Genomic DNA, 72089 nt, shown 5'->3' with positions numbered 1-72089 from the left:
TGCCACAGCTTTTGTGACAGTTTTTATGGCGTTTATTCACACCTTCTTCGGAGATGTAAGCCCCTAAACATATTCTGTGTAACCATTCTTATACCATGTGCTTAAAGTAGTAATAACTTGCTTGCTGTGTCTGCCAAGTCTTTATAGCTGTATTTGATCTCGCAGAGGCTACACAAACATGAATCGCTTATATGCACATCTGTCCTAGGTTAGGATAGTATACATGGTTTGTTTAAACTTCAACTACATGTAGTTTCGTCAAAACACGATAAAGAGCCAAATGGTCGACAGCACTAGCGCAATCGGAACGCCGGAGTGAGGCCCGTAAAAATGCACCGTAAAAAAACCCTTTAGCCGTCACATGCCTTTCCACCCTCTACCAAAAAAGCTCGCGGAGTCATAGCATATGTCAATTTCCAAGTAGTGTCGAAAGTTACTATTTAAGTAGAACCAAGGCAAGCGGCAGAAAGATTGAAAAGTGGGCACATTGGTAATTCAGTCCTACGTTGCAGTTAAAAACCTTTTCTACAAATTCTGAGCTAAAAGCACGTTTGTTTGTTTTCGGTTATTGTTTATTTTTGTGTAAAAATGGTCAAGATATTAGAGGCTAAAAAAAATCGGCCATCCGCCTTAATTTTTTTTTTTTTACTATTTTCGTTTACGTTGCGCCCATTGAAAAGCTCGGCGGAAGACCCTGCACGCACCTCACCTCGCCACCCCACTGTGTCCTTCGCATCATTAAGTCCGTCTGCTATGGTCAGCGTCACCATGGCAACGAAGTGTCAGCTGAGTGAATTCACACATTAACGTACAGTCTGAAGCCAGGCACAGCTGTCACCATATTCCGAATACCGACCGCTGAAGTTAACCTGGCAACGTTAGTTGAATTCGGACGCGTCGGCGCGGCGGTCGACGCTGGGAGCGGGAAGGGGTCAAATGGCCCAAGCAGCACATAAACGTGAAGAAAACGTCGAAAGAACGTCGAAGACGTCTGTAACGTGACGTCGTAAAACGTCGAAGGTCCGGACACTACCTTCCTTCGACGTCGATGAAACCTTTAAATGTCCGCGAGAAAAGGTGCACAGAAGGTCGAGCGGACGTTCCAAATGACGTTTGTTTCACGTCATATGCACGTCTCAGTAGGCCGTTGCGTCCTCCCTCGACGTTTATGGTACGTGTGTTTACGACATCCGGACTACCAACGACGTTCACAGAACGTCGAGAAACCTTTCCAAATTACGTGCCCTAGCCGTCGTAGGAAAACGTTATGTCCCCCCCCCCCCCCCCCCCCCCCCGAAAAAAAAAAAAGTATTTTTTTTAGTATTATTGCGAAGGCAAGTTGCTTTCATGCAAGCACGATGGAAGTAACTAAAACACAGGTATGGTACGAACTGTTTATTTGAGCATTTTCCGACACGAGACACAATGCGGAGCGCCTCCAAAAGACGTCCCTGGATGTGCCAGCCTCAAAGATATAAAAGAACAAAGAAGTTCACGTAAATAAATGAACAAGTGACGATGTCACGCAGCGCGGAATGTTCCACCGCTTACCTCGTTCTGCTTCTGATTAATGCGCTAACGCGCGTGCTTTAGTTGGCTTTAGCCGCCCCATTGCGCGTAGCTGGTACTCTCGCTGCGTGCACGGGAATGGTTTCAGAAGGGGGATCCCGTCCGCTGGGCGTTCTTGATTGGGATCGTCGGAGGCGTCTGAAGGGTCTTGATCGGAGACTGGACTTGACGCGCCGTTATACATGTGCACTGCCACTTGTCTTCTGGGAGGCGTCATTCATATCCTCACAGGCACCTTGATCTGAGCAGTAGTACGACTCAACGTGTGAAGCGCTATGGCCTTCAAAAAGGTCCTCGAGCCGTGACTAGGGATGTCGCGAACCACCCTAGGTTCGATTTCGAAAGGTTTCGATATTTGCGAAGCGAACTGAGGTTCGATTTCGAAAAATTTCGATATTTTCGTACCGACCGAGGTTCGATTTCGAAAAATTCGGAACTTTTGACAACAGCGGAGTTTCGAATTCGAAAATTTCGAAGCTTTCACGGTTTCTAAAATTTCGAATTCGAATATTTCGAATATTTTTTTACTTCAGGTTCGATAAATTCGACGATTTCCAAATTCTTTGTAAAAAAAATTCGAAAACTTCGAACGCTTCGAATTTTTATAGACATGAAGTTCGAACAATTCGAAGATTTCGAATCTCTTTTTGCATAAAGTTCGAAAAGTTCGAAGGTTCGATTCTCTTTTAACGCTAAATTAAAAAAAAGAAACCGGAGATTTTGAGTTCCTTTCTAGTCCAAGTTTTCAAAGTTCGAAGTCCGGTTTTCAAGTTCCTCCACAGTTTCAGTTTCAAATAACGTTTTCACGACTCACTGGTTTTCACAAAATCAAGTTTAGAAAAGTTAGGGTGTGATATCTAGATTCTGCGAAGTTGGTCAGGCAATTAAATGAGACGACGAGTGTCCCGGATGTGCTGTAATATTTGCCAGTGCAGAATTGGGACCGCCAGCCCCGGGGGGAGGTTTTTAACCTGCATCACGCAGTAGTGATTGCACGAACACGCTGTTTTACGAGACTCATCCAGTTCGAAACGGCCAGGGGCGAGCAGGAGGTTGAGGCTCAAAAAAACCCTGAAGCGACCTGGCAAACTACCTCGCCACCCCTTGCACGCTGGTAGTTATCCGATCCGGTGAAGTTTATAATTGTCCTGGAGGTTTATTTTCTGGGACGGAGGAATCGCCTCGCAAAAAGCACAAAAGCCGACACAACTCGAGGTCGAGGAGCGTTCTACCATACAAGTGGCGTCGGAAGAGGAAAAACGGGGGGAAAGAGGGTAGCGGGGGGGGCTTCAGCCTCCTTCTTTTCCTTGCAGGTATTTCGGACTGTTAAAGAAAGCAATACGGAAAAAGAGGGCGTGGTCGAGCTTATTTTAATCTGAAATTATTTATGCATATGTATAGCTACTGCCGCTCTTCACTGCATAAAAGGTTGCGTAGATGGTCATTGTTAGAAACTCGTTGTCAGTAGGCACTACCCGTCACATGCTTAGTGGTTCGGAAGTTCAAAGCTGTCTTTTCGACCTAAACACCTGTGCCGATAGTAACAAAAATAAAAAAAAAGAATAAATGCGGGAATAAAAAGCAGGAGAAAAGAAAAAAAAAAAACTATCAAGAATTCGTCGGAAGTGTTATATTCTTGCATATTCAGAGGTTCAGAACTTCGAAACAAGTTTCTTTTACCAAAATGTGTACAGGCTAAAAGAAACACGTTCCAGGAACGTGAAGCGAAAAAAAAAAAAAGTTTTCTTTTAATGACGTGCTGAACTTGAACACTATTAGAAATCTTCTCCCATGAGTTAATTTATTCCTTAACGTGAAAAAAACAATAAATATATTATTTTGTGTTCTGCAGATGGCAATGATATGTACTGACTGTGGTGTTAATTTAAATGCGATACCTCAAACAACTTAGACGAAAATAAATATCAAGTTTAGGTCATAATTGCATGCAGATACATATTTGGCCATTTCTTCGAAACTTACGTTGAATAACAATAATCACATCTTAAGACGGCACTTACCTAGGCTATACATAGATCATTCTTAAAACAGTATAACATCTCTACCATAAATAGCTCCGGCTGCAGCGTGCTTCAAATCTGGCACAAACGATAATCGTCAAAAACCCGTCGTCCTTCCTCACCCCTTCGGGGATTTATTTCTTTAAACCTAAGCATGCCAGAACATTGAAATAAACGACATTGCCTTTCGTAAGGAACGCAGCACCGCGTGTAAAAGTTCGTGAAAAAAAAAATTACTAATGTACCCCACTACTTGAAATCAAATGAAACCGTCCGCCGGTCTTTCGAAGTTCGACGAACGTCGAACGTTTACCCTAAAAGTTCGAAGTTCGTCGAACTTCTGACTTTTCAGAAATCGAAAGTTCGAAACTTTTCGAATTCTCTAGATAAATAAATTCGAAAGTTCGAAATTCATCGATTTTTTGGTCAGTCAAGTTCGAAAGTTCGACAAGCATCGACCCTTGCAGCGCAATAAGTTCAAAAGTTCGAAAAAGATGGGATTTTTTAGCGTAATAAGTTCGATGGTTCGAAAAGCGTCGAACTTCTTAGCTTAACAAGTTCGAAAATTCGACCTCCGTCGAATTTTACGATATAGACAATTCGAAAAGTCGAAATCTTTCGAACCTTTCGAACCGCTTGATTCGATCATCGAAACTTCGATTCGAAAAAAGTTCGCGGCATCCCTAGCCGTGACTGAATACGACGGGGTTTTGGCGATCACCGACTTCTTCATAGGGGCGACTTGAACGACTCATCCAATCACTCGAAAAAAAAAACACGGCAGCGTAGCAGCCTGCCTCGTAGACCCGTAGACGTGACGGCCGGTGCTAGTGACTGGCTTTCGGAAAAAGTTGGACCGGGTCCCTATTTTGGCAACGACTGAGAAAATACGTACACCCGGAACTTAGGCTTGTCCATTGTTCGTCGTCGCTATCTTCCCCCACTTTTCTCTCTCGCCCTCTTCTTGCCGAGTTTTCCGACGCATCGCATGGGGCTCTGTGGAAATGCAACTGGCATCTCCTCTGCCTACCTTTCCCCCTCTCTCTCGCGCCGTGCCGGCTGTTTTATTTTTTCCTTTTTTTCTTTTTCTTTTTTTTTTTCGGCACGTAAGTGCGGACTGGGCTTGAACGCTTTTTGGACCGTCATCTGGGCCATTCAGGGGTTAGCATCATGAATGTCAATTTCCACAAACCGTTGGCAGTATCTACCAAATTTCGTCATTGCCGGGCATTTTTTTTTTTTGAGTCAATTCCAAAAATGCGCAAGTGTGCAGTGAAGTTGTGCTTTGATATAGTATGTGCTGGCATGCGATTTTCATTTGGGTACGTCACCAGTGGCAACGAAAGCCAGATCTGTACTGACAATCACGTGACAAGACTTTGCGCCCCGAGCTACCGAAAGCGCTAAGGCGCTGGAAGTTGGTGTTATGAATGAACTGTGATGTTGATGCGAATTTTTCGGTTGTGCGCAGGTGAGCATGGGTTACAAAATACGAAGAGAAATTGACGAACCTTAAAACAATCTCGGGTGGTCGCGGAGCAGTATGGATGCTCCTAGGAAAGGATGCAGGCCTGAAATCACCTGGAGAGGGGATAGTGTAGCGGCGCCCCTGAGGTGCGTGCCAGGGCCCAGGACCCATGGAAGACGACAACGCGCGTGCAAAATGCAAGAATGGTACAATTAAATCCGTTCTAGACGCCATGGGCTTTGCAAACTAAACCCGTAAAAATATTTTAAACAAACCAAAATTATAACAAGCACATCCTACAAGGAATGAATTCCGAACATGCTTTCATATTATTTTTTTTTTCTTCCGTGTACATTGAGTTTTGTAAATGCCCTCTTTAGCGTAATCGATGTGCAATTAATAGCATTTCGAAATACGCAAATTAATGTATATATAATTAAACTTCTCAACATCTCAAAAATTAAGTTTTGTTTGCGGCTCTTGAGCACTGTCACCTTGACCACAGTGATTCTGCAGCTGGAGATTGAGCTGGAAAATCTAAAAACGTCGAACAAAACGTGAGTGGTTGACGTTGCTAGCACGTCTTGTATGACGTTTACGACATTTAGGTGTGAACGCGACGTCGCTGAAACGTCACTGACGGGGCAATAATGTAACACCCCCTGGACTTTATTTTGACTTTGAAGACACGTGAGTGTTCGACGTTGCAAAAACGTCTTGTCTCGACGTAGTGGCGACGATGACGACGTTAAAGTTGAAACGTGACGTCGCCAGCACGTCACGGACAGGACGATAATGGGACGTCATTTATGAACTTCAGTTCAACGTCAAAGAAACGTGAGCGTTGGACGTTGTGAGAACGTCGTGCATCGACGTCGTGGGAACGTTGACGACGTTTGAGTTGAAATACAACGTCGTCACAACGTCACTGATTGGACTCTAATGGAACGTTATATAAGGACGTCACCTCAACGTCGAAAAAACGAGATCGAAGTCATGCGGGACGTCACGGACGTCCGGGACTTTTTCTCGACGTCTCCACGACGTTTTGTGCTGCCTGGGGGATAACCCCTGACGGTTTCGACGAGGCTTGGCGGAAGATCGAACCTGAGATTAGGTACTTTTAGAAGACCGTATTCTATACTCCGTATAAAGCTGCGACTGAAGCCAAGGCTACAAGTGCGAGATAGCCCGCGCTCCTGGCTTTGAGACATGAATTTATAGGGCGAGCGCTTGTTCTTCGGAAAAACGCTTCAAAGCAGCGACCTCGAGCTCTCGTGGTTGTAGCATTGGCTGCACTCTCACCTTAAGGTGCAACCCCACCCTTCGTTAGTGTGATTCTAAACCAAGAGATGGCGGTGGGATCGCCTTCAGGCCTGTACATCAATAAGACAAATCGTGAGTGGTGGCGCTTCGATACAGTAAGGTATTTTTCTATATCTTGAATTTGACATCCCTGGTCCTTCGCTTGTTTTTTTCTGCACGAGCTTTCTTTGGAACGCGCACGGCTGCGCCAGTTCTCGTGCAAGGAGGCCAGTTGCCTACGCTCCCAGCTTACGTCCCAATTAAATATGGTCAGAACAAAATGCGAAAATCATCCTTATCCAAATGGCGAAACATATGCACAACAAAACAACCGATGCATTGAAAAATACAAAATTGCTTGTGCGCCGTTAGCATTCCACGGTGAGTTTGAAGGCCATATGACGGGCCGGACCTATCGTCCCGCGTGCGTTTGGTTCTTTGCGGATTTCCAGGAAAACGTGATGACGTGATAAACTTGGGTTTCCAAACTTCTAGCTCGAGAAGTTAAATACATAAAGAATCAAAACAAATGAACTAGTTTTTCCGCGGTCAGATGTCTTATTTAGGTGGCTGGGTATTTATTTTGAACAAAACCACGAGACTGAAAAACACAAAAAATGACACTCAGTTTTGGATATTGAGTTTGGTAAACCCGCCTTAGGACTGGTGCGGGAGTCATAATAAAAAAAGCCAAGGTTAAAAATTAACCAGCAGCAATTATTGATAAGAATTAATTTTATTACGAGTTCAGTGGTAATTGCAATGTCTGCCCAGGCAAAGATTCTGGGTCAGTGAATAGCTTTTGCACAGAGTTTAAGCAATATACCAGTCTTAATTTGGTGATTTATGCGCGAAAATAGTGGTGTGCAAAAAGGAAATAGATGCAAACGGGTATAGTTTGACGTTGTATAAAATATAGTGTAAGCACGCACGTGGTACGCTGATTAAGGCTTAAACAGCGCTACATTTTACACTAGCGTTGAGCGTATTGAAAGTTAAGAGCGCATCTAAAGCTAAAGCTTGTACAGATATAATGCTCAGGCCGTAATCTTGAAGTATATACCAACTCGCCCAAGCCTCAACTTTAGCATACTTTATGACCCTCAGATTTGGTGTAATTTGTCTCCTGATTGCCTGCAACAGAAAGGGGGAAACATTCTAACTCTTGGTTGATAGAAAAACTCCACCTACTGACAGCTACTAATAATCTCGGCGCCGATTGTGAGTATTCACTGAATGGCAGTGGTTGCGTGCCTAGAACAAGTTTTTCCCAGGTGATTTCGTACAATCGCAATTGTTCTTGACAAACAACACTGTTTATTTACGCAAACGGCCACATGTGAAGTTTAACATATTTTGTATTGATTGTGGCACTCGTGACAAGTAGCATAGGATTTTTGTTTTTTTTTACAATCTGCGATGTAGAATGCTCCTGGGTTACAGTGCTCTCATTGCATGTAGCACACAAAAGAACACGAGATGAATCGTTGTGGGAAACAAAAACAATAAGGATAAACAAGTGTGTAATCACGTAAAAACTGAGGGCATTTCACACATGCAGAATGTAGCTTTGCTTCACTAAATACATTACCAGTAAAGTATTTGGTTTTATCGCGCGAGCGAAGCGGAACATACAAGAGCGAACATGCTGGCGTGAACTACTCTACCTAGGGTGCCTTCATGCGCGCTTTGCTTAGGGTGGAGACATGCGACCATTTTGTCCCACACTTTTATTTTTCTTTTTTGTTCAGCAGCGCGTGAAAGAGCGCGTCCCTGCACGCGTTTCTGGCGCTGGCTGTGCTATGGCGACATTTTGTTTTCGTCGATTTCTTAGTATTTTCCCCGTGAGCGCGTGCTGTCGGCATTGGGTACTACAAAGGGTGGCATCACCCTAAACAGAAGGACATTGAGGCACCCTAACTCTACCAGTAAAGAAGCTCACCATCCAAAGCATCGAGCTCGCTTTTATAGCTTTTTGTGCGCACAGACCTTTTGAAAACCCAATTATAATCAATTTTATTATTTTAAATATTTTTATTAAGCGCACCTATGTGTCTTTTTTTGTATTTTGCGTTCACGTGCCATGTTCTTAGTTATATATTATTTTTCTATAGAAGTCCGACAACTATAATCTGTTTCATCATAAGAGCCGCATAATCAAAGATGTAGACAAAAAAAAAAAAGAACGCGAACAGGCAAACACACATTAAAATGCAATGTAACGCCGGATTCAAAATTAGTCATTAGTTTTTTAGAGAGCAGCAGTTTCGTAGGGTTACACTGTTACCCGTTGAATGTTATAAAAAATGCAGTACAACTGTTAGCTCAGGGTCTTTAACGTGCATTACGCAGTAGATGTGGTACACGATCGCACGACGGTAGGATGCAGATGGGCGACTGAACCCAGGGTCTCTGCTAAAGCCCTTGATAAAGGCGTTTTATACAATTACCGCCAATCATTGTTGTGGAAACACGCAAGACACGTGCCACGAGCGGGTGCTCCGCCGCCATTCGCTTTCAAGGGTCAGTCATTTTAGTGCTGCGCCGCCACTTGCCTCTAAGGGCCGTTCGAGACACGGGCCTCTTGCATTGGTACAATTGACGTTACTTGAAAGTCCAACGCAAACATATCGAGGAGATTTAGTCCCCAGTGAGCTCCGTGCTTTGAATGGAGCTCGCGCTCGAGCATTTCTCCACGTGCTCTGCTCTGCGGTGCCACAACACACTCGGTCAACGATCCGCCACAGCACTTGGTTTAGCCTGCGAGCTAAACCGAATGACAAATGCAACTGCCAATCGTCATGATTTAAAAGTGCGACTTTCTCAGCATTAGTTTCGGTGTTAGGAAGCTCACGTAATATTGCTTTGCATTGTCGCGAACTGTTCAAACATTTGTGGAGGACGGGGAAGTGTTTCCTGTGATTTCAGATAAAGCTTCAGATAACTGACTACCATCATTTTAAGCACCAAGATGTGCATGAAGCGTAGCTTATTCAGTGGCTCTAGTTTAGCCCGACCTCATAGGCACAGAAAGAGGACGAACAGCTTGACCTCGGGCTCTTGGCGCTGATTCAGTGGCTTCATCCGCCCGTACCGTTGGCTGCACTCCGAACTAAGGTAAAGCAAAGCAAATATTTAGACCTTAAGGTTTCACAAGCCAATCCAACAAAAATCACTTAACACGCCCCAATAAAAAAAAATGCATGTTTATTTTGACTAACTGGACTTCTTTTGACGTCCAACCGAAATCTCAGATTAGCCTCTGTCGGATTGTGGGTACCTCGGCCGATATTTAAACCCGGCAAATATGGATTCATGGGCCAGCGCGTTGGCTTAGAGACACTGAGACGATTTAATGATCTGTTTTAATATCATTACCACTAGAGCCACTAAATCAGCTGTGCTTACGGTATCGGTACACTGTTCCCCGACATTAGGGAGTTTTAGAATAACGTACGCAATTTTAGCGCACGCTAGTGCTAAATTTAGCGCTTGTATTAGCGCACGCGACGCAGGGGAGTTTTAGAATAGCGTTTCTCCGCCGCGACGCAAAAGCCCAAGCATCTCGCGCTTGCGACGCCACCAAGATACAGTCAAATTTTTATTTCACACACGAAATGATGTAACTTTAAAAGAAAACGAGTTTTTTGGTCCAGAGTAGCATTTTAATTTGTTCAAACATGAGAACACGACGCGAGCGGTTGACCGGTCGTGTCCGCTTGCGTCGCCTCGGCAAGAGAGGTCTCGTGTACTGACCTTCGCACATCGTTCCTTCGCCGTGAAATGTTCGCGCGTCGCAAGCATCAAGTTGCCGGTGATCACTGCCAAACCGAGTACAATGTCGTCCTGTATTGAAAATTGCAGTCACGAGGACGCCGCCGACGTCGCTCTCACGACGCCGCCAAAGCAGCCGCCGACATAATCCTGGAAGCCGCCATTTTTTTTAACTGTGCTCGTCTTGGCTTTAGCCAACTTCTCATCACGAATCCTCCTTGGAGAAGCGCAAAGACTCTTTGCGTACGCACGCTATTTTCGAGAAATAGCGCGCGCTAAAATTGCGCACGCAAAGCGCAAAACCTGGTTTGCGTTCGGAGCATGCGCAGTGGCGACGACGCTATTCTTTGCGTACGCAAAGCTTTAGCGTGCGCTATTCTAAAACTTCCTATTGTTGTGGGCGCCGTCATTTTGGTGCTTGTGCAGAGCAGACGCAACTGCCGATCGTTATGATTCGAAATTACGACGTCCTCAGCCTTAGATTAGGTGTTAGGAAACTCATGTAATATTGCTTTGCTCTGTCGCGAACTGTTTAAAGATTTGTGGAAGCCGGAAAAGCGTTTCTTGGGTAGCAACCATGATTTTAAGCCACAATATGGCCAAGTGTCGTTACTCTGAAGCGTAGCTTATTTAGTGGCACTAATTGTCACTTAAGAGCCACCGAGGTGGTTTATGAAACAAACTATAGCCAAACCATTCCGACAAGCATGGTTTGATTGCGAAAATGATTTTTGCAAGTGATAAAAACATTAAAATGTTTTTGCACACGTGGCAGAATCTGAAATGACGGAATGCATTTTATGGCGCCCATTTCATTTGAATCGCGTCGGGCATGTGTACCGATGCACCGTAGAACGTGCGCAAGAGTAGCTGTGGTGTACCCGCAGCCTCGCGCAATGGTTGTTCTGACATCCCTGGCTCGCTCATTGCGGGCGTCCAGGTACAGTGTTCTAGAGGGGGTTGTAGTGGCAAGAGCGGCGGCCGCTTTGTGAAGATTTTGCGCGTAGACGACACCATGGCGCTGCTGTTCTGTGCCCTACGAGCGCGCCCCCGTCAGCCCCATCATCAGCGCTGTTCGACGCTTACTACTGTGGTTTGACTGGAGCTTTTCGCGGTGCGAAACAACTGCTAATGGTGTTCTGTATACTCTGTTTCACCTTATGATGTACCGCAGGAAAGGCTACAAGCGCGAGCTCCTTGCTCTGGGGCACATCTCGGCGGAACAAGCTTTCGTGAATTAAGAGCACCTGCCAACGCTATGAGCTCGCGCTTCTAGCCTTCGCTGCGGTACAACATAAGGTAAAACGAAGTAGAGTAAATTGTAGTTCTGCCTTTGGACTAATACCCCTGTCAGACGGGCTAGTTTAGTGTCACTACAAGCGAGTGCACTTCGCCCTTAGTGTCATTTCTGTAGTGTGCCACACGGCTCCTTCCTGAGGAACACACTTCGCTTGGAGTGAGTTTGACGAACTCACTTCGCTCGATCGAGCGCGTGGAATCAGTAGGAGTGTTTCAACAGTAAAACATAACAACACAGAAATCAAAAGCGTTGCGTAAGTTTTATTTTATAAATAAAAAGAAATTCGTGAAAAAGACGACATGTAGAAGAGTGGCATTCCAAAGAAAGTAGTGGGGTGGACTTGGAGTTTAGGCTTATCTGAATCAAGATTTGCGCAGCGGTGAATTGATAAAAGACGACGACAAAGTCAGTCATTCATGGCTGTCTTGGTTAGCAAAGAATGATAGAGTCTACTTTTGTTTCAGCATGTAATTATTTGAGACGACACGATAATTATGATCTGATTAGGCAGTGTCAGGGCCTCCTCGTAGGCTTTCGTGGAACGAAGCGGAACGCCAAAGTTGGATATGCTTCGTTCTTTATATTGGCTTGCGATGATCAATCAGAAGCATCCAATTGGCGTAAAAATCGTTCATTAATGCAACGTTGTTTTAGAGCACAGCTCCTAGGCACCCCTTTCTGAATTAAGCGACGTCGGCGTAACCGCGCGTTGCATTAAGGGCTGTTTCCCAAAATGACGTCACACGTGACGTCACGTGTGTCGTCACGTCTGACGTCACGAGGGTAAACTTTTCCCGCTATATTTTGGGGTAAAAGTTTTTGCTAAGTTTGGTGAAAAATTTTTCCGCTAAATTTAGAGGAAAAATTATACCCGTTTGACGTCACATCTAAAATTTCATTTGACGTGTCATGTGACGTCACACGTCAATTCAGCGGGGAAATTTCCCGGCTAAATTTAGCGGGAAATTTAGCGAATTTTTACGCTAAGTGGGATGGGAATAGGAGAGGAGGGTACGGAGGGGGAGCAGCTGGCTTTTCCTCCCCTTCGTACCCTTCCTCCCTCCTCTCAAGAGCTGCGCTTCAATTAGGCATTACAGAGAATTGCAAACGTCTAATTTTTTTAACGTGCCTTTATTAAGGGATATCGGTGGCCGAGTGGGCTAGCGCCCACCAGATCGGAGTACGTGGAGAGAAAGCTCGCGCTGGAGAACCCAGTGATCCTGAGCTCAATCCCCAGCCCTGCCCGAAGAACACACTTCCAATGAAGTGAGTTCGGGGAGCACATTACGCTCGCTCCTGTAAACCGAGTGTGTAATCTCGATAGCAGTGTTCAAGGAGTAAAAATAATAGAAGAAATTAACGCAGCGTAAAATTAGTATTATTTTGATAGGAGTAATATTAGATGCGCACTTGTTTTCTGTTGGCAGGAAAATAGTGCATTGTAAAAAAACAAGCGGCTAGTCTAGTTCCCAGCCTTGGCCCCTGCGCGACGGCCAGCGACGACCAAGAGGCACCTGCGAAACTCCACCAGGAATCTGAAGGTGGCAGGAGAGACGCGAAAGGCTTGATTGAAATGGAACTCGCCCAAATGGGGCAAGGTGTCTTCGAACCACCGTTCGTTCCCCTGGAAAGTGCACCGTTCTCGACTGATCACGGGTAGGTTGTCGGTCAAAAGAGCGGCTACGGTGAAGGCATTGGCCTGCAGCTGCTGATCGATGTCACTTGACAGTCATTCTTGCCTGTGCGTCGGCATCCAGGTCCAGCTGCCTCTCATCTGAAAGGTGTTGGGCTCTCCCGGAAAAAAGTGAAGCAACCACGCGCTTCCACTGTCCAACATCGCGGGTATCGCCCTCCATCTCGTCCTCCACACACTCCATGATGTTTCGTTGTGGCGAGTGGCCGCCGTGCGAGTGGCCAAGTGGGCTCGCGCACACCAGGTCGGAGCACGCGGAGCGAAAGCTCGCGCTGCAAGACCCAGGAATCCTGGGTTCCATCCCTACTTCTGCTCGTTTCGATCTATACTCCGTTTCATCTTATGTTGTACCGCAGACAAGGCTAGAAGCGCGAGCTCATAGCGTTGGGAGCTACTCTTAACGCACGAGAGCTTGTGCCGCGGAGATGTGCCCTGAGCAAGGAGCTCGCGCTTGTAGCCTTTCCTGCGGTACATTATAATGTGAAACAGAGTATAGATGAGCATTGTACCGGCGTGCGGACGTGTATCACTAGCTTGTAATGGCTTATCGTAATGATCAAGTTGGATTTAAATTTGGATTAAAGCTCGTGACTTTGCGCAACAATGTGTGGTAACGTGTTTCCAATAAGACGACGAAGTTATTTATGAGAAAATGCGTATGCACTGTAATATTGTGCGTGCCCATTACTTACCCATCGTCATTGCCACCATTTTGGAGTGACACTAAGTTTTCCCGTGTAGCAGCAACACACTTGAAGTGTGTTTCGGCGGGCTGAAGTGCACTCGCTTGTAGTGACACTAAACTAGCCCGTCTGACAGGGGTATTACGCCTCTAGAGTGTGTGCTATCCTCTACTTGAAATATTCCCGTGTTTTGAGGGAGATTATTTAATTAATATTGACTCCCCCCCCCCAGTACTGACACATCGTTCAGCAACGCTATCACTTGGGCTGCAGGCTTAATAGCTGCGAAAGAAGTTCTAGGGTGCTACATTTCGGAGAAGCGTACCGCGTCACCCTCGTCGTCTTCTTCGTTCATCGCACACATTGCCATTAATTCTCCTAGGGCACAGAACTCCAGCGCCACTCGCGGTATCTACATCGACCGTCTTCACGCGCTTCATTGTAAGCGGGCGCCGCTCTTGCCACTACACCCTCTAGAACACTGTAGTCCAGGCATCTGACACCCTGACATCTGGAGCTTTTTCTGTATTTCACGTGGTGTTCCAAGCGGCACACGACGGAAAATGCGCTTCGAGCTGTTCTTGAACACGTGTCGCCATCTGTGCTTTATATTAAGAAACTACAGTCTGCCGTAACTGAATGGGAAAAGTTTGAGGTCTTATAACATTATTAACGTGTAATATATTAATATGGAAGTTCTGAAAAATGTAATATTGAAGGATGCTTCACAATTTAATGTCTCGTTATTTTGATTAGTTGATGTGATTCCGTTTTTATAGCGCCATAAAATAACACCATTTTAAAGTTTATTTTTTATTTCAAAATATACATTATCTGTGCAGTTCGTTGTTTACGTTTTTTAATTTATTACATCCAACCGAACGTTCACGTAAAATATTGTGTACGATAAGACGTTATAACTCGAGAAATAATATTTTCAATGTTAGGGACTGTGGCCTATTAAAAGATTAATAATTAACTAACAACTAGAAATAATCGGAACATCGAGACATTAAAGCATCGCTGAGAAACAGCTCTTAAATTTGACATTAACTTTATAATTGTAAGCTACATAGAAAGAAAGTTATAAGCCATCAAAAAAGCACCAAAACGTCATGAGCGGTGGGGTTGCACCTTAAGCGTAGACTGAGTATAGCGGGAGCTCATGCGGTTACTTTGAAGCATGCACTGAGCACGCGCCCGCTGGGTCCACTTTCCACAGCGTTCGATCTACTAAAACTCTATTTTACGGATTTTACTCTGTTCACCCTAAAAGGGGTATCCACACGAAGGAGAACTCTTCGGACTCTCCGCAGGTGGGCGGCGGAGCCCGGGAAACTCCGTCCCCGGCTCCGCCGCCCACCTGCGGAGCTTTTGTGCTGACAGCACGAAGCCTCCGCGCCTCCGCGACGGAGGAGAACGGCGGCGCGAGGCCCAGCGAGGCGTCAGAAAGGGATGACGTATGTCTCACGTGATGCACGCTCCGCGGAGGAAAGGGGCGGATTTCTCCTTCGTGTGGATACCACATAAGTTGAGACTAGAAGCTCTGCCTTCAGCGTGAGCTTTCTGCGCTTGCTAACGCAAGTGTGAACGCGCAGGCCCGCGCAACCAAAGCACTGCGGAAGTCAGCGAGCTCGCGCGGAAGGCGGAGCTTCTAGTCTCTGCTTAAGGGTGAACGGAGTACAATAGATCGTGGCGCTAGAGCTCCGCTTTGCTAACGGGAGCTCGTGCCGTCACTTCCAAGCTTGAGTTGAGAACGCGGCTGCTGGGCCCGCTCTGGACAGCGTTCGATCTACTCAAACTCTCCAATATAGAGTTTTAGTTGATCGAACACTGCGGAAAGCGAGCCCAGTGGGCGCGTGCTCAATCCTTGCTCCGAAGTAACGGCACGAGCTCCTTCTAGGAAAGACGAGCTGTACATACGGTCTCCTAAAGGCTCTGTTATACTACAACGTCAAGTGTAGCAAACGCGGCGTAACGCATTGCACACAGATACTGACTGGTCGCAGATATTGGCGATGTGCGCGATCGAAAGCGTCGCTGTGGTCGGCCTTTCATGATTGACCGAATGCTGACTATGACTTCAGGAAGGGATTTATCATCGACGGAAAAAAGAGGAATGGAAGAACTTTAATGTTGACGGTGTTGGCAGTGTTGCTTTAAGAGCGCAATGATCTCAGGCTTCCACCATGCTATTTACAAACACCATCGAACTTGTTGTTCGGAAGGTAATGACGTCACATGGGGGAACCATAGGAGGGCGCCACCAAAACATCTCGCCGCTAATAGAGTTCCAGCTCGCCGGCCAATGACCCACATTCTGCGTTACGCTGCGTTCGCTGCGCTCAGCGTCGGAGAATAACAGAGCCTTAAAAGTCCCTAACCTTCACTTTTTCTCTAGCGGAGCGGAGCCCAACGAAACCAGGTGTCAACGCGCGTAAGCCGGTCTGCTTGGAGGCCTAGATTGAGACCCTAGGTTATGCAGGCCTTGAGCATAGTTTTAAAGGGCAATGGGTGGAACTTGATAGTATCGTGATACCAGCTAGGAATGCACCCGAATATGTATTTTAATGCAGAAATACAAAATAGAGGTGAAAAAATTGCATACCGATGCAGAAATACAAATGCAAAATGTAGTTATAAAATACTATCGTGATAGATATGTATCAGGAAACATGCAGTCCTACCCTAATTTAACGAGATGCTAGTCCGCAAAATTGGGATAACGGCAGCATATGGTACGGATACAGCGACGTGATGTAAATCTTATAAACTTCACTCCCATTGAAATGAATTCAGCATTAAAAAGTTGTAGGCGCATCGTGCGAAAGAAATTATCCTTTAAGCGGCTGCTTGAATTAGCAGCCTAGAGTTTCTTTTATATACAATCAATGCTGAGAACGGCAATAAACTATAACACACGATAATTGTCGAAAAGGAAATAGGACTTCCAGGAAGAACCACGCTAGGCTCTAGGAAGACTGTGACCGGTGGAAATAGTAGCAGTAAATTAAAGTTAAGGAATTCAGCGGATATTTTGGTAGGAAAAGGTTTTGGACCATGCAACTGGCATAACTCCAAGGATACTCGGTGTCTTAATATGCCAAAAAGCCTAACTACTATATTAAAGGTGTGGCTCTTTGTGCAAAAAAAAACAACATATAATTCAGCAAAAATAGACATATAATAAAGTAGATCACAAACCCTATGAAAGGATTTAAATTATGTACAAGAAAAAAAAGCTAACCATTGCCTTTTATTACCCTTCTTAGTATTAAAGCCTGTCTCGGTAAATAGGAATGTCAATAATTCAGTTGAGTGCAAGTTAACATCAACGCAATCCCTAATTTATGTTTTTCTCTTCCTATTTGTCAGATATGCGTCAGGGGACAATGCGTCTACGCCGAATGAAACGGTCAAGTATCCAGGCCGGTGCCGAAGACTTACACGAAAAACGAGGGTATTAGTAATATGATTAAAAAAAAGATAAATGTAATCATTAAAGATGTGCTTGCAAATTCTTACAAAACGTGGCTATAGTTATTATGGCATGCCTCCTTTATAATACGATAGCATTTTTCAGCTACTTCAGCCGATTTTTGCGATACGCTCTCTGGCCTAAAGGAGCTGTCCGTATGCGGGGCGCGCGTATATGCGGAAGGCGCAGGCGTCGCGTGTATGCGGACGTCGTCCGAGAGGTCGTTCTAGACGTCGTCCTCGAGGTTGCCCAAGAGGTTGTCCTAGACGTCGTCCTTGAGGTCGTCTTAGAGGTCGTCCTCGAGGTCTTCCTTGAGATCACCCCAGGAGTCGTCCTAGAGGTCGTTCTTGACGTCGTCATTGAGTCGTCCTAGGCGTCATCCTTGAGATCGTCGGAAAGGGTGCCTTAGAGGTCGTACTAGACGTCGTCCTTGACGTCCTGCTAGACTGCGTCCGTCAGGTCGCCCTAGTGGTCGTCGTTCCGATCGCCCTACCGGTCGTCCTAGGCGTCGTCTTTGACATCGTCATCTAGGACGTCGTCCTCGCCGTCGTTCTAGAGGACGAATCGCATACACGGAGCGGCTGTACGCACATATTCCCGTTTGCATTCAAGCTCTACTTCGTTTCACCTTAGGTCCGCGCGCGCGGACGATGTTATGAGCCGAAGGGCCAATCAAACAGCGCAAAAAGCGCAACGTCATGGCGTGCTCTCTGCGCTTGATAGAACTAGCCGGCGAAGAAGCACGCACAGAGAGATGACCAGGGTGTAAGATAGACAGGTGGGGAAACGGCCCATAGACGCTTTACACACGCGCCAGATTGAGCCGCCATAGCTGCCCTTCTCTTGTCTTACGGAGATGCCGAGCCACTGAAGCGGGCGTTGACGGGTCTTCACAAGGGCCTATGCTGGGCACAAGAACACAGTAGCAACTAAAATGGCAATAACCTGTCCTGCTGTGGTAATGATGAAGTGAAGCGAACGGAATAAGAGGGAACAAAAACTGAAGGTCAGTTATGGCGGCGCCCATGCACAGCTGCTGTAAAGCGTCTATAGAAACCTACCACAGCGCCGTGACCGGATTGTGTACTCGTCTGCTTGCGGGTGGCTTGCGGGTGCTCCCGATTTGCGACAGATGGCGCTGCGGCGAGAAGAAAAAAATTGGAATCGAATTTGCATGGAACTTTATGGGAGAGTGCGCAAAATAAACTGAGAGCAAGACAGTCCTCCATTGAAATTCCACGAGAAACCTTCTCCATCAGTTTAACCGGCCGCCAGCGTTCGCCCACTTGGAGTGAGAGTTCGCGGTGCTCCACATAGATGGCGCCACAGAAAAAGAGAAAACCGAGGGGGACACAATGCGGTCGCTCATTTGGCTTTCGTTTCACCACCTGTCTATCTTACACCCTGGAGGTGACGAATACCGACTGGTCCTATCAACTGCAGAGAGCAGTCAATGACGTTGTGCCTCTCTCGCTGTTTGATTGGCCCTTTGGCTTATGACACCGGCCGCGCTCGGACCGAAGCTGAAACGAAGTATAAGAAGCAATGGACCTTTTCCAAATACCGACGGCACCAGGCGGTGGCTGCACGAACTAAAAATGGAGGAAGTGACCTACCTGCGCTACCAATCGATAATGGGAGCTACGCTACCAGTTTCTTCGCACTCTGAGTAGCGGCGCCTGCCCAACGCGACTTGAAAGAGGGGCATCCGTGGCGTCCACCCAAACGTCGTGTTTTCCTTTCCGTCGACGTTCTTTTTTTGTGTAACACAATTATATATATGCTGCAGTTACGTGTTCTACTCGCTGATATACAGCCTCCTTCCGAATTTCCTCAATGTTTCGTTCCGACTTCCGCCGCTTGGCATCGGGCGCTCGCGCGTGCGCAGAACGCTTCTCGGAAAAGGTCCATTATCGGTTCTACTTGAGCTAGGTGGTGAACCAGCTTGAACATTAAACGATTACACAAAGACGAAGCAATCAATCAATTTCCAAATTGCGCACTGCAGTCACGCTGACGTCACTGAATTCGACCTAAACCAGTCGTAAAATAAAGTATTTAGTCAGAATTCGCGTCGTTGTATACACAGTGAGCTGCGTCGTGAGTCTCATGACGAATGCTATTGCAATTCATAGACAACCAACAATAGTGGTTTCTGCAACAATTTTTGTATACGTTACGAACGATGGCGTGCCGCGATGTTTGGAGGGCGTTCTTGTAACGGAAATAAAAACCCTGCAGGATAGTAGGTGTATAGAACTTCTGGTACTACATGATGAACCAACTGGCCCACACAACCACCTTGCTGTCATTTAAGTTTTTTTTCTTCACTTTGTCTATTTGCATTTGGCAGTACACGTGTCCCCATATCAGGCAAGCATATGCAAAATGGTGGTTTAAAATTTGTACAATCTGGTAGTTTTACCTGGTTCATGGCACGCCTTAGGCAACCCACACTATTTCTCTAGCTGAAATGCGCAAATTGACAACGAAGTATTTCCCCTCTACATTTGCGGATGTGTGTATTTAGTCAACTATTCCTATTGTGTCGTCGCCACTTTTATTTTGCCGCGTACATGGATGAACGCTTCTTAGTAGTTCTAGAAGATTCGTGTTTACTCTTCCCCCGAGTGTAACACTTACCCCGAGTGTAATACTTACCCCGAGTGTAATAGATAAGGAGGCCAACATGACCTTGCGGAGTCAATCTCCCGAGTGTTCGATACTCGTAGATTTTAGACGAAATGTTCAAGATACCGCGTGTAGTAGATATGGACCCCAGGTGGCTTTGCAGGCTCACTCTCCGGACGGCGACGGACTCTCGCACCCCCGCGCTAGCCAACTGCCGCCTTCGACGCTCGACGCTGCTTTCTCGGCGCTCGTTCTTTCTTTTGTGTCTGACACAAGTTCGCCGATTTTCTGGGGATCCTCGAGTTTCGATTTTTTTCTCACAAAATAAAATGTTGTGAAGTAGAGTAGATCCGTTACGAAAATAAGTACAAAAATAACTTCGCAATTAATTGCGAAAATATGGAATTAATCCCTTGCAATACAAAACGAAACATTTCCGGAATACACATATGTCTGCAGGGCATAAGAAATCCCCGCCAGAAAAAATGACAGTAATGACGTTACCGTAATGGAATTACAGTAATTGAATTACTTCTTGTTGTTATAAGTAATGTAATGAACTATTTTTCTAGGATGGTAAATAGTTAATGTGATGATTTATTTTCAGGCAGTAATTTTGAGAAAATTACTCATTACTTTTGAAATTACTGTTTTCCGAATCTAGAAAGCTCGTACGTTGATTATCATGAGACACCAGACAAAAATAATTGAGGGCCATTTTAGCGCAAAGCCTGGTACAAAAAAAAATTTACAGACACACAAAGGATTACTTGAAAGACGATGGAATGGAGAAAAGGTTTCGCATAAAGACATCTCTGCAAGGCCATGACGGCTCAAGAACTCCAGACAAGACAGATTCACGGCGCCACGTCATCATGACGGTTCTACACTCTGTTCACCCCTAAGCCAAGACTGCGGTGGGAGCTACATATCCGTCATACCAATAAACCGCCTCCCTGTCATCGCCTGATCCGGTTCTCTGAGCGTATGTATCGGGGGGGGGGGGGGGGGGGGCGTTATCACGTGGCGAAGGAGAAACGCACGACTTCTACAACGACTACCTTGCTTTTACCGCAGACAGTTTCAGTTTAAGGGTGAACGGAGTATATAGGTACTTTCTTCACCCCTCAGCTGAGACTGCCCGCGGGGGAGCTACGATGATGATGATTGGGGTTTTATGGCGCAAGAGCTACTAAGGCCATTTTGCGCCAATGCAGTGGAGCTACGAGCTCACCGGAACCAATAAAGCACCTTCTTTTCATCACCTAACCCGTTCTCTGCACGTGAGTATATGAACGAGAGCGTAGTTACATGACGAAAAATACACGTGTGGCTGGTCTAACGAGCAGGTAGATTCCACAGCATTGTCAGCATGGGGATGAACGGCTCATAGGATACAATAAGAAGGGCACGTCACAAGTGAGGTCAACATATTTTAAAACACAAGAGGACTAAAGGCGCAGATCTACAGCCTTCTTGCTCTTTCGTCAAGCAAGGTCAAACCCTAACATTCGACCATCGGGGAACAACCAACGGCCGGAATAAATAGTTAATCACAAATTCCCTGTCAAGGACCCAAAAACATTCGTGTTTAGCCTTGGTCTTGGTAAGTAAAGGTGCCCTTGTAGTCGGAAAAAACGGGAAGCGAGAAAAGCAGGTGTGGCTCGGGGTGTGCATATCTTCCTTTCCTAAAAGAGTTTATTCGGGAATGAACAAATGAGCAGATATCTCCAACCGTTTGTTGAGAAAGTACACATTTTAGGAAGCTCGTGCCAATCTTTCCTCAACTGGCAACGCATCTGCCCAGTAAAAATTCAGCCCCCCTTTTGTGTCAATGCGCAATAACTTGGGATCTTCGGTTGTTTAGCGACTTCTGTATCCATCAAGAGGAGTGCCGGGGAATGCGTCAACTAGTGAACATGAGCGAAAATAATTTAACTGCGTCTGGGTCGGAAGGATAACGTTTCACATAACGACTTCGTGTAAGAACGAGCTACTATGACCCGATTTAAGTTACTGATAAAGACTAACGTTTTCAAAATCAGGAAGACTAAATCATATCACCCTTTAACTAAGAACCTTCATCGTTAAATTAATGCGAAACCGGCCAGTCGACTGTCTTCGAGTCACATCTAAAGAAATCATCATGTTGAATATTTCTTTCGTGTGCTCCAGTGGAACGAATGTTCAAAATGGTTAATTTTGAGTAGGGATGTCGCGAACCACCCTAGGTTTGAGTTCGAAAGCTTTCAATATTTTCGAATGAGGTTCGAATTTGGTGAGGTTTGAATTCGAATGAGGTTCGGATGAGGATGAGGTTCGAATTTGAAAGGTTTCGATATTTTTAACCGTACCAAGGTTCGAATTAGAAAAGTTCGCAATTTTCCTACACCGTGGAGCTTCGAATTCAAAAAGTTCGAAGCTTTCACGGTTTCTGAAAGTTCGGGCTCGAATATATCGATTATTCTTTTTACTTGCGGTTCGAGCAATTTGAAGATTTCAAACTTTCCTAACTTGAAGGTAGATGGAATCGAAAATTTTGAATATCTTGAAATCTGAAGTTAAAAAAAAATTCGAATATTCCGAATTTCTTTAAACTGGAAGTTCGAAAAATTGAAGGTTTTGAATTTTGGGGGGTCTGAAGTTCGATAAATTCGAAAGTTTTGATTTTTCTTTAGACATGAAATACGAAAAGTTCGAAGGTTTCGATTCTGTTTTAGGGCTAAAGTCGAAAAGAACTTCGAAGGTTTTGAATTTCTTACAAGTCCATGTTCGCAAAGTTCAGAGTCCGCGGTTTTCATGTTTCTGTACAGTTCCAGTTCCAAATAACGTTTTCACGTGTCACGAGTTTTCACGAAAGCAGGTTGAAAAAGTTCGGGTGCGATATTTACATTGCGCGAAGTTGGTCAGGCAATTAGATGAGACGACGAGTGTCCCGGATGTGCAGGAATATTTGCCAGTGCAGAATCTGCAGAGTGACTTGTGACCATAGATCAGTAATAGGCCAATTGCTATATTACCCAAGCATCAAGGAGAATGTAGGGGTTGGTGTTCCGCGCGCCGCACCTGCTGGCCTCAACAGTAGCACGGCCGTGGCAGTAGTAACTTTTCTAAAGCAAATACCTAAAACAAATGGCATCTTGCAAGTGCGTTCGTCAACGCTTTATTTCGGTTATTTACTTGAACTTTTATAAGGGGAAGGCGTGCGCGTGTGGCGCGTGGAACACCAAGCCAGCCCGGGGGGGGGGGGGGGGGGGGGGTTAACGTGCATCACGCAGTAGTGATCACACGAACGCACTGTTTTACGATACTCATCCAGTTCGAAACTGCCGGGGGCGGGCAGGTGGTTGAGGCTCAGAAGAACCTTGAAGCGATCTGGCAAGCTGCCTGCCCACCCCTCGTGTATGCTGTTGGTAATCCAATCGAACGCCGCCCGAGTGACGGTGGCGTATAGCAAGTAAAGTTTGTAATCGCTCTGGAGGTTTATTTAGCAGGAAGAAGGGAACGCCCAGCAAAAAGCACAAAAGCCGACACAAACGACGGGGTTTTAGTTTCGCTTCGAACGTGTGCTGCATATGCTCTGTGCGTGTCGAGTCATCAAGCTCTCAGGGACCATATTATGAGCTCAAGATCGAGCATTAGGAGCGAAGGTGAGATGAGTGACGACACTTGGTTTTCGTAAGTAAGATTAAAGCCTTATCTATGTGAACCCTGTTTGATAACCAGACGCGAAACAACAGTTTTACTCGCACCAAAATGTGTACAGGCTAAAAGCAACACGTCTCAGCGACGTAAAACGAGAAAATAAAAAAAAAAGAATTAAAAATGGCTTGTTTTTAATGACGTGCTGAACTTGAACAATATTTGAAATCTTCCCCCATGAGCTGATTTATTTCTGAACCTGAAAAACAATAAATGCACTATTTTGTATTCTGTACATTGCAATGAAATGTACTGTCTGTGGTGTTAATTTAAATGCAATACCTAAAACATATTTAAACAAAAACATTACCCTGTTTAGGGCACAATCGCCCGTAGATCAATGTTTGGACATTCCTTCGAAACTAATCGTGTGCAACAATAATCAAATCTTAACACGACACTTACCTATGCTATACATACATCATTGTTAAAACGTATAACATCTCTACCATGAATAGCTTCGGCTGTAGCGCGCTTCAAATAAGGCCCAAACGACAATCGTCAAAAACCCGTTGTTTTTCCTCGCTCCTTCGTGAATTTCTTTCTTTAAAACTAAGCATGTCAGAACGTTCAAATAAACGGCTTTGTCTTTCGCAATGAATTCGGCACTGTATACAAAAATTCGAAAGAAAATAAAAAAATACGAAATTATTTCACTGCTTGAATCCAAATGAAACCTCCAGCCGGTTTTTCGAAATTCCTCGACCTTTTAACTTTTGAGAAATTGAAACTTTGAAAATTTTCGAATTTTCTAGACAAATAAGTTTGAAAGTAAAAAAATTATCGCTTTTCTTAGCATAATCATTTCGAAAGTTCCAAAAGCGTCAAACTTTTTAGTCCATGAAGTTTGAAAGTTAAAAAAGCGTGGAAATATTTAGTCTATGAAGTATGAAAGTACGACAGGCATTGAATTTTGCAGCGCAATAAGTTTGAAAGTCCGAAAAAAAATCTAATTTTTTTAGCGCAGTAAGTTCGAAGGTTCGAAATACACGGAATTTCTGAACGTGCGAAGTTCAAAATTTCCAAAAGTATCAAACTTCTTAGTTTAGCATGTCCGAAAATTCGACTTCCGTCGAATCATTCAATAGAGAAAGTTCGAAAATTTGGAAGCTTTCGAACCTTTCGAACCGTTGGATTCAATCATCCAACCTTCGGTTCGAAGAAGTTCGCGGCATTCCTTATTTTGAGGCGTATGATGCTGTTGCGGCGTAAACGAGAAGACCTGACTTCTGATATATATGCTGTAAATAAAATGAGCACGGGGGGTTCGACATCGCTGCTGACGCCATGACGAAAACGCACATGTCCATTCAGGTGCGGCTCCTGTCCGCTACCATCCCACCGAAGCTTGCAGTGGATTACCCGACCGAAGCCCGTGGTCCCTGTGACGACACAAATCCGTTCAAGGAGGATAACACCGCATCACCGCCGCACTCGCTCATCCTTCAAAGCCCAGCCAGTTTCACCAACCTCGCCTGGCAACCAGGAATATCGACTGGGGAGTGCCTACTAAAGCCGTTTCAACGGCCCGGCCAGTTGGGGCTCGACATCGCTGCTGACGACATGACGAAAACGCACTTGTTCATTTAGGGTCGTTACCTCAAAGATGTCAAATGTTTCCCCAGTAACGATTTATGCCTGTTTTTAGTGTCGAGCCCCTACGACTATCTGTGCACTTCATGGAAGTATTTTTGTTACTGCTGTTTTCACTGCTCATATGTATCTTTGGTCTCTCGACAACTGTTTTTTTTTTTCTTTTTTTTTTTTCGGGGGGGGGGGGGGGGGGAGGGAGACATGAAAGATACGTACCGTGGCAAGAAAGCAATCTTGCCACAGTTCAAAGAATTGTGGCTTCACAGACTGAGATTTCGGCAAAAGTATCGTCCTTAAAAAACGGACAGAAGGCAACTGGCTCAACTGTCCAGCAACTGTCCACCAGATTATCTGCAGTAGAAACAAGGCTAGATGTGACTAAAGCCACATCTTGGATTCCACCCATCCTTAATATGTCCGTTGAGCTAGCCAATATTCAGAAACAGTGCGACGATAACGAAAACAGGCTTCGGAGATGGAATCTGTTCTTTTTATGGCTGCCTGAATAACCAAGTTCAAGCACGGAGCCGATCGGAAAGACAAATTTTCGACTTTTGCGCTAACAATCAAGGCCGTACAGCTGGATGCCTTTAATCTAAAAAGATCGCACCGCTTAGGGAAATTTCAATACAATAAAAATAGACCGATTCTCGTTACGTTTACCCGCGTTAAAGGTAAAGAGAGCATCCTGGCTGCCGGGGCGGGGGGGGGGGGGGGGGGGGGGGGGGGGGGGATTCAAGCTGAAAGATACCTCTTTCGCTGCTCACAACGATTTTTTTCAGAGTGAGTATGCTTTGCTCGCGATAAGCTTTATGAGTACGGAATTAGTCTAAACGTGCCGTTTGAAGTTCGTTTTAAAAAACTGCACACCAATAACAAACGTTTCGTCTTTAACATGGAGTCTCACTCTGGAGTAGAGCTCGCATAACTCGGTACATGTAAAAAAGACACAGCACTGTCATCTTCCCCTCATACCGTAACGCAAGATAAAAATAATACATTTTCTGTCTTTATCACAAATATTCGCAGCATTCATACCGAAACGAGACAAGCTGCATGGCGTTCTTGAGGACAATTTGTCTGACATAGTCGTTCTCACCGAAACCTGATTAAAACCTGATATTGAAGATAAACAACTTTTCCCTGTACCATCCTGTACATTTATGCCATAACATTTTCCGCTACGACCGGCCCAGCCGGAGATACGTTGGTGTACTAATTACAATAAAAAGGCATATTTTTTTTATTTTTAGCATTACTTTAACAAACCATTACTTACAATTTGTGTGTATACCCTACTGAAAGAAACAATTTGAAAGTCAAACGGGTGGAAAACTGGTCGACATGTTCGAATCAAACGGGTTGCTAACTTTTTGATCCGTTCGGGTAAAACGTGATTATGGGATACGAGTACCCACTTGAAACGGTACCAGTTTGAAACCGCACCCGTTTGAACGGTACCCATTTGATACGGGTGCCTGTTCGACCTGGCACGTGACCACATATTTGAACGCGCCCTTCGGAAAGCCAGGCAAATTATTTGCTAACCCTATATGGGTCTTGTTTGGAAGGTTCGTCATATTAAAGTTATTTAAGACGTCCCGAAACTGATACACCTATTTATAACATGAAGGAAACCCGTAGAAAAAATATGCTCGCGCAGGTGCTTCCAAATGAGCAGGAAAACAGACAGAAAAGATTGTTTTCAATTTTCCTAGAACTTTATTACAACCTATTCCGTTGACAAGCACAGACGCGCAAGCGATCTGTGAAGAGGAACTCTAAGCTTTTAAACAACTGGGAAGATTGCAAAGCAAAACAAGAACCGAGGAAATTCTACGGGGTGTCCCAAATAGCGGCCAGGCTCTTTAAATCGGCCGCCAAATTCGGTTTTTTAACCTATCGCGCTACGATTTTGGGCAGCGTGGCCTACAGGTGGTGCATTTGTTTTTGTAAATTTTGCAAACAGCGTACTTACCTGAGGAAAAAGCAAAACAAGAAAAAGGGTTAACTCCCATGTAAATGCCGCGAAGTCACCGGTCTTAAAACAATAGGGAGCCTTATTGTTTGAAGACCGGTGTTGTCGCTGCATTTCCATAGTAGTTAAGCTTTTTGTTTTTTTGCTTTTCCCTCAGGTAAGTACGCTGTTTGCAAAATTTACAAAAACAAATGCGCTACCTGTAAGCCCCGCTGCCCAAAATCGTAGCGCGATAGGCTAAAAAACCGAATTCGGCGGTCGATTTATACTCCATTCACGCGGCCAGCCTAAAGGTACACATCGCGACATTATTAGCGCGAACAGGACATCGACGCATTTTCGCATTTTACTTAAAAATAGTACTAGCGAGCACGAAATTTTATCGCTTACAATATACAACTAAATGAGCTCTTTCTGTAGCAATAATAACTTGGATGACATCCCTTGGTTTCAAAGAGAAAAAGTGGAAAAACCGGTGACCGCTTGTTCACGCTAACAGTGTCGCGCTCTGTACCTTTAACCCTTTGCAATCGGCGAATCAGCCCGCGCTCTTGGGTCGCGAGCACTTGTCACGCGAACTGATTGCGAACTAATTCGCCACTGACCTGAAAGGTCCCTAAGCTAAAGGAACCTTTATGATCCTGTGAATAGGGTATTAAAGAGCCTGGTCGCTTTTTGGGACACCCGGTAGACTATAATGGTAAACTTTCGGGGAAATTATTCTCCCGGCTGCCACGAGAATAGACGCTGCATAATTTTGTAGGTAATATGGAAGAGTACGCGTAGAAGAACGGTCAGTCGTTGCCAACAAGTATAGTTGCACTGCACTTACCATAATAATGGTGGACTTGAAAGATGGAATCCAAGATATATGTCGACACGGTCAAAGCAGGACAACCACACAAACACAAATACGAGAAGGAAGGGCTTCTAGAAGTTTCAACACGATGCGGCGCACAAGCTCTCATTTGCCGAACCCAACCAAACCGCAAGAATTCCTGACTTCTTTGAAGAATCGCTTGTTGCCGATATACGCGTAGGACTTTTCGAACACTGATAGCTTTTGTGTACATCGAATACGTTGACCAGAGACATCCTAATAAGACCGCGGGGTAAGGCGGGAGGTTGGAGCAGGTAGGATGAACAAAGTTCGAACTGCAACGGACAACAAGCAGACAAAGAAAAAGCCCGTGCGTCGACTTTCCCACACCGCACTCGGAGAGCCAATCACCGCAACTTACAGAGGCAGCTCAGCGAATGACGATGCCGAAACATAAGTTTAGACCAAATACACCTAAGCATTCCTTATGAGTTGTGAATGCGAAAGCATGCAAGCCGCTCGTCCGCTCCCCATTTCGTCTGCTGCGTATTTTTCGTCGAGGGTCGGCGCGTACGCTTCCCTGGTGACCTTGGACGCTCCGCGCTGATGGACACGCAGCGCCATGGGGTGAGCGGTCGTGGAAACTGACGAGCGCAGCGGCCAATGGGAGCCCCATCGACGCGCGCCAGCCGATGAAACCGAAGGAAACTATTTGCCGTTTTCGCGCTTCAGACTGATGACGTCAGCTCGGAGGCTGTGCTTATCAGCGCCCTCCTCCCCCTCGGGTCACGTGAAAGAGGTGACCAGGGAGGAAGGAGGGGGTGCGGTCAATGCGCAAGACAACGGGATACCCCTGCAACCTCTCTTCGGGCATTCCACTGCGACGTGTTTGAAGCCTCGAAAAGCAGGCGAATCGCGCACCACTCAGCACGCTCGAAGGCTGGAAATGACGCCGGCCAGATGCTCGGTTTGCGCCCGAGAGAAGAAAGCTTTCAGCGCGAGCTTTTATTTTGACTGCTGCAACGGCGTGCGTGTTCTCGCAATGCTCGATATTCTTGCAGCCACTTGTTCGCGCGCTACCTTCGCTGCGTCTTCACTGGAGGTGAAACGGAAATTAGAAATATATTGTTTCACGCGGTCGCGTCTTCTGAGAGAGAAATTCGAGCGGAATATGTAAATTGGGGCAACAAAGAATGCCAAAGTTTTAAAGTTGTGTCAAAAATATCGGATAAAAAACGTCGCGCGCTTACGTAAAAAAACAACAAAAAAACGCGTTTTTACAGTTGCAGTCTAAGCGAACATTAGCGCAATTAAAATATAAATATAATTGCTTGCATTACGCGGACTATTTGAAATCGATAAACCGGCGCTCCCGACCTTCCGGAAACATAGGCTGCCACGGCTGAAACAGGCGTGCCCATGCCGGCGATCTGTGCGTTCAGTATCAAACGGGCTCCGAAGAGCCGTTTCATTAAACCGAAACAGTTTGGCGGTCACCGGTCACCCGTTTGTGCAACATGGTCCGCGGATTGAGCAAACGTTGTGTGTGTGTGCAACAACTTTGCCCAAACGAGTGGCCCATTTGCCCAGAAGAGTGACCCGTTTACCAAAGGAGTGACCTGCTTGCCCGAATGGATTACCGTTATGGCTTAAACGGGTAACCCCTTTAGCCATACAGGCGACCACTTTCACAAACTGGTGACCGGTATGGCTAAACTGTTACCGGTATGAACCCGTTTACTTTCATATAAGCGCCAATTTTTTTTTTCAGAAGGTTATGCATTTGCACACTGTGTAGTATAGTCATTCTTGGTGTATGTCATAGGCCACCCAATTGTGCTTTATCCTTTCATATTGAACTGTGCTATATCGTTCTGAAATGTGTTTTCCGAAAGCTGACTTCTTTTTGACGATTTTAATCCATAGACTGGTCTAATTTATCACCCGTATGCTCCGTCGGATCAAAATAGTATTTAAATACGTACCTCACTTTAAACTTTTGGCAGTTAGTTGATAAACCAACACGTTCAGACAACATTCTCGATTTGATTTTACGTAGTCATCAGACTTGTCAAATCTATTTCCTACAGCGATGGGCTCAGTGATCACAAAGTTCTGCACATCGAACTGTCACTCCCCGTTCTCATGAAGCATATGACCTACTGAAAAAAAAAATCATTTGAAATTCAAACGTAAGACAAACTGGTCGGCCCGTCTGAATCAAACGGGTGGCAAACTTGTCGATCCATTCGGATCAAACGTGATTATGGGATACGGGTACCCGTTTGATACGGTACCCATTTCATACGGTACCAATTCGATACGGTACCCGTTTGATACGGTACCGATTTGATACGGGTCTTCGTTTGATACGGGCGACCGTGCGACCTGGCACGTGATCACACATCTGAACGCGCCATTCGGATAGGCAAATTATTCGCTCGCCCTAAATGGGTATTTTCTGGAAGGTTGGTTGCCTCAAACTTATTTAAGACGTCCCGAAACTCATAAACCTATTTATAACATGCAGGAAACCCCTAAAAAAAAATGTGCTCGCGCAGGTGCTTGCAAATGGGCAGGAAAACAGACACAAAATATTGTTTTCAATTTCCCTAGAAGTTTATTACAACCTATTCCGCAAACATGACGGAAATTGGTGTGTAAAGCCCTGCATATCCACGGATTATCCGCGGATGTCCGCAGATATCCGCAGTAAACAGGCGGATGCGGATAAAGATTAGACGGATTTTGGCGGATTGCGGATCGGATGCGGATGTCAGGGGCTGCGGATATCCGCAGATCCGGATCTAAATGTTTGCCCCGTGGCATTCAGTCTGTCGACTGACGTTTCATCTACAGATCGTTTAGTCGACATGCGACGTTTGATCGAAAGGCTTCCCGTGTTCGTTTCATTGAAAAACCTGAGACGTTTCGTCGCACGCAACCCTACTATTTTCGTAACAAACTTTTTCCGTCTCGCCTGGATTACAGGGGGGAGGGGGAGATGATTTCGTTAAGCACGTGCTTAACCAAATCATGGCGTACGCGTTAGTGAATCCCGCGCTAGCTTTTAGCAGCTTAGTGAAGAAATACGTTATCGACAAAACATCGCAGTGGCATGTGCCCACAAAACGTACAGTGTCGACGAACCGTGTTTCCATGAAATGTATGTCCGTGAAAAGTTGTCCACGACACGTATTTCCACAAAACGAGTTTCGAGGAAACGATAGGAATCCTCAGAAAGATCTGATTCTTACTGAAGGTCGCTTCAGTTAGTGCATTTCATCTCGTCAAAAATGCTATTTATAAAAAAAGAAAAAGTAAAGAATGCAGGGCATCAATCGTACCGAGAAAGGCAGTTCTTTGGCAGGGAAAAAGCGGAAAACTTTCTCCGGGCAAAGAAAACCTCAAACGATCAAGTCACAAGAAAGTAGAAGAAATTTCCCCCTCTCCGCAGAGAGTGGTGTGGCATGATATTAAAAACAAAAGAACTGCTTCGACAGCGAGCGCGACCCTGTTGCGCCACGGTTTGCAAGTTTCGGAATCAGAGGCGCACGCACATTGGCAGCCCGTAAATTGCGTGTTTCTTTTTTGTATGCATATTCATCCGGTTACGACGCCAGGGCGCCAGCAATGCCAGCGGCTGCCGCGCGCAACCTCCGTAGCCGCCCCAAGAAAAAAAAGAAAAACAATTTTTTTTTCAATATATATATTTCGGGCGCCTGCAGGCCCCGATCTTTCACGAACAACAAGTTAGTCGATCCGATCAGGCCCTGGACCCTGACTTAGAGGCGCATCTGCCCGCTGGCTGACACGAAACACCCGTGAGACTCAAGGCGGCCGCATACGCTCGTTAACATCACCAGATAGGATTTTGTCTTCCTACCACTACTTCTCCTCCTCTCATTCCGAACTTTTTTTTATTTTTTATGACCTTTTTTGTCAGGCGTTTAGACTTCAGGGGAGAGGTAAGGTGCCACAGGTGAAAGTTTCCGATTCTGAGTGCGGCGGGGAAGAACGCGTCGGCGTGATTTCCGCTGATTTTGCTAGTCTAAATGTAATCGTAACCTCTGGTGGTAAGTAAGAACATCGACAAGGTTCCACATTTTGCCGATGCGGTTCGGATACGAATAAAAAGTATGCGGATCCGGATCGGATACGGATACAATAATGTAGAAAGTTTGCGGATGCAGTTCGGATGCGGATGCGGATCGAATGCGGATAATCAAACTGTTATCCGCGCAGGGCTCTATTGGTGTCAGGCACGTAGCCAGGATTTGGTTTCGGGGGGGCCCGCTCATGACAAAATGCTGTATGAGGGGGAGGGGGAGAGGAGGCACCCAGCAAAATGGAAGATTTCGGGAGGGGGGGGGGGCCGGGCCTTATGGGCCACCCCCCTGGCTACGGGCCTGATTGGTGTGATATGGCGGGTGACAGTTATTGTTACCCAAAGAAGAGGTATGGTAGAATTTGTGAAACACGACAAGGCGACAAAATTTAGTTCCTTAGTTTGGTTTAATTTAGTGTGATGTGCCCCCAGTGGTAACCAAGGAAATCGCAGTAGGCGTGAGGTTTATTGCACCCGTTACGCTTTGTATTATCTGCTTTGCGAAGTCATGACGTCATGCACCCTTCTCGCTGTCCATTGGTGTATTTAGACCCATTTGAATTTGCGACTCCTTGGAAACGCGTGCCTTCAAACCTCTTAAAATCTCCTACGACCAGAGAACCCACTGGCGCCACCTATCGGGTAGCCACCTGAAACACTTGGCACTCCCGTATATTTCGTTCGGCTAGAAAAACTTTTGGCAATGTTATAAACGACCATTTATCATGGATAATACGTATACCTGATTTTGTAGATGCCGCGAAAACCTTCGCTGTAGTGAAAGGCAGGCCCAGGGTGACACCATAAATTTCGCCAGCGTACCAGTGTTCTCTCGTCGTAAGATATTCTAAGGGTTTTAAGGCACACGATCTTAAGGAGTCACAAGTGTGAGAACGGGCCTTTGTAACCCGCCCTGCAACGTCGTGAGATTACGTGTAGATGTTTTGTCATTGGGGACTCAGCCCTACGAGCCGACGGTCGCAAAGGGCACCGGAAACTCCTGTGAAAAATACTCAGTTCAGCTGTCTTCTATTACTTTCACGTCATTTTCGTGGTGCACTGTAAACTTTTTTACACCCTTAAAGGTGAAATGGAACTTAAAACACCCTTCTAACACCCTCATTTTTAGCATGAAGGGTGTGTGAAGGGTATCCACACAACTAAAACACCCTATTTACACCTTTAAATAATGAAAGGGTGTATGAAGGGTGTTAGGAGGGTGCAAGAAAGGGGTTAAGTAATGAAGGTACACCCCATGATGCCACCAGGGGTGTAAGGGTGTTTGGAGTTTGATCGTTGAAAACAATGCCCGAGCAGTTTCAGATTAGTGCCGACTGCGGCATTAATCTGAAACATTACGATTCGATGAAGCGTATAAATAAGAGTACTGTCATGGCGCTCGTCGTCTTTGTCAGTTTGCAATCACCGGCTAGACCAATCAGGCACAGTGATCCTTTCTGTGCTTGATTGGTCGAGCCGGCAGGAGCAAATGCACGAAGGCGACGAGTGCCATGACGATGCATCTTTGGTTCTGCTTGATTGACTCCGTGGGATCCTGGCGTTGTGTAACAGATAACTGGTTCTGTGGGTTCACCCTGAGTTTAGGAATTCGGAGCACACAGACCAGGCTGCTGTTTTGAACATTATATTTCATTCGTAAGTTCGTCGGTGTGCTGGCTCATGATTGCACTCGTTGCCTCGAAGGATGGTCAGGCGATGAGCGGTCCCGTCGTTGGCTGCTGACTCGCAGGTGTCAGCAGGTGTCCCCAGCCGGCCTCCTTTCCGTGTTTCTTGGCTGCCATTATTCCTTTCGGATGTTTCGCGTATTCGATACATCCGCATCTTCTTCGGTACTCGACTGTACCTCTTTTCTCTTACATCCCCACAAAGCGAATGCCTCTGGTGTTTAGCTCTCTCCCTTCCCCTGCGTTCTCTCCGTAGTCCCGCTACGCCGCTGTATGCCTTTCGACTCCAGGCTGCGGTCGTTCGGTAGGAAACGCCACGAGGCGAGGGCGGCGAGACCAAGTCTCAAGAAGTCGGTGGCGCCGCTTTGTTGTTCCGTGCGGGTACTTGTGGCCAACTGGAGAGGCTGCATTCCTTCCGGGTCTACTCGGCCCAAGTTAACCTCACAGGTGGCTGTGGTCGGACTTAATATTGACATAAGTATAGACATACTCGAAAACTGGAATGTCAAGGTTACGTGAATGCTGCATTTCACGGGCATAAGAGCTAGTCAGGATGGCACACACGTAAATGTACTATATAAGCCAACACGCCCCTTTACAAACATGCCCGCGTTTGCCCACACCAGGTGAGGTCACTGCGCATTCGCAAAAACAATATTCGCTCGAGGTAAATTGTCCGCGTATCCGCTCTGTGGTCAGCAGCGCCGCCGCAGCGGCGTGAGGCCAGAACCGCCGGATTGTGTATATGCATATACAGCTTGAGTAATAAATAAAATAAATAAGTAATGCAAGTTCACTCAGTTAAAATGCGTACTTATAGGATTGCGAATAGGTTTCCATGGCTGATATGTCATGTTCCTTGTTTCTGAGATAAAAAAATAAAATAAATAAAGCCTCGCTCACTTTGATCTGATGAGAGTAAAAAATGCACATTCATATTTACGAATTTTAAATTTTAACGCAACTTCTAAAACAGAACAATGAAATATTAACTTGAAAAAATAATTATCTTTTTCCGAAAACTGATTTGTATATTACAACATTAACTAAAACCTGATTTAGGTGAAAAAACAAAGAACATTTCAGTAGGATTGGGAGCAAATATTTCGAGGTAACTTTTCTACGGCGTGCTGTTTTAGGACAAAAAAAAACAAAAAAACTAAGGCAATGAATACGATTAAATATATTAAAGTAACAAAAATATGGTTCAATAAAACAACACAAATATGTATCTATTTGGGTAGTGCACAAGAACCTTGTGAAAGCACTCACAGCTTCTGAAACAAAGGGCGTGGCTTATATGTTCAGACGTTTAACTTTATGATTCGTTCTTCGGTGTACTTATATCGGAAAATGTCGGAGAGATAACAGGATCTACATATGTTTAGAAGCATCTCATTATTATATTTTAGAGAGCAGAGTGATCACAAAAATTTGGGGTTGTCTGTCTACTATGAATTTTTTTTGTACTAAACAAAGCGATTTGAGGCACTTGCCAAAACTGTAAAATCGTTTTTATCGCGGAAAATAAAAATCGTTTGGATTATTGAATATAGACTGGTACAATACCTTACATAAAATGGTTATTAAACCACGCAGGCGAAAGCGTAAAAAAATCCTCAATACAAGCCGTCGGTTTAGCTACGTGTTTACCCCACTTAAACAATGAAAATGCAGCATTTAAACCAAAAAAAAAACGAAAACCTTTGTAAAACTAAAAGTTTAAGAGGAATAGCCATACAGACAGTCCTTTCTTTTAGCTTTCGCTTTAACTTTAACTAAGTTTTAACTTAAAACAATATTTAAAAACAAATTTGTTAAAACGCGAAGCAAGAAAAATGCAAACGAGCCCCCACCCAAGATACCGAAACTGAAACTACAGCAAATCTTTTTAGAAAGGGCAGGCGTAAGTCGTAGCCAATCCCCGTTCTTATTAAAAATGGCTGCTTTCGGTTATTGCTGGAACCGCTGGTACTGCTGCCGGAGACACTTTCACGTGTGGACGCAATTAAAGGTGAGAATATTTATGCAGCATGCTTGTAGAACATTCTTTATGTGTCCAGGTGTCCAGTAAGTGACTATTGATACCGCTTACACAGTATTCGACTTGTTTAACGTTTAAATGTGGTGGTATCGAGTGTTATGTACCGGCTGGCTGGCTTCGGTTTTCTCTTTCGAGCCATAACCGCTAAAACTGCCTTGGGGTGACGAAAGTCCTTCTGTTTTCTTTTTCGCTTTTACGCCGGCGCCTCTTTTCTCGCGAACTGTCGAAACTAAACAGTCTGGAAACGTGATCGCTTCATCGGTGGGAAGCTGAAGCGGAGGTTACTTTTTTTTTTTTTTCCTTCTGCATCATAAGTTTAAGCATCCATCCGAATCTGTGTATCGCTTTCGCGTCGTCGCTGTTTAACGATTTAGTTAATGTTCTCAGCACCAGTTCTTAAGATGTCCCCGCTTGACAACAAATTCGGCGTAAAAACGAGGACAAGAGTGGGACATTCGCGTCGTCGCTGTTTAACGATTTAGTTAATGTTCTCAGCACCAGTTCTTAAGATGTCCTCGCTTGACAACAAATTCGGCGTAAAAACGAGGACAAGAGTGGGACAGAAACACGGCGAAGTGTTTGTGTCCCTCTCGACCTCATCCGATGAGGTCATGAATTATTGACTAGCCCAATTATTAGCCCTTCGCTTCACGCCCTATAATTTCTATGATATTATTTTGAACATAAGATTTTGTGTTTCTTGATATGTGTTTCTTGGTATGATATGTGTTTCTCGGCGCGGTGTTTCTTGATTTGATGTGCGGGGAAAATGTTACCTTGCAGTAGGTATGGCGAACTGTACATACTTCGTAATTTTTCGCGGAGTCGTGATTATGCGCCTGTCTCGTGTTTTCAGCTTTTATCATGTTACATAATTGGAAAACAAATAAAACAATCGAACAAGTACCTGGGCCTTTCTTTTGCTACTGTGAATGCTATGAAGTATAAAGTATTCATTAGATGATCTAGACCAGTTTAGAGCGCTAACCCAAGTAAAGTAATGCATTTGTTGCAAAAACCGAATAGTAAACATTGTTCAAGGTGTTTCGCATTGAATATAGCTGATCTTGCCTCTTTTTCTTTTAACTACGGACCGAGTCTATGTGCTGCAAATGTGGCTGTTAGGATTGTTCGAAAGCTCAAATGGCTGACAACGAGCATTAGGTCTTGTAAATTCATTTAGTGTGTTTACTGCTCTATGCAAATTTTTTTATTATTCATTATCTCCAAATGTTATTGGAATTAAAAAAAAATTCAGAAGAAAATGTCATAACTGCTGCACTGGGCTATTGTTAATGTTGATGAAAGTAAACTTCACAATTTGAATAAAAAATCATTTGTTATTTGGCATTTTTTGAGTTTTTATTTTTTTATTACAGTATTACCTGCATTGAAAAGTGTATGGATAATTTAATGCCGGACAGGCCTTTTAAGATATTTTGAATAAATAAATAAATAAATCTTAATACTCCAGAATTCATGGGTCTAGCTCGTCCGCCAAAAGTTAAAAAATGAGAGACGGAAGCTGGAGACTGACCGTGTGTGCGCAAACCGACCAAGGTTCGACAGCAGTTGGAAACAACAAGGGCGGCTGTCGACGCCCCATCAATGGAGTTATAGCGGGGCAAAGTTGGCGCAACACTGGTCAGTGATTCAGAGCTCAGTGTAACGCACATGTGTTTTTTTTTTAAATAAAATTACAATAATCATCCTTGTTTAATCGATATGCAGTCCCAAGGCTTGGCTCCCAGCGGAAAAGACGAATACAGTCTCACACAGCATGAGGCCTGGTTAGTTACGGAGGAAACCAAATCGAACCCCGACAGGCAGCAAATGTTCTGCAGGCCTGAGTTGACGCATTCCGCAAGGGTCAAAGACTTGTACGAGTTATCCATTGCTGAAGCTTGTGGGAGCCGGGGGTGAAAGACGAGGCAGAGGGCACGGGACAGGCGGTCGGCGGAGAAGTCACGAGCTGGCACGAGACAGTGCGGAGCTGAGCGAGGCTGGTAGTTGGACAAGGAACGTCGAAGCCAGGCTGCCTAGCCTGGCCCATAACGAACCCCGGAGCGGTCCACCAGCGAGGTCTGGAGCAAGACCGGTGGAAACGGCGAGCCCGGGCCATATGACCTGGGCTATGACGATCCCGGGGTGGTTCCGCAGCGAGACTCGGGCATTGATAGCCCGGGACAGCCAGCCTACGCAGCGCTGGCGTGGGAAAGGCGATCCGCAGGCCTGGACACGGACCCCGACTGTGAGCTCTGATCGACGGGCGACAACAAAGGTCGGCGGGCCTGGACTTCCGGCTCTCGACGACGGGCAATCGAGAGGTACAGTAAACCCATTCGCTGTCTTCTCGTTGCAGTGTGTAACTCCCTGGGTGACGGGCGGAAGGTATACCGATCGGGCGGCGATTATTAGTATAGAGGGACCTCCCCCGTAAAGAACCCCACATTAAAATGGCGCATCCAACGTGGGGCCCGTTCGGTATGCCTCTGCTTCTAGTCGTCCCCAGAGAGTCCCATGGATTCGTTGAGCGGGTTGTTCACTAACGCTAACGATGCCCGTTGAGACAAAGTATGTTAGAATTATGGTGACTTGTCTCAAAGCAGAGCTCAGCAGGTGTCTCCTCGAATCGAGTACTTAAAGGTCTCGAAGGACGAGGTTGCGGACGCACGTTCTCGGGTACCCCAGAATAGTGGTTGGCAGAAGGTGACCCAACCGGGGGGAACACGAGGAGCGCGGTTAAGATGTAAGAAAGTCGTCTTCGGAGGCAGAGGAGAGCCACGGCATGTTCGCTGGAAGGCAGGATAGCGGCTGGCAGGAGGGATCACAGCCAGGACTTATTCCATATTTAGGATATCGGTTTGGAGTGATGCGGTAGGCAAGCAAGCGCTTGTCGAGGCCCGGGGTGCAGATGGGGTTTTGTCAGTGGGTGTCGGAAAGATTGCGGGAATTGCAGTCGACACCGGGAACACTGGCGGTCGAGATTGTCAGCGGGTGTTGGGTAAACTGGCGTAAATTGCAGTTGACACCGGGAACGCTGGCAGGCGAGTTAAGGAGCAGTATGATTTGTAACCGCTGGGCCAAGACGGCTAGTTACTTCGCGTCACTCCAACCGACGAAAGGCAGAGGGACGACTCTCCCTTGAGGGGGTCGTTTCGAGAAAGCTACGAAATGTTTTATAGGATACTTTTTCGGCTTCACTCTGGCCGGTCGTGGCAGTGACAGCAAGACTTTTAATAAGTTATGTCGCGTCACGACCTGGCCGGGGATGAGGCGGTAGACATTTAGGTGGCTTGTAGTTGTCCAGCTTGCCTTGAGGCGTGAACGGTTTAAGCGGGCTTGCTCGCTGAGCTACCGCCCCCTCCGAGGACCGAGCAGTCCCTAGAGCTCGTAGACACGTGGACGGAATGGGACGCTGACGCTTACAGCGAGTAGCACATGGTATATGTAGCCGTTGCGGAACGCGGGTATGGTATTTGGTCATCCCGCCAGAGGCTTTGGATCCCCTCACTCGCGCAAAAGATGGACTACGTTTACTCCATCGTTACCTGTTCAGAAGGAAACTCACGCGTTGAGCAACGCAGCTAGTGGTTTTGCCGCATCGCTTGCTCCGAGATGAGAAGGGCACCCGAGGTATAAAGACGCGAGCGTCGTGTCTTACTTCTAGGCTTACTCGGCGAGATACAAACGAGGAGGCTTGCCCGGTTCACATCGCTGACTTGAAAGGATACTACCGTTGTCGCGATGGGGAAGACGTATAACAGGAGGTTGCAGTAGGACACAAGAAATCCCTTGTTCTTGGCGACCCACGAGCGAGCTCTGGAATGCAGACTTGCTGAGTTGGCCGCATGGTACACGAACCCGTCGGCAAGCTATGTGGCGTTAGGGGCTATGGCCACTGCCACAATCTGCGGCAGAGTATTTGTTCGCTGTGTGTTGTTTTTACAGTTTGTTCTGCTCAGAATAGCTTCTTGGAAAGATGGCCGTATACAGACGGCGTAACCCAGGAAGCCCACCGGGAAGGAAGACGGGACCATTCGTTTTCCCAAGTGCTCAGGGTGGCTGACAGTTGTTCGGCCTGACGAACGGTTCAGGCGGGCAGTTCTAAGCCCGCTGTGACCTCTAAGCGGAACGGGGCAAGTCCGTCTGCGTCAGCCGGACCAGCTTGGAGCAAGCCCCCTGCTGCATCGCGGTGAGTGGGACAGCGAGCGACAGACAGGTCGGCATTGTCTGCCGGCTTCGCTAGCCACCACTACCTACGCCGCTTTCGGACGCTGCAACGTGGCCACTCCGGCAACAGCAACAGCGGCCGCCCATGAAGCCCAGCGGCTCCCTGAGGCCCATGAAGTCCCCCGAAGTCCGGGCCTTGAGGGGGGGAGAGTGTGGGAGCCGGGGGTGAAAGACGAGGCAGAGGGCACGGGACAGGCGGTCGGCGGAGAAGTCACGAGCTGGCACGAGACAGTGCGGAGCTGAGCGAGGCTGGTAGCTGGACAAGGAACGTCGAAGCCAGGCTGCCTAGCCTGGCCCATAACGAACCCCGGAGCGGTCCACCAGCGAGGTCTGGAGCAAGACCGGTGGAAACGGCGAGCCCGGGCCATATGACCTGGGCTATGACGATCCCGGGGTGGTTCCGCAGCGAGACTCGGGCATTGATAGCCCGGGACAGCCAGCCTACGCAGCGCTGGCGTGGGAAAGGCGATCCGCAGGCCTGGACACGGACCCCGACTGTGAGCTCTGATCGACGGGCGACAACAAAGGTCGGCGGGCCTGGACTTCCGGCTCTCGACGACGGGCAATCGAGAGGTACAGTAAACCCATTCGCTGTCTTCTCGTTGCAGTGTGTAACTCCCTGGGTGACGGGCGGAAGGTATACCGATCGGGCGGCGATTATTAGTATAGAGGGACCTCCCCCGTAAAGAAACCCCACAAGCTATAGACAAGGATCCATATCTCAGGGACATTGAATGGGTGAGTAATTTCTTTTGTACGCAATTTGTAGAAGGGCTTTACTTAAAAGAACTAGCTTAGACAAAGCTGCTCTTTTTGCAAGAAGCTGTAATTTTACCATAGACATTTTTGTTTTCACTGAATCAATTTCACATACATAACATAATGTAAACTTTAACCCCAAAACTGAAAAAACAAACAAGGATGACAATACTCAAGGGCTGTGTGTTGTGTCGTCCTTATTTTTCCCCAGTCTCTCAGTTTTGTCCTAAATTATGTTCAACCATCACCAGCTGCCAGCTGGTTTCCGTCCATCTTTTTGTTCATAAAATATTTGTGAAAACTTTAAATTAGGGGCACGGAGTGCTTCAGCAAATTTCTTTTAGGTTAATATAGGCACAAGCTGTCGCTTAACGGTTTCTCACATACTACGAAATTAGTTCTCAGAATTAATGTTTTGCATAATTTGTTCAGTCAAACACCATTTTAATTATGACGTTTCTGCCTTTAATATTACCGAAAGCAACTAGCCTGCACCAAGGTTGATCATTTTTACATTTCGGAACTGCACTATATCTATTAGCAATCTACTTCAGCAGTACAGTGCAACCTTTAAAGGGATACTTCAACGAAATCTGAAATATATCCGTCGTGTTCGAACATAGGTTGAATATGATCCACAATATCCGTAAATATGACAATGGCACATTTGTATTTTGAGCCCCGTGGCTGTATTTTTTGTTATAAACGGCCCACTCTAGCAAGCGCTCGGAGAAGGCCCAGCTTAGAGCACGTCACATACGACGCAATCGTGACGCAGGTCGTCTCGGGACGATGAAAGCTGCGGCGAGGCTGACGTCGAGAGGATGGCCTAGTCATCCCAGCCATCGAAGCGGCTGTTTTTGTATGAATTTTGAGTGACGGGTTAATCTTTTATAATCTTGTAGGGGGACAATAGCTACATCTGGAACACACAAAAGGAATTCTCGGGAAGACGGGAGTTCCTCCTTCACGTCTTCTCTCGTCGTGGCCGGAGGCGAGACAGTCACCATCACTTGCTGTCAAGGTACCTGGACGGGCATTACAAACGAGGCGTTAGCGACATCCACCAGGTGCTCTTTGCAAATTGTTTAATTCGTTTTAAAATTTCTTTTCGCGACTTTTTTAACAAGATATTGGTGTGTTCGATGTGATACTGCTCCTTTGAGCACATATAGACCATAAAATAAGCGCCGAAATTGCGTTGTAGTATCCCTTTAACGATCGCAAGTTCCATATTGCCGAAATATTCACGAAGCCAATAATTTGCACAATTTGAAGGTTTTCAAATTTTCAAATTGTGCAAGTTTTCAAATCAAATTCAAATTTCAAATTCCAACTTTTATACTCAAAGGTTAGTGGTCATAATTATGTCTGTCATCACATTTGTAAAAAAATTGAGGGCACGAAGTAAAGGATTCTACAGTAGTTGTGCGACACGACAGAATGCTTCAAATGTGTTAGTAGGCTAATAAAAGACATTTGATAACGAGGTGAAAAAAGCATTAAGAATTTCACTGTTCCTACAAATGCATGTGTTTTATTCAAACGCTCACAATGTTTCAGTTCCTTGAGGATTTCAAGCAACTCCTGGAGAAAGATGGGAATGAGGCGGTCGAGGCGGCGTTCAATAAGATTGTGAAACTTGCTCTAAGAGGAGACCAAGGGGGCTACAAAAAAAGACCTGAAGCCTTTACTTGAAGTTGACCCGCCAGGAACCGGTGCAAGACGCAAGAAAGGTAAGTGATGATACGTGTATAGGAATAAAGGGCATCTGTATGATCTGCTCAAAGCAGTACTATACCGCTTAGAGCATAACATATACCAACAGAAGGATGGTATGTTACCGTGTATGTTTAAAAATGCGCAGATGGTCAGATTAGTGTTGACACGATGTGCCTTCTCTATTGGATTTCTTTGCTTTTAAGGTTAATAGATGTGTGTTTTTGTAGAACGCACCATCTGTTAGGGTACTATTTTCAACACACAGCTTTTCTCATCAGTTTTTATTGTGCACTTCTTTTAAAACGTTGCCTATTTTACTCTTAGCTTGTATAGTGTAAATTACTGTGCAAATTAAATGGGTGCAGCTTAATTTACATATTAATTGTTTAAATTAAATAGTGTGCCATCGATTTAATCTGAATAGCCCCACAAAACACAGCAGTGCTACGGTACAAATGGTTGCATTTAATATAACTTTTTTGATGTGCATTGTGGACTAATCGTTCCCTTAGACACAGATGGAAGTGCTAAGCAGTTTTTTTTCCATAAAATAGGAGTGTTGTGTGCAAAAGAGCAGGCAGGTGTTTAAAGATTTGCGGATAGTGCAGGATATTTCTGTCACGGCAAATGCTTTCCTGGATTCAGGACTTAAATTTATTCGAAGGAAAAGTTTTGAATGAAGGTACCTCTTCTGTTAAAGTCATTTGACATGCTTGTTCTGGTTTCTATGTATCCAGTTATTTTCACTGCTGCTTCAAAATAAGTAAGACCAAGCAATGTTTTATAACAGTATGCGAGTAATGTGATTGAGCTACATCACAGGTGCTGCTGCACACGCATTTCTCGAATGGTGCAAGCTAAGTGTAAATGGAAGTACTTCAATTAAAAAAGAAGAAAAATCTCGGAGGACAGAAACAAGAGTTCCCTTAATTTAAAAATTTCCATATTTTGGCACAATAATTTATCCAGCATATAAATGTTTGGACAAAGCGCACCTGGAAGATATATTTTGTTTACAAAAATGCATAATATCGAAGTCACCTTGTTAAGTTCTTGGATCTTAAACGTACCATGGAGCACCAAGCATGCATTCATTTCACAATAAGCGCCCACCAGCTACATCTAAAATGTTTCGAAGCTAATCACATGAGACGCTCCTCTGTGTTATCAGCTTCTCCAAACACGTTGCTGCAAAGTGGTTGAAGCCCGCCATGTCATGTACTAACAAATGCATATCCTCCTGTTTTTCAAGAAAATCACCCAATATTAAATGGACGCTTGCTCAGTGTTTTACAGATTGTCATTTCTGAAGGACAGCACTGCCTGTCTTCGTTCAACACATTTGTTTATCTTTTAGAGCAGATGTAAGAATTCGTACCTTCCTGAACCTTATGTACATTAGTCAAAGCGAAGAAACTGATTTCCCATAAATAGTTGCAAGCAAGGCACTTAGTCACCACCATGTCTGCACATGTGAGCAGGTTTTGCAATTAGATGCCTGTCTAAGTTACCTTCACACACACCCTGGATGCACTTGCACTCATAGGGCACCAGCTGGATGCCACGCCTGCAACTGTCTTTAGGAAGGTTTGAGGAAAAGAAATCTTATTTCAAAGGTCATTCATTAAAAAATGCACTCTTACAATAAATATGAATGCGTCGGTTTCACTTGCATGCCATGGGCTTTTTAAAACCTTGCTCTCCTTCATTATTGCGTTTTGAATGAAGACGTGCAATGTATTTTTTCCAATTTAGCACGAGTAACATGTGGCTTAGTTTTATTATCCGTTTCTGTTGCAGACGTTCAGACCGTACGTGCCCTGGAACTCCTGGCAAGAGTACTTAAGCAGCCTAGTGCAACTCACATGATGTTTTTGCCTTCGGTAAGCTTTTACTTAAAAGCTGTCATTCTAGAAAATTGTATGCGTTGCACAAAATGATATATAAGTGGTAATATACTTCGGTCATTAGAACAAAATTGTAAATATGTGTAAGGCCCCCATGCAGTTTCTAGTTTCCTAGACCTCGCATGGTCACATAAAAAAGGGAAAAAAAAACAAAACCGAACACACTCAAATGTTGCTTGATTGTGGTGTAACTACTGAAAATCTTTTTTGACATTGTTCGGTCCAGCGGCACCCCATGCAAAGGCCATTTTCACCATCCTCAAGAATATCTCACAAAGTTTTTGCAGCAAAAAAAAAAAAAAAAAAAACCTACAGGCTTTTAAATGAAATATTTCTAACAGGAAATCAGATGTCTAACACTAATTTACTGTGAACCAAAAAATTTTTTAATGCGAATATATTTTAATAATCGGGATTTTAGCATAGATACTTTATCATATTACAACTGCAGGGATGGGCAGCATTTCAAATACAAGTATTAGACATACGTATTTCAAATACTTTGTGTATTTTGCATTTGTATTTAGTTACAAATTGACTATTGTATTTGACGTGTGTATTTAAATAATAAAACGTGGGTATTTCAAATACAATTGTAATTAAATACCATTTTGTGGGCGAAAATACATGCTTCAAATTTGTTGTCAGTGTCCAGAGCAGGAAGAAAACTACGTTCTGCACCGAATGGTGTGTCTCTCAATCAAGCACAAGCGTTTAGTGACTGTGATTACGGTGCTAGTCCAGGGCAAGAATAGTGACGAAATTGACGTTCACAGGCAGACTGGCTAAATAAGTGCCTGTGACTTCTTGTGATGCTTTCCAGCCTGATTTCCATCCATATTTTTGCCTGGAACATTCTAAATGCGCGGGTCGTCCAGATTCTCGTAACTGGTGCGAGTTGCAACAATAAAAAATTCTCTAGCAGGTGCTGCGCGTCTCGGTCGTCTCGGTTCTTTGTTGGTCTATACCAAAATGTAATCGACAAAGAAAGCTGCTTGAAGCTCTGTACTCTTTTCACATATTACGTCCAAGCTGATTACATGTTTTTGTGATTATATTTCTCTTACGTTACTAGAGCCTCGCATACTGACTCCCGAGTGTGCGATGCAAAATTAAAATGAGATACCCAGAAACCCGCTGCAGGTGCCCTGATGTCGCTGGCGCAAATTTTGAGCAATGTATTTGGAAGAGACCAAATACATTTTGTTGTATTTGTATCTTGTCCTTAAATGCTTTTTTGGAGATGTAATTAGATTTCCAATTAAATACATTTTTGACCAAGTATTTCGCATTAGTATTTCGATTCATATTTACATGTATTTTGCCCATCCCTGTACAACTTCAATTATTGTTCAACAAACATACCTATGAAAGAAAACAGAAAGCATTCACTCAACTCAACAGAAAATAACAGCCGATATTTAAGTATTGATTACTAGTCAAAGCTCCTTTATGTGGCCGACTTGTGTTGATCACATCACAAAAGAACTTGAGCCAGCTAGAAAATTCTGCCTTTATAAATAGATATACAGGTGTACACCATGTGACTGCAAACTGTATATTTAAAATGCTGTGTTTCATTTCTTTTTAGGAGGCAGAGATGCCACTTACCCCTTGCATCGTATTTTCGGGCCCGAGTTTCAGAGGCCGAAGCGCTCTTCCTCTACATCAAGAAAAGTCGACTATTGCGCGTCATAGATGCAGTGGAAGGGACCACAGCAATCATGACAGCCCAGTGGATGTTTAATTTAAGGTACAACAGAAAAGCGTTTAATATTTCTTGTGTTTTGGAACACCTATTTTAAGGGGTTTCAATTTCAAGGCCCAGGAGCATCGCCCAACGCTTTATTGCGAAAGACAAGTCGTCGTTCACTGCCTAAGTCTGTTTCAGGATGTTTGATTTTAGTTTGAACAGATCTTTCTTTAAAGATTGGATGAGCGGTACATATAACGGCTGTTTCAGCAAAGACTGACAAAAATTTTTAAAATTAGTGTAATCAAGGTAAAAGTGTAATTTTCTCGGCACAGCATTACTCTTTGTGGCAGACGTCAGAAAATGTGCGATACTTACTAATTAGTGCGGTACTTCATTACATATAACTAATTAACTTTATATTAAGTGAAAATAAACATATGGCTCGAACTAGAACCTTGCTGAGCGTCATCGAAAACCACTTAATCAGTAGTTTTCAGAAATATTCAGGACGTAGGAAGCGTAGTATGCTAAAGTTACCACTCGTGGTACAAATACAAGGCTGGGTTTCTGAGAAGAGACGGAAAATTCGCTCGGGCGCCTTATCAGACCGCTATTTTTGTGTCTGTTGCACGAGTGGTAACTTTAGCGCACCACTACGCTTTTCACGCGTTCAAAGCCTTTCTGAAAATTACGAATTTTGTGCTTTTTGATGACGCTCAGCAAGTTTCTGATTGGAACCATATGTCTATTTTTACTAATTAAAACGTTAATTAGTTTTTTTGAATAATTAACGACCTAATGACTAAGTATCGCACATTTCTGACGTCCGCCACCACGGTAATGCAGTCCCGAGAATATGATCTTTTTACTTCGAATACACAGATTTTAGAATTTTTTTCAGTGTTCGCTGAAATACCTGGTATACTCTGCGCTGCTCGGGTATCGCGCTCGGCAGACATGGTATTAGAAGATTACAATTTTGATCAGTGGGCCAATTAACTTAAACGTGTGAATTAATTGAACACTTTCGTATATCATATTGCAACTGCAGTTTAAACGGCAGTCAATGTCAGAGCCAAATACAATTTACACAATTTGCATAAAGGCAAGAGTTTTGATCTATAAATAGATCAGTTTTCTGATTTTTGTCGCGCGATTCTAAAAGTAAATACACAGTAAGAAAGCTCTGTCCTCAATGATGCCTATAGAGGGGTGACATAGTCGTTTCGGTTTCTTCGTATTTAACTGGCCAGCGCATCTTTGGTGGATAAGCCAATGACATGCTGCCGAGAGCAGGGTACCAGAAACGTGTATGTCACATTTCTAGGCACAATCTAGAGGGCTTTGGCGTTTTAGTTTATAGCTTCGGAATTGCGTTTCAAAAACGCGGAAACTGATCTCTTAATATTGCAAAGCACTTTACATTCATTTAAAATCCTCAGATTGGGTTAGTCTCTAACTTTAATTGCTCTCAACGCTGCAATGGACACAAAACGCATAAAATTGTTAAATGAAACCCCGCAAGTTTAAGTTATTTGTCTACAGGTTATTAATTATCATCCGATCTGATGTCCGTTGAGCCCGATACACATAAAGTGAAGATGTTACTTGTGTATACTGGTCATCCTTTTTACATCTGTACGCATTAAAATCATCCACCCTATATTGTCCTTCTGGCGCGAGCGCGCACACCGTGATCTTTAGGGAGCATAGACATTGAATGAGCTCGTGCTTGTATACGCCGAGGAAGCTACGCGTGGTAAGCTACAAACACTCGACGCTGGGAGTTTTAACATACTGAAGGGTTGTATATGCAAGACGCACAAATTAAAAGAGTATTCAACTTTCATATACAGTTTTTTGTCTTTATTCATTAGTGGATGCATGCATGAGGCAACCACTTAGTTAAGCAAGAATACATGAAGTGTTTTCGAAGGTTTTCAGCAGCACAAACATGTTTTAATTGTGGCACTGTAAACGTTACAAGTAACATAAACATCATACTGCCAGACATTGGATGTTATGGAATGTCTCTAAAGATATGAACATGTAGTCAGATTAACTTGACTATATACAGTCCATGCACATCATAAGCAGCGCACATGCACTGAGAAAAAAAGCCAGACTAACTTGGCTGTATACAGCCAAGTTAATCTGGCTTTTCTTTCTCAGTGCATGCATGTGTGGTGCCTGTGATGTGCTTGTTACACCCTTACACCCTTACTCACGTTTCTGGGGGTGCAAGGGTGTAATGGTGACAAGAAGACCCATGAAAAAGGTGCTCAAGAGTCCAACACACCTTTTTGTGAGGGTGTAGGGGTGTGAGTTATAGACACTCAAAATCACCCTTAAGGGTGTAAACAGTTTACTGTGCACCTTTTTGTGAGGGTGTAGGGGTGTGAGTTATAGACACTCAAAAACACCCTTACGGGTGTAAAAAAGTTTACTGTGTGTCAAACAAAGGTGTCCGGTTGAAGATTGCTTTGTCCGGAGTTCGATTCCTACTAAGACGTGTGGCAAATCTCTTTCATTATTTTGGGTTATTCTGAGCCATAATTACGTATGATTAAGGATTACAAACTGTCTCCTATAAGTTTTTGTATGCCTCCTATTTCCCGTGTATGCTTTACGTCGCATTGGCCTGCCTGTTAGTAACGCTTCTTCGTCACTCCCGAGTGTGACGTGGTTCGCATGAAATCATGCCAATAAACATGTCTTTTATTAAAATAAAACATACTGAAAGCTAGCTGAGAGGCACTCAACCTATGACCACACAGAGTACGCGCGAAAGTATTAAGAATATTGATTACTGATCCAACGAACTACACTAAAAGAAATATGTTAAATTTTTAAGTATTGTCAAGTTGAAAATATTTCAACTTTTCTTAGGGTATTGTTCGTTTAATGCTCTCATGTGGGCAAAGGTGTAACCTTCTACCATTTATTGAAAAGTCAAACCTCAATGCTTCTGTCAAGAAACTGAACAACAAAACAATAACAATGCCAGTATATGCTTTGCTGAACTTTCTGTTTTGTTTGTGTTTTCAAGCTGCTATCACTATATAAATTATTGCAAACCTCCTAAGGTTCTATCAAATTACGCAGTCCACGGACCTTGTAATCCGTTTAGCTTTAAAGGTAATATCCTATTTGGTAATTAACGTACTGTCCATATCTTTTAAATATTGTCTCGACTGGTCGATATTCCCTTATGACGGTTTCCTAATAAAATGCATCGAATTCCTCGAGGTCGTAGAGTATCTACGATCGCCAAGTTTCTTAGCGCAACGTTGCTCGAACCACGTGGAGCGAAAGCTCGCGCTGTAGAACCCAGTGATGCTGGGTTCAATCCCCCCACCCCTGCCCGTTTTGGTCTGGATAAGCATCGCACTGGCGTGCGGTCGGGTATCACAAATGTGTAATGCACGTTAAAAAACCCAGGCTGGAGGCTGTACTACACTGACTAAATTTCTTATCTACAGCATAAACCAGTTTTTGTGCATCTCAAAAGCGGACCGACGGCTAACGGAGTGGGCATGGGATCGACATGACGCTGGTCACTCACGCGCTGCGTTTTTTCTTCGTCCAGGCTTTGGCTTGTCGCACGTTCCCGCCCCATGGCTTGATTTCTCAAGCTTGTGCCTTGTCGACGTCCCGTGCGTCGGCACTCTTGGATCATCGCGGAAGTGATAGCAGTTTCTTCGATACCTGGAGTGACTTTGCGTTGCATGCGCCCCCCCGATTCGTCAGAGCAACATCGACTACAGCGCCACTAACAGCCATCGGTTACTACTTCTACGAGTGGCAGGACACACGATCTTTCAGTGGGCATGGGATCGGCAACATGGCGCTGGTCACTCACGCGCGGCGTTTTTTCTTCGTCCAGGCAGGTGAACTTCTATCCTTGCATGCTAAAAAGAGAAGCAACAGGTGCTTAGTTGTCTTTCCATGCCCACATGTGTTTTTGTGTACAATTCGCGAGTGCTCCGATGTTTTTTCATTGCTACTGGTGCTTTCGGGAGCTGTACAAACTAACTCAGGCCCCAAGACCAGTCTACGGTCAAGTGCCGGTGTTCAGCCCGAACCTTCGTTGGCTGATATTATGAGTCTGATGCAGAGTTTAAACACTCGCTCGCAAAGCTTGTGGGCACCCTGGCTGCTCCCCAGCCCAGTTGCCCGACTGCGAGGCAACGGTGCCGAACTTTTCCCGCGTGGCGGCGACGTCACGCCAGCCACGCGCACATCGCGTGCGCCGCCTTCATAAGGCGCATCAGAGGCGGCGCACAGAGAGTCGCTGCCTGGACTCAGGCGCCGCTGGTAACCATGTTAATCGTCTCGAATATGTCCCATTAAATGTAGTTTCTTGTTGTTGAAACAGTTGGCTCCGTGTTACTCCTCCGGGTCGGGTACGCAGCAAGGCAAACCGACCACAAGCTTCGAGAGGGGTCAGGCCGGTTTGATCAAATCTGTGGAAGAGATAAAGAAAAATCAAAGGTCAATCGAGGCACAAGTTGCTGACATTGGCACCCGGTTGTCAACTCTAGAATCACGATCAGTCACGCTAGATGATCTGTCACGGGAGTTCCGAGTCATGCAGCAGACGATCCAAGTAGTTCGGAAAGAGAACATTACCGTACCAGCGCGACTCGGTGATTTTGAAGATAGACTGCGTCGTGATAATCTCATATTTCACGGCATTTCCGATTCGCCCTCTGAATCATGGTCCCAAACAGAACAAAAGTTGACGATCTCTTTAATGGAATGTGCCAAATTTCAGCTAAATCCAGATAACATTGAGCGAGCACACCGCCTGGGCGTCTTTCATGCGAACAAGTGTCGACCGATCACCATTAAGTTTTCGTCATTTAAGATACGGGAGAAGGTGCTGTCATTAGGTTCTAGCTTGAGAGCGTCGCGTGTTTCGGTCTGTGAAGACTATTGCCCTGAAACACGTCTGGCCAGGAGAAAATTGATCGAATTTGGGAAAACACAATCTTCTGTTTTTCAATTACGGCACAACAAATTAATTGTAAACAAAAAATGTTATGTTTATGACGCTTCGGTGGATAGTGTTCATGAAACGGCTTTGACTAACAGCACCACTGTTACTTCGAACTTAACTACACCTGTACCTTGTCAGACCGTTCACTCTGAAGGGGTCGTTCATTCTGATGGTGCAGCTTCTGAAAGAATCGCTCGTTCTGGGGTCACCATTAATCCTGATGATTCACTATAGGAAACTAGGAGGGGCGATGGCTTGCAGTGCACGCGCCATAATGTATCTGTGCTTTTTACTAACATTCGTAGTGTTATGAACTGTTAGGTATCAATCCACACTACGCCACTTCCGAAACCGCTTTCGTCACTTACGGCCAGTCCCGCGTACGCTCGCCCTTCACTGCCGCTTCTTCCTCTTTACTCTCGTTCCCCCGCGCATCCGCGGGACGGGCCCGTTCGGCGCCGCGCTATCCCTCACAATCCTCCCCCCTTAGAAAGCGAAGTCCGGTCGGTCTTCGCAGAACTTCAACAGCTGGTCCACATGTGCCAGTCCCGCCAGTCTTCCAGTTCTTTGGTCCCTCAGACGATAGTCATTGGCCCCCACTTTCCCCACCACCACGAAAGGTCCCGAGCGTCTTGGAGCCAGTTTTGATGCCACTCCTTTGCTGGCATCACTGAGGGTGTGCAGGTCACGTAGTACTGTGTCACCTATTTGGAACCCTGACTGCTGTCGGGTTCGATTGTAGTAACGCCGCTGTTGCTCTTGCGCTTTTCTTTGGTTCTTCAGAGCAAACTCATGCGCGTCCTGCAGTCTAGACGTCAAATCTGCCACGAAGCCCGGCGTGCCACTGATTGGTAAAGGGAGTTGGCCAGGGTTTTGTTCCCAAGGGCAGCGGAGCTGGCGCCCATAACACAAAAAGGCAGGTGAGTGCCCTGTGGTGACGCTCTCACAGGTTCGCATTGCAAAGGCGACCTCTGGGAGATGTTGACCTCAGTCACGGTGGGCACTGCAATATGCCATCAGGCACTGCTTTACTGTCGCATTATGCCGCTCCACCAGCTGCCCGGCTGGGCGGTATGGCACCGTGTGGCGGTCTCTGATGCCAAGGTGTTTCATTAGCGCTTTCCACAGGTTTGACACAAAGACACGCCCATTGTCGCTAGAGATACTCTTGGGGAAGCCATGTCGACAAAACACTTCCAGCATTCTTTCTAATATGGCCTTGCTGGTCGGAGCTCGAAGTGGGAATAGCTCCACAAACTTGGTAAATATGTCGATGATCACCAGCAGGTGTTTGTGTTGGCGCTTTGACAAGGAACTTCATTCTGTCGTTGACAGGAACTGTCAATCAGGAACTGTCCTGTCATTCTGTCATTGACAGGACATGCAAAAGACAGGAACTTCATTCTGTCATTGATTCTTGTGACGCGGATATTTTTGTTTTGACTGAGACTAATTGGTTATCTGCTATGGTTCGGGACAACGAAATTTTTATGGTTCCAAGCGTTTCAACGTGTACCGGTGTGACAGAGAGGCTAGAAGTGGAGGTGGTGTACTGATTGCCATTACCGAAGCTCTTATTTCATTCAGTGTAAATGTACCATGTGACCTGAAAATTGCTTGTGTGTGTGTAGTAATGAATTTTAAAAGTTGCATTCTTGGTATTTTCTACCGTCCTCCTCAGTGTAGCTCCAGCATTGTAAAAAAGTTACATGACGATATTCATCTTGTAATACCGCGTTTTCCTGACTCCCCAATTTTTCTTTTCGGCGATTTCAATTTCCCTAATATCGTGTGGTTAGACCATTGCCCTGTTCCAAGCCTATCCTCATCTCAGTGCAGCGAGTTTGTAAAGATGTGTTCAGACTTCAACCTTCATCAACCAGTTAACCAGCCTACTAGAGTTACTACGACCAGTTCAAGTATACTGGACTTAGTCCTTACCACTTGCCCCGACCTTGTCTCGCCGATTTCTTATTTGTCCGGCCTTAGTGACCATTCAGTATTGCACTTTTATTTCAAAGTTCAAAGAACCAAACCTGTTAAAAACGCAAAGCTAATAAAGGATTATAGTAAGGCCAATTTTGCAGCTATTAACGAAGACCTTTGTGTACTTATGGATCCCTTTTTGCTGACTTTCGACCAGTGCACGGTTTAATATAACTGGAATTTATTTAAAGAAATCGTGCACAGACTTACAAATACGTACATTCCATGTCATGTCATAAAATATGTGGTACAGTCACCATGGTTTAACGTTACTCTAAGGAGACTTTACAATACAAAGCGTTTATTCCGTGCGGCAAAAGGCTCAACAAGCGAAAGTCGTTGAACATCCTATAAACTAGCCGAACAAAGTTATAACAATGTTGTTAGAGATGCTAAGTTTACCTTTTTCACTACAACGTTACCGTCAATGCTAAGGAACAATCCTAAACAGTTTTGGAATGCCGTAATTTAAAAAGAAGGTTATTTTGTATCGCTAACGAATGGGGATGGAGAGTTGGTGCCAAGAGATGATTGTGCGAATTGACTGAACGACACATTTTCAAGGGTTTTTTCCGCCGTTGGAGACTGTCCCAACCCGGAATTTCAATCACCGAACTTTTTCCCAATGTTTCCAATATGAATTGATCCTGCAGGTATAATTAAAATAATTGATTCCCTCAAACTGTCCTCACCCACTGGTGTTGATGAAATTAATTCTAAATTTTTAAAGAGCACTAAGGAATATTCATCTATCATTTTGGCTAAAATTTTCAGCAATCCTTAGAGGAATCATGTCTGCCTGAAGATTGGAAAGTGGGGAGGGTGATTCCTCTACACAAGGGCGGGAGTAAGCATTCACCCAACAACTTTCGTCCAATATCTTTAACAAGCGCTCCTTGCAAAAGTTTTGAGCACGTCATCTACTCCCACCCAGCCAACTTTCTTGATTCTAATGCATTTTTCAGTCTGTACCAACATGGCTTTCGTAAAATATTTTTCTGTGAAACGCAACTTCTATCTTTCACTCATAATCTGCATTCCATTCTTGACCGCGGTCCCAGGCGGACTGCGTATTCCTCGATTTCTCGAAAGCTTTCGATAAGGTCAGTCACCAATTATTGCTTTTTAAGCTGAGTAAACTTAACATTGACTTAAGCGTTCTTCAGTGGATTCAACATTTTCTTTCTCATCGCTCACAATTCGTGTCTGTTAATGGCTCTAATTCCCATTTAACACCTGTTAACTCTGGCGTTCCGCAAGGTTCGGTTTTAGGACCATTACTCTTTCTTGTTACATCAACGATTTGCCAGCCATCATTTCATCATCTGTGTGTTTATTTGCAGATGATTGCGTTATTTCCCGGGAAATTTCTACCGACAGTGACACAACCTTACTGCAGTTCGATCTAATCTCAATATCTAACTGGTGCCGCAAATGGCTAATGGAACTAAACATCACCAAATGCAAGTCAATGCGTATGTCCCGTCGTAAAGCCGTTTGTCCTACTTACTACCTTAATAGCGCTCCACTGGAGCCCGTGCACTGTTATAAATACCTTGGCATCCACGTAACCTCTGATCTTTCATGAAATATTCATATTGAACATGTTATTAACAAATGCTAACCCCATGCTAGGCTTTTTAAGAAGGAATTTTAGTTATGTGCCGTCATCTCTCAAACTTCTTCTTTATAAATCACTTGTTAGATCGAAGCTGGAGTACGCAGCCTCCGTTTGGGACCCCGGCATGGAATACCTCGTTCAATCATTGTAGGCCGTCCAGAACAAACCGGCACGTTTCATACTTTCCAACTACCACCGTACTTCTAGTGTAACTTCCATGAAACTATCGTTATCATTACCCACTCTTGCTTTGCGTAGACAATATTCTCGTCTGTCCCTTTTTCACATTTATCAATCCGGCCGTGCGTCACAATCAACTAACCCCTCCATATTATATTTTCCGTCGTTTAGATCATAAGAACAAAGTGGGCGTCTTTCCATGCAACACTAATGCATTTTTTTATTCATTCATACCGCGCACTTCTGTAGAATAGAACCACCTTCCTCATGACATTGCCACCATTGATGACTTGTGCATTTTTAAAAATGCTCTATCTAACTTTTTATTTTTTTTATATGACTGTGCTTATTTTGCCTCTTGTTATTTCTTTGTATTCCCCACTCCCCTCTGTAATGTCTTTGGACCTTGAGGGTAAATAAATAAATAAATAAATAAATGCTGTTTAAACACGACCGTCAAATTTGATTTGGTTTCTAGCTGTAATTCTCTTTGTACATTTTCGTCAGGAGGCTAAGTGATATCCCAGTATTTTGGTTACCGTGAAGGGTTGCCAAATGTATATGAATGTCTATTTTTCATAATTCCAGGTTCTATCAGCACGCATGCTTGCCAAGGGAGTATTACTCGTATAATTGGTTACTTTTTCCATGGAAACGATCCTGGTGCAGACAGTACAAAAATGTATAAGAAGTCGTATAATAGCAGCAATAAGTACTAGCGTTCATTTAACATCAGAAGATATACAACGTTCGCATATATTATATATATAAATACTATATTAAAAAACGACCTTAAGGCGTTTCTTGCTGATTTTAAGTAAAACCGTCGTTTTGTGTTCCACAAATTACAAAGCGCCCTTGTAAACGTTGCATAACTTCACGTAATAGAGCAAGAGCCAGGAAAGAAGCAAGCCGCCTGAATCAAACGAATTATTGGCTGTTTGAAGAGACACACCTAAATTAGTTTCTTGACTTATCGTTTTACTATTTACCACAGGTCCCTGAAGGTAGTGGATCTTGAATATGAAAATTTCACTGAAGATATTTGCCTAAGTAGAAAGTTGCGTCTGCTACGAGAAAAGACGTCGATTGGCACAACAGCCGACAGAGGGCGCGTAGGCGCCCTCTGCAGGCGGCTAGAGAGCCTAGATTACAGAGTATTTACAACTGCTAGATCGTGGTCACGTGGTTTATGGGCCGAGATTGCAATACGAGCAGCGAGGAACTGCCAAAAGATTTACCGTCTGCAAGCGCCTCCGACTTTCCACTTTCTTTTCTTATCGCCACACGGGACAAAGCAGCGCATGCGTACTTAAACAAATTTCCGCAGGAGTCGTCCACAATGAAATTGCAAACTCTCGCTATAGTTTGAGATGGGCCTTTTTTTGAATCTAGGCTCCCTGCAGGCGGCAGGCAGCCATAACGGGCACTAGCCTCGACCTCGGCAATAGCAGATTACGTTTCTGAGCTAAAAATAACGCACTCTTTTTTTATTATTATTTTTTTTTTAATTTGAGTGCATTATTACTTTATTTTATCACTAAGAAATAAGAAATGGACACAAAACCAAAAACCAAAACAGAATCTTGACGTTACGCAGGGGTATGCTGAAGCTCGTAGAGAGTCGCCGCAAAGCAGCAGACGCGTCCGCCTTCGCGTCAACGCATGCTAAGCATTGCGCTCGTTGTGAAACGCTGCGAGTCGCGCTTGCGGCGACGCTGACGCAAGCTAGGCAACGTTGTGTGGAGCTCCTCGTGATGACGTTTGGAGGGAAAGGCAGCAGCCCTTGTCTTCTAGCTGGTACTGTTCGGGAAGTGGGTGTGTGTGTGTGTGGGGGGGGGGGGGGGGGGGGGTCCGTCATTTCGTTGGCTTCTGTGCCAATCAGACGCCTTTCGATCGTAGACGGACTCCGTAGATAATGATTGTGCACTACCTACCGGCACCTCTGAGGTAAATGCTAGCGGTATACGATAACAAAACCGATTTATGCGCTCCCTTGAAACAACCAACGATCCCCTTGCAAGAATAAAATAAAACTGCCCTTTTGTTTCCAAAATCTCGGCATACATATATGCCTACCCTAAGCTAATAAATCAACATACGCTGACGCATGCCTTCCTTTTCTAACTGTAGCAGAGAATGCTTTTTGAAATTAGCTCACATACGCAGCATGACTCGCTAAACAAGAAAATAATTTTCGAATAACTTTCCAAAGAAACTATAACCTAATAAAACAACGTCTACTGTAATATATTCCCCTCAGAAAGGCATCCGGGTGGTTTCCAGCCCACAAGGTGGAAGGCATGAATAACCAACGATTTGAATCTTGAATCTTGTGATCTTGAATTCGAAATAATGCATCAATACCCTGGTGGCGGTCATGATTTATAGTCTCATAGGTCAGTAAGTAATTTTATACCATAATTGAGAACTCAAAACTTTGAAACTTTTATCAAACAGATGAAGTGTTCCTTGTTCGCCGTACTACACGTAAAAATGTTAATTCGCACATTCATAATTGCGAAACCAACCTCCTTTGTTCCTCTAAATTAAGAACGAGACCCAGAATGATGTAGAACCTATAGAGGTGAAAGTAAACATATTCTACAGAAAACTGCCTAACTAAATACAAAATAAAAACCTTTTTTTTTACTTTGTATTTATAGACGACACGTCCGTCTCAAATACACGAATATATGAATGCCAAAACTATGCACAAAATATGAACTGACCCTTGCGTTCCACAGCTTGACTTAGAGGTGGACCACAAATACTCAATGCTAACCCTTCTAATATCGGCACACATTAAAAAAAAGAATCCCTCATCCCGACGAACAACTGTGAACACTTTGCAAGAAAACCAATAGATAGTGGCTTCGGCTAATTAGTGGATTTGAATTCTGGAATCAGCTTTGTAAACGCCAAAGTGTAAGGACCCCACTTTGTGAAAGTCCTCACCAATATAAGATCATGGTTTACCTTTTTCAACCCCTCCCCCCGAAAGAGTCGAAACTTATTCTACCGGCTCGACAAACATAGTAGTTCTAGCTAAGCATGACGTTTACAGTAGATCTACGTCCACTGCTTTGATACAGTGATACCTCGTTAATACGAACCCCGTTAATATGGATGCCCCGCTATATAAACGGCGTCCTAGGGTACGAACTGGATAGATAAATGTATTTTTGTCTCGTTATAATGGACAACTCACACGATGGACGGCTTTGAGCGGCTACGGAGGTGTCAATATTACCGAGACATCATTGCAAAACTTCTGAGATGAACTGATCATAGTAAACCAAGGTCGATTCAGCTATGCACTCCTCTTTTTTTATGTCTTTATTCTGACTAGTAGACAAGCATCAGTCTCTCCGTTCTAGAAAAGAAATATATATCCAGGAATATGGCTTGTCTCTGTTTCATACTTCTGGCATTTGCGGTGCAATATCAACGTGGTAAATATTTTACGCATACATCAATACATGTTTTTATTTATGAGGGCCACAGTTGACTTTGCCGTTGTATATTGTCCCCTTTCCTACGCGCCTGAGACAGCATTTTAGTGTAAATGATCTCTAAAACATTTTAAATTGCGCATTTTGTTTTTCAGGCTAGGACAAATAGAAACATTTAACAAGCTGTATTTCCGGCTTCCGTGAAACGTGTGCCTCATTTCAAAAATGGAAATAGTAAAGAACATAAAAGCTAGCTGGGGAACTTACAATATCTTAAAAACTTGAGAATTGGGAACAACAAAGTGGACAACACACGCGTAGAGCTGCGTGCACTGCGCACTTTGCTGTTCCTGAATGTAAATATTTTTTTACTTTTCCTTATTATTATCAATTAATATTTTTATATTTTATAATTACTATACATTACAAACAATTGTAATTAATACAAAGACGACAACGCTACAGTATTTCTATGTTAGTATTAGCTTTAAATGTGCCCTACGTCGTAGAAAAGTTTATAAGTATTATCATAGCCTCCTTTATTCTAGAAAGCCTGTCAAATCGTGAAACAACGTGGCAGCTGTAAAGGGGAAAGGAGATCAGGGAAGATGGCACCCGCAGAGGGCCTGTCAGGCAGAGCCAAAGCATTTTTCCAGCGGTAAAATTCGGAAACACTGACGCGCTACTTTTTATTCTGTTTCTTTCGGGAACGAAGAACACTTTGCATCGACCCTCCACTATTTTGCCCTTCTCCCGTTTCTACATGCGTTGGTAGCCTATTTTCATGGTCTCCTTTCTCTTTTTTTTTTTTTTTTCTTCTTATTGCGCAGACCTGCCTAACCACGTCTGGGAGAGGACTATGATCTCGGAGGTAATGCAAACATCCAAACGCCATGGCCTCTGAGATCCTGAAGCGCGCGAGCGCTTCTCCGGCCGTCCCATTCGTGCGGAGAGGGCATAATCGGAAAAAGAGAAGGAAGCGGCGTCTTTCCGCGGGGAGGCGCTCCCAACCCAGTCATCGACAGCATGGCGCGAGGCAGAAGAGTTCAAGAAAAAGTCTTGTTACGTCAAGTTACTGCAACCTTTACTTACACATTTTTGTGCATTGTGGTAGAACGGTGAACAGCTGCTCTGGGGATGTACATAGAAAATTTGTGATGCTTATTTAGTTATTTAATTGAAGAAAATCATCTGGACATGTCGCGGCTATCGCTACAAGCGCGCCTTTTGATATATGTGATTGCAACCTTTAACACGTATAAAACTAAAAAAAAAATTAGCTCCGTACATAAAAAGAAATCGTACTCCCCTAAATAAAAATAATCATGCTACAATATTTTCCCTTTTCTCTTTACCTTGGCACGTTGTTTGACGTAGCTTTTTGAGCCTCACGAGGTTTGACAGTATATAGCGAAGTCTGTATTCTCCTTCCTTTAATATCTTTAATATTCATTACGCAATTTTTGCAGGTCGTATTGCGGTGTTTGCTTCTACAAGAAGCACCTTTAAGCCGGGGTCACACCGCTTATGCATTATACAAAAGACAGTCTGCAGATATCACTCACCACAATATCCGTGGTTCAAATTCCGCGTGCCAAGTGTCTCCTTGAGCTCGTTGCCGTGAGGCATTCGAAGCTCAGATCTCCTGGTGACTCGAGTCTGAATCTGTTTGCAGACCGTCTTTTGTATGATGTACAAGCAGTGTGACCCCGGCTTTGGGGAAAAACGTATGGCGCTGAGGTACAACCACCTCGCAATGATTTCGCCATATTTTTTTTATAAACTTCGTGATAATTGTACGCACTGATTGAAAAGGTTGGGCATTATCTTGTAATCGTATAGTTTTTAACACAAGTAGCACAGACCACTGTATCCCGTAATGCACTTTGTGATGTAACTTAACTGATATGTAAACAAACAATGGGATATCAAGAGAAATAACTCTGGTTTATTTATAAATTCCAATCTTCTTCCAACGTGGTTTAATTGGTACTCCCACCTGGTATATTTACTGATTCAAAGTGGCAATGCAGGCGAGTTGGTTCATCGTTACAAAATGGAATCAGCGCGCCGAGCTGCACGGGTGTTGGCTTTGTCATCCACGCACAAAGAAAGGGCTCCTGCCCTTTGATTCCGCACACTCCAAGTTGGTTAAGAGGAGCATCGCGTCATCTTGTTTGCAGGCGGCCTTAGAAAAATCTTGCCTCCACACGTTGCAGGAGAGTTTTGAAAAGCAGATTGATCGGCTTAGCTCCGCGGGCTTCCCAGCGACAGTTCTGTTGGCGGTAGCAGAAAAGCTACTAAGAAAGGTAAAGACGGGACCCCAACAACCAAGAGACCGGCCAAATGGGAGACCGCAAGTAATCCCATATTTACACAAGGTATCCCACAATCTAAAAAAGATTGCGGGGCGCTATGATGTACCGGTTGTCTTTTCGGCGCCCAGCAAGATGCTGCAGCTATGCCCCAGAGTGGCGGACAGGGGAACGGGAAGGAATAGATGTTCCGTAAAGCACAGAAACAAGTACGTCGAGTGCGCGATGGGGGTAGTTTATAGGATCCCGTTAAGCTGTGGTCGAGTATATATCGGCCAGACTGGCCGATGTGTTAATGACCGAGCACGTGAACACGCGCTTTCGCTGCGTTCAACCTCGGGCGGTCACTTGCCTTTACACTGCAGCACTTGCTCGTGCGAGCCGATATTTGATCGCATCTCGATTTTGGGAAGAGGGGCCGATAAGACAGCACGCGAGCTGCTCGAAGCATTTGAGATAGGAAAGGAAGGTGCCCAATGCGTCAGCCAAACATCGATTTTTTTACTTAAGAGAGAGGTAGCTTTTCTGAGCACGTTTTGATGGGGTGATGATTTGGTGGTTTGTTTGTTTTCCTCGTTAGTTTCTTTTTCAATAAACGTTCAGTTGAAGTCCAGCGCTTGTCCTGTCAATTTCTCTTCCTTGTGTCTTCGTAGTTTGCGCGCTGATTCCATTTTGTAATTTACTGATTGCAAACATTGATTTTTAAGGTTATACGCGAAGTACTTTCCGAAACAATATGATTTCAAGCAGTTTCTTTCCATACGCTACTCTGTCTTTCATAAGCATGCTTTTGTTGACCAAGAATTGCCGTACAAACTTTTCTATAACAATCCTAGAATTTGTTTGTCTGATGGTCATCTCACAAATTGCGCGGCGTGGCAGCTCGGTTGCAACTGCTGCACATAAGTTGATTGCGATACCCAATAGTAAATACTATAAGCATTTTTTTAGCTGCTATTATTAGTTGGACCAATCTGCAGGCCTAGGCAGCTTGTTAAGAAAAATCACCCGATCTTCCTTTTCTGCGATCAAACACGCGCGGAAAGGACGGAAAAGCAAAAATGACAAGCAGAAGTAAACAAAACCACGTGTCACAGTTGAAAAGGAAGGGAAACATCGCGACGGGTTTGGAGAAAAGACGGGCAAAGTTCTAAATTAGCCACTCCCTCTGCGTACAACCGTAAAAAAAAAAAAAAAAAAAAATAGTGCCGTTTTTTGCGGTGGTCTGCGAGAGATTGTTCAGGAAAAGTACCCCTCCGGGGAACCTCTTCACACCCATTGGGGATGCAAGCACTCGTACGTACAGATGGTTTACGCCGGCAAGGGTACGCATTGTATGGGCATGTGTATGTGCGTGCTTGTGGTGAGAAGCGATTGTATATGATGACGGCGGCGCCGCCGGGGAAGGAAAGGAACGGCGCGCCGCCAGTCCTCTAGAAGAGCATTCGCTGCGCACACCTAACCATACAAAAACATATACCCACACACACATGCTTCAGCATCTGTTTATCCCCCACTGTGGTTCCTCTCCCAACCCCCGAACACAATTCCGAAGAACAAGCCGCTAAAAAAAAGTAATGGCCGGTTTGGCTTGCTTTGGCCCCCCTTGTAGACTTGAATGCGAGGCCGGTACCCGCCCCGGGCCCTTCATGAACGTAGACGCGAAGCCCGATCCCGGCCCGAGTGCCGGGCCGGCCCGTGGCCCGCGGTCTGGCCCGTACCAGTGTAAATCTCTACCTGCGACGCTGATGGCTCGCCCTCTGTTATGACTGGGCAGACAGCGCCGCCCCGCGGCGAGCGACGGAGTTAGCGCAATTACACTCTTCTGCTGGGGAGTGACCCGAATGGGACGGCCGGAGAAGCCTTCGCACGCGCGCTTCGGGATCTCGGAGGCTATGATGCAGCTAACGAAGTTCCTAGCTGGGCCGATAGTTGGCGCTGCGTCGCTGGCTTCTCTCTCGTACGTCCACCCAAAGAGCATGCAGATTCGTTGGTCTGCCCAACCGGCTCCCACCAGACTGTTATGCTTATATTCACCGCTGTGATTTTGAGCGCTGGCGACGTGTAATCTTCGTTACCGAAAGCTAAGCACTCTGGCCTGTAGAGCGAGGGAAAACGACCATTTTAGAGCGCAGCTCTTAGGCGCCCGTTTCCGGCTTGAGCGGCGTCGGCGTCGCCGTCGGCGTCGCCGTCGGCGCAACCGCGCGGTGCATTATGGGTAAATTTCCCCCCTAAATCTAGCGAAAAAATTTCCACGCTAAATCTAGCGGAAAATTTTCCCCGCTAGATCTAGCGGAAAAATTTCCCCGCTAAATCTAGCGGAAAAATTTCCCCGCTAAGTCTAGCGGAAAAATTTCCCCGCTAAATCTAGCGGAAAAATTTCCCCGCTGAATCTAGCGGAAAAATTTCCCCGCTAAATCTAGCGGAAAAATTTCCCCGCTAAATCTAGCGGAAAAATTTCCCCGCTAAATCTAGCGGAAAAATTTCTCCGCTAAATCTAGTGGAAAATTTTCCCTGCTAAATCTAGCGGGGAAAGACTGCCAGAAGGCTTCCTAGTGCCGCCATCTGGCAGTCTTTCGAGACACATTTTCGTCTCTCACCGCATGGCCTCCGAGATCCCGAGACGCGCGAACGCTTCTCCGGCCGTCCCATTCGTGCGGAGAGGGCGTAATCGAAAAAAAGAGGAGGAGGCGGCGTCTATCCGCGGGGAGGCGCTCCCAACCCAGGCATCGACAGCATGGTGCGAGGCAGAAGAGTTCAAGAAAAAGTCTTGTTACGTTGAGTTACTGTAACTTATACTTACAAATCCTTTGTATGAACAGCTGCTCTGGGGACGTAGATAGACAATTTGTGATGCTCACTTAATATTTTAATTTGAGATATTCATCTGGACATGTGCCGGCTAGCGCTACAAGTGCGCCTTTTGATATATTTGATTTCAATCTGTAGCACGTGTAAAATTCCAGAAAAAATTACCTACGTACATAAAAACTTCGGATTTCCCTAAATAAAGATGATCATGCTGCAATTTCTTTTTTTTTTTTTTTTCTTTTGCACGTTGCTTGGCGTAGTTGCTTTGAGCCCGAGTACGAGGTTTGATACTATATAGTGAAGTCCGTGTTTTCCTTCTTTTAATGTTTTTAATATTTATTACGCAATTTTAGCGGGTCGTAATGTGGTGTTTGCTTCTACTGGAAGTACCTTCAAGCCCGGATCACACTGCCTATACATTATATACAAGACAGTCTGCAGATATCAATCACCACGATATCCATGGTTCAAATGCCGCGTGCCAAGTGTTTTCTTGAACTCGTTGCATTGCGGCATTCGAAGCTCTGATCTCGTGGTAACTCGAATTCGAATCTGTTTGCAGACTGTCTTTTGTATGATGTACAAGCAGTGTAACCCCGGCATTGGGGAAAAAACTTATGGCGGTGAGGTACAACCACTTCGCAATGATTTTGCCATTTTTGTTTTCATAAACCTCGTGATAATTGTAAGCACTGATTGAAAAGGTAGGGCGTTATCTTGTAAACATCATGTAACACCGTGATGTTAAGGGAAATTGCGACATCACAAGACATTATGCAGTCACTTGACTCTGACGTCACGAAGTCAAGTGACAACACGGAGAGACCATAGCAGCTATCCTTGCAAAAAGGCACAACACGTCAAACTCGCTTCGTAGAAAGCTGTTTAGGAGGATGAAGGAAAAGCAGTTCGGAGTCTCAACAAAACAATATTTTCTTTTTTTTCTCACCCCCCCCCCCCCCTACCAATATCGGTAGATCTCCTTCCTCTACGTATCGCGGCTGCACTGCGTCCGCAAAGAAACCTATATGGCTTGCACGTGTGTTTATAGTTTTAGAACATGTACCTTGCTTTCAATCCATGTTCAGAAGTTGCCGAAAACAATGCAGTCCGGGAAGCCCGGGTGAGCGCAAGATGAACCACGACGACGCGACTGACACCACCCACCCGCGATGCCCGCGATTAAAAGTCTGCATGGGCCGATATTTCGGAGCCCGCCCAGCCCGGCCCGTTGTCTATTGGGCCCGGACTTGACCGCGGCCCGCTATCTATTTTCGACAGCCGGCCCGGCCGGGCCCGAAGCTAGTTTTCACGGACCAGCAGCGCTTTATTTTAACCCAGTATGAATAGCTCACAAATTGCGCGGCATGGCAGCTCGCTTGCAGCTGCTACACATAAGTTGATTACGATACCCAATAGTAAATATTGTAAGCATTTTTTTTTTGCTGCTATGATTAGTTGGACCAATCTGCAGGTCTAGGCAGCTTCTTCAAAAAAATCACCCGATCTTCCTTTTTTGCGACCAAACAAGCGCGGAAAAGACGGAAAAGCAAAATTGACAAGCAGAAGTAAAAAAAACCACGTGTCACATTTGGAAGGGAAGGGAAACATCGCGACGGGTTTGGAAAATAGACGGGCGAAATGCTAAATTCGCCACTCTCGCTGCGTACAACCGTAAAAAGAAGAAAAAAAACAGCAATGTCGTTGCCGTTTGTGGCGGTCTGCGAGAAATTGTTCAGGAAAAGTACTCCCCAGGGGAACATCCTCACCCCGATTGGGGACGCAAGCACTCGTACATACAGATGGTTTACGCCGGCGAGGGTACGCATTCTATAGGTGAGAAGCGATTTTATGATGGCAGCGCCGCCCGGGACGAAAAGGCACGCCGCGCCGCTAGTCCTCTGGAAGAGCATTCGCTGCACACACCGAATTATACAAAAACATACACCCATACACACATGCTTCAGCATCTGTTTATCCCCCACCGTGGTTCATCTCCCAACCCCCGAACACGCTTCCAAAAAACATGGCGCTAGAAAAAAAAGCAGTCGTTGGTTTGGCCCGCTTTGGCCCCCCTTGTGGACTTGACTGCAAGGGTCCGTATCCGGCCCGGGCACTTCATCAATATAGCCGTGAAGCCCGACCCCGGCCCGAGGGCTGGGCCGGCCAGTGAACCACGGTCTGGCCCGTACCAATGCAGGGGCTCTAAGCTGGACACTCGGCGAAAACGTCGGCGAGATTTCCGACGGCCGCGATTGGCCAGCTCCAAGGTCAAGCGCGGTGCTGGCCGATCGCGGCGGTCAGAAATCTCGCCGACATTCTCGCCAAACGTCCAGCTTAGGGCCCCAGATCTCTGCTTGCGACGCTGACGGCTCGCCCCACTGTTATGACTGGGCAGACAGCGCCGCCTCGCGGCGAGCGACGGATTTAGCGCAGTTACACTCTTCTGCTGGAAACCGACTTGAATGGGACGGCTGGAGAAGCCTTCGCGTTCGCGCTTCGGGATCTCGGAGGCCATGCCCACCGTACTCGCCTTTCTACTACTTAGCGCCTTGTGGCGCTAGTTTCTCCTTACCAGGGTGGAGGCTACAGCTGCACTCGGCTGATCGAAGTGTCGGCGGTGAAGGCAGTAAAGACAGTGAAGGCGCCACGGAGTCTGGTCACGTGAGGGTACGTATCTATAGTATCGGAATTCGTTGAACTAAAAAGGTTGAGTTCACTCTCCTTTTATTATGCCTCCTCTCACGCTCCGGTCGTCTCCCTCTCTCCCCCTCTCCCTTTCCAAGTTCTCTTTTTGGGAGGAAGGAAAGATAAACAATTGGTGGTATTCGTGTAGAGATTACCCGTTCTTTTGCAACGTTCCATTTTAGAGGTTACAACACAAGCGTCGCAGCATAAGCACTAAACGTGGTCCTAGACAAAAAAAAAAAAAAAGAATCGCCATTTTAACCTCGAAGGCAACGGAAAATGTATGAGATCTTTAAGAACGACACCCGCCAAATCTACGGTGCAATATCAACGTGAGCTCTGATCGACGGGCGACAACAAAGGTCGGCGGGCCTGGACTTCCGGCTCTCGACGACGGGCAATCGAGAGGTACAGTAAACCCATTCGCTGTCTTCTCGTTGCAGTGTGTAACTCCCTGGGTGACGGGCGGAAGGTATACCGATCGGGCGGCGATTATTAGTATAGAGGGACCTCCCCCGTAAAGAAACCCCACAAGCTATAGACAAGGATCCATATCTCAGGGACATTGAATGGGTGAGTAATTTCTTTTGTACGCAATTTGTAGAAGGGCTTTACTTAAAAGAACTAGCTTAGACAAAGCTGCTCTTTTTGCAAGAAGCTGTAATTTTACCATAGACATTTTTGTTTTCACTGAATCAATTTCACATACATAACATAATGTAAACTTTAACCCCAAAACTGAAAAAACAAACAAGGATGACAATACTCAAGGGCTGTGTGTTGTGTCGTCCTTATTTTTCCCCAGTCTCTCAGTTTTGTCCTAAATTATGTTCAACCATCACCAGCTGCCAGCTGGTTTCCGTCCATCTTTTTGTTCATAAAATATTTGTGAAAACTTTAAATTAGGGGCACAGAGTGCTTCAGCAAATTTCTTTTAGGTTAATATAGGCACAAGCTGTCGCTTAACGGTTTCTCACATACTACGAAATTAGTTCTCAGAATTAATGTTTTGCATAATTTGTTCAGTCAAACACCATTTTAATTATGACGTTTCTGCCTTTAATATTACCGAAAGCAACTAGCCTGCACCAAGGTTGATCATTTTTACATTTCGGAACTGCACTATATCTATTAGCAATCTACTTCAGCAGTACAGTGCAACCTTTAAAGGGATACTTCAACGAAATCTGAAATATATCCGTCGTGTTCGAACATAGGTTGAATATGATCCACAATATCCGTAAATATGACAATGGCACATTTGTATTTTGAGCCCCGTGGCTGTATTTTTTGTTATAAACGGCCCACTCTAGCAAGCGCTCGGAGAAGGCCCAGCTTAGAGCACGTCACATACGACGCAATCGTGACGCAGGTCGTCTCGGGACGATCAAAGCTGCGGCGAGGCTGACGTCGAGAGGATGGCCTAGTCATCCCAGCCATCGAAGCGGCTGTTTTTGTATGAATTTTGAGTGACGGGTTAATCTTTTATAATCTTGTAGGGGGACAATAGCTACATCTGGAACACACAAAAGGAATTCTCGGGAAGACGGGAGTTCCTCCTTCACGTCTTCTCTCGTCGTGGCCGGAGGCGAGACAGTCACCATCACTTGCTGTCAAGGTACCTGGACGGGCATTACAAACGAGGCGTTAGCGACATCCACCAGGTGCTCTTTGCAAATTGTTTAATTCGTTTTAAAATTTCTTTTCGCGACTTTTTTAACAAGATATTGGTGTGTTCGATGTGATACTGCTCCTTTGAGCACATATAGACCATAAAATAAGCGCCGAAATTGCGTTGTAGTATCCCTTTAACGATCGCAAGTTCCATATTGCCGAAATATTCACGAAGCCAATAATTTGCACAATTTGAAGGTTTTCAAATTTTCAAATTGTGCAAGTTTTCAAATCAAATTCAAATTTCAAATTCCAACTTTTATACTCAAAGGTTAGTGGTCATAATTATGTCTGTCATCACATTTGTAAAAAAATTGAGGGCACGAAGTAAAGGATTCTACAGTAGTTGTGCGACACGACAGAATGCTTCAAATGTGTTAGTAGGCTAATAAAAGACATTTGATAACGAGGTGAAAAAAGCATTAAGAATTTCACTGTTCCTACAAATGCATGTGTTTTATTCAAACGCTCACAATGTTTCAGTTCCTTGAGGATTTCAAGCAACTCCTGGAGAAAGATGGGAATGAGGCGGTCGAGGCGGCGTTCAATAAGATTGTGAAACTTGCTCTAAGAGGAGACCAAGGGGGCTACAAAAAAAGACCTGAAGCCTTTACTTGAAGTTGACCCGCCAGGAACCGGTGCAAGACGCAAGAAAGGTAAGTGATGATACGTGTATAGGAATAAAGGGCATATGTATGATCTGCTCAAAGCAGTACTATACCGCTTAGAGCATAACATATACCAACAGAAGGATGGTATGTTACCGTGTATGTTTAAAAATGCGCAGATGGTCAGATTAGTGTTGACACGATGTGCCTTCTCTATTGGATTTCTTTGCTTTTAAGGTTAATAGATGTGTGTTTTTGTAGAACGCACCATCTGTTAGGGTACTATTTTCAACACACAGCTTTTCTCATCAGTTTTTATTGTGCACTTCTTTTAAAACGTTGCCTATTTTACTCTTAGCTTGTATAGTGTAAATTACTGTGCAAATTAAATGGGTGCAGCTTAATTTACATATTAATTGTTTAAATTAAATAGTGTGCCATCGATTTAATCTGAATAGCCCCACAAAACACAGCAGTGCTACGGTACAAATGGTTGCATTTAATATAACTTTTTTGATGTGCATTGTGGACTAATCGTTCCCTTAGACACAGATGGAAGTGCTAAGCAGTTTTTTTCCATAAAATAGGAGTGTTGTGTGCAAAAGAGCAGGCAGGTGTTTAAAGATTTGCGGATAGTGCAGGATATTTCTGTCACGGCAAATGCTTTCCTGGATTCAGGACTTAAATTTATTCGAAGGAAAAGTTTTGAATGAAGGTACCTCTTCTGTTAAAGTCATTTGACATGCTTGTTCTGGTTTCTATGTATCCAGTTTTTTTCACTGCTGCTTCAAAATAAGTAAGACCAAGCAATGTTTTATAACAGTATGCGAGTAATGTGATTGAGCTACATCACAGGTGCTGCTGCACACGCATTTCTCGAATGGTGCAAGCTAAGTGTAAATGGAAGTACTTCAATTAAAAAAGAAGAAAAATCTCGGAGGACAGAAACAAGAGTTCCCTTAATTTAAAAATTTCCATATTTTGGCACAATAATTTATCCAGCATATAAATGTTTGGACAAAGCGCACCTGGAAGATATATTTTGTTTACAAAAATGCATAATATCGAAGTCACCTTGTTAAGTTCTTGGATCTTAAACGTACCATGGAGCACCAAGCATGCATTCATTTCACAATAAGCGCCCACCAGCTACATCTGAAATGTTTCGAAGCTAATCACATGAGACGCTCCTCTGTGTTATCAGCTTCTCCAAACACGTTGCTGCAAAGTGGTTGAAGCCCGCCATGTCATGTACTAACAAATGCATATCCTCCTGTTTTTCAAGAAAATCACCCAATATTAAATGGACGCTTGCTCAGTGTTTTACAGATTGTCATTTCTGAAGGACAGCACTGCCTGTCTTCGTTCAACACATTTGTTTATCTTTTAGAGCAGATGTAAGAATTCGTACCTTCCTGAACCTTATGTACATTAGTCAAAGCGAAGAAACTGATTTCCCATAAATAGTTGCAAGCAAGGCACTTAGTCACCACCATGTCTGCACATGTGAGCAGGTTTTGCAATTAGATGCCTGTCTAAGTTACCTTCACACACACCCTGGATGCACTTGCACTCATAGGGCACCAGCTGGATGCCACGCCTGCAACTGTCTTTAGGAAGGTTTGAGGAAAAGAAATCTTATTTCAAAGGTCATTCATTAAAAAATGCACTCTTACAATAAATATGAATGCGTCGGTTTCACTTGCATGCCATGGGCTTTTTAAAACCTTGCTCTCCTTCATTATTGCGTTTTGAATGAAGACGTGCAATGTATTTTTTCCAATTTAGCACGAGTAACATGTGGCTTAGTTTTATTATCCGTTTCTGTTGCAGACGTTCAGACCGTACGTGCCCCGGAACTCCTGGCAAGAGTACTTAAGCAGCCTAGTGCAACTCACATGATGTTTTTGCCTTCGGTAAGCTTTTACTTAAAAGCTGTCATTCTAGAAAATTGTATGCGTTGCACAAAATGATATATAAGTGGTAATATACTTCGGTCATTAGAACAAAATTGTAAATATGTGTAAGGCCCCCATGCAGTTTCTAGTTTCCTAGACCTCGCATGGTCACATAAAAAAGGGAAAAAAAAACAAAACCGAACACACTCAAATGTTGCTTGATTGTGGTGTAACTACTGAAAATCTTTTTTGACATTGTTCGGTCCAGCGGCACCCCATGCAAAGGCCATTTTCACCATCCTCAAGAATATCTCACAAAGTTTTTGCAGCAAAAAAAAAAAAAAAAAAAACCTACAGGCTTTTAAATGAAATATTTCTAACAGGAAATCAGATGTCTAACACTAATTTACTGTGAACCAAAATAATATTTTATAATGCGAATATATTTTAATAATCGGGATTTTAGCATAGATACTTTATCATATTACAACTGCAGGGATGGGCAGCATTTCAAATACAAGTATTAGACATACGTATTTCAAATACTTTGTGTATTTTGCATTTGTATTTAGTTACAAATTGACTATTGTATTTGACGTGTGTATTTAAATAATAAAACGTGGGTATTTCAAATACAATTGTAATTAAATACCATTTTGTGGGCGAAAATACATGCTTCAAATTTGTTGTCAGTGTCCAGAGCAGGAAGAAAACTACGTTCTGCACCGAATGGTGTGTCTCTCAATCAAGCACAAGCGTTTAGTGACTGTGATTACGGTGCTAGTCCAGGGCAAGAATAGTGACGAAATTGACGTTCACAGGCAGACTGGCTAAATAAGTGCCTGTGACTTCTTGTGATGCTTTCCAGCCTGATTTCCATCCATATTTTTGCCTGGAACATTCTAAATGCGCGGGTCGTCCAGATTCTCGTAACTGGTGCGAGTTGCAACAATAAAAAATTCTCTAGCAGGTGCTGCGCGTCTCGGTCGTCTCGGTTCTTTGTTGGTCTATACCAAAATGTAATCGACAAAGAAAGCTGCTTGAAGCTCTGTACTCTTTTCACATATTACGTCCAAGCTGATTACATGTTTTTGTGATTATATTTCTCTTACGTTACTAGAGCCTCGCATACTGACTCCCGAGTGTGCGATGCAAAATTAAAATGAGATACCCAGAAACCCGCTGCAGGTGCCCTGATGTCGCTGGCGCAAATTTTGAGCAATGTATTTGGAAGAGACCAAATACATTTTGTTGTATTTGTATCTTGTCCTTAAATGCTTTTTTGGAGATGTAATTAGATTTCCAATTAAATACATTTTTGACCAAGTATTTCGCATTAGTATTTCGATTCATATTTACATGTATTTTGCCCATCCCTGTACAACTTCAATTATTGTTCAACAAACATACCTATGAAAGAAAACAGAAAGCATTCACTCAACTCAACAGAAAATAACAGCCGATATTTAAGTATTGATTACTAGTCAAAGCTCCTTTATGTGGCCGACTTGTGTTGATCACATCACAAAAGAACTTGAGCCAGCTAGAAAATTCTGCCTTTATAAATAGATATACAGGTGTACACCATGTGACTGCAAACTGTATATTTAAAATGCTGTGTTTCATTTCTTTTTAGGAGGCAGAGATGCCACTTACCCCTTGCATCGTATTTTCGGGCCCGA

At 44.6% G+C, this 72089-nt stretch overlaps 1 pseudogene; it reads left to right on the top strand.

Moving 5' to 3' along the window:
- The first annotated feature begins 35747 nt into the window (after nucleotides 1-35747).
- On the top strand, nucleotides 35748-46353 carry LOC115318105 (annotated as a pseudogene).
- Nucleotides 46354-72089: the final 25736 nt, after the last annotated feature.

This window comes from Ixodes scapularis, unplaced genomic scaffold (genome assembly GCF_016920785.2).
Source record: "Ixodes scapularis isolate PalLabHiFi unplaced genomic scaffold, ASM1692078v2 PGA_scaffold8__174_contigs__length_109621045, whole genome shotgun sequence".
In the NCBI taxonomy this organism is placed as follows: domain Eukaryota; kingdom Metazoa; phylum Arthropoda; class Arachnida; order Ixodida; family Ixodidae; genus Ixodes; species Ixodes scapularis.
Note: the sequence above shows the minus strand (reverse complement) of the source record. Positions and strands in the feature narration are given on the sequence as shown.